Source organism: Oncorhynchus masou, chromosome 23 (genome assembly GCF_036934945.1).
Source record: "Oncorhynchus masou masou isolate Uvic2021 chromosome 23, UVic_Omas_1.1, whole genome shotgun sequence".
NCBI lineage: Eukaryota > Metazoa > Chordata > Actinopteri > Salmoniformes > Salmonidae > Oncorhynchus > Oncorhynchus masou.
Window position 1 is genome coordinate 8289478 of NC_088234.1, and position 72089 is coordinate 8361566.

Genomic DNA, 72089 nt, shown 5'->3' on the forward strand with positions numbered 1-72089 from the left:
ATCTGTACCTGTTACTCTCCTCCTGTTCCTATCCCTCCATCTGTACCTGTTACTCTCCTCCTCCTCTCTCTCTCTCCGTCTGTACCTGTTACTCTCCTCCTCCTCTCTCTCTCTCCATCTGTACCTGTTACTCTCCTCCTCCTCTCTCTCTCCATCTGTACCTGTTACTCTCCTCCTCCTCCTCTCTCTCTCCATCTGTACCTGTTACTCTCCTCCTCCTCTCCCTCCATCTGTACCTGTTACTCTCCTCCTCCTCCTCTCCCTCCGTCTGTACCTGTTACTCTCCTCCTCCTCCTCTCCCTCCATCTGTACCTGACACTCTCCTCCTCCTCCTCTCCCTCCGTCTGTACCTGTTACTCTCCTCCTCCTCTCTCTCCATCTGTACCTGTTACTCTCCTCCTCCTCTCTCTCTCCATCTGTACCTGTTACTCTCCTCCTTCTCTCTCTCTCCATCTGTACCTGACACTCTCCTCCTCCTCCTCTCCCTCCATCTGTACCTGTTACTCTCCTCCTCCTCTTCTCCCTCCATCTGTACCTGTTACTCTCCTCCTCCTCTCTCTCTCCATCTGTACCTGTTACTCTCCTCCTCCTCCTCTCCCCCCATCTGTACCTGTTACTCTCCTCCTCTTCTCTCTCTCTCCATCTGTACCTGACACTCTCCTCCTCCTCCTCTCCCTCCATCTGTACCTGTTACTCTCCTCCTCCTCTCTTTCTCTCCATCTGTACCTGTTACTCTCCTCCTCCTCTCCCTCTCTCCCTCCATCTGTACCTGTTACTCTCCTCCTCCTCTCTCTCCGTCTGTACCTGTTACTCTCCTCCTCTTCTCTCTCTCTCCATCTGTACCTGACACTCTCCTCCTCCTCCTCTCCCTCCATCTGTACCTGTTACTCTCCTCCTCCTCTCTTTCTCTCCATCTGTACCTGTTACTCTCCTCCTCCTCTCCCTCTCTCCCTCCATCTGTACCTGTTACTCTCCTCCTCCTCTCTCTCCATCTGTACCTGTTACTCTCCTCCTGTTCCTATCCCTCCATCTGTACCTGTTACTCTCCTCCTCCTCCTCTCCCCCCATCTGTACCTGTTACTCTCCTCCTCTTCTCTCTCTCTCCATCTGTACCTGTTACTCTCCTCCTCCTCCTCTCCCTCCGTCTGTACCTGTTACTCTCCTCCTCCTCCTCTCCCTCCGTCGGTACCTGTTACTCTCCTCCTCCTCTCTCTCCATCTGTACCTGTTACTCTCCTCCTCCTCCTCTCTCTCCCTCCGTCTGTACCTGTTACTCTCCTCCTCCTCTCTCTCCATCTGTACCTGTTACTCTCCTCCTCCTCTTATGATTGTTTTCTGTACCTCTGGCAAGGCTTTTCTTTAGTGTATAGAATGACAGTTTATCATCACCACATATTCTTTACAGTTGCAGGCAGTAAAACATATTCACTGTGGTACAGGTGTTGTGGATACATTTTTATAAATTTAACGTTTATTTAACCAGTCAAGTCAGTTAAGAACAAATTCTTATTTGTAATGACGGCCCACACCGTCCAAACCCAGACGACGCTGGGCCAATTGTGCACCGCCCTATGTGACTCCCAATCACAGCTGGTTGTGATAGAGCTTGGAATCGAACCAGGGTCTGTAGTGACGCCTCTAGCACTGAGATGCAGATACTGCTCCACTCAGGAGCCCCGAAATTACGTATATAAGAGACGATAGAGAACCAATAGTTCTGCCAGCACCCGCTGCCTGACTCACCTTGACCTGCAACACAATGTACCGTGTGTATAAATTAGAATCAGCCACCTTGAGCAGGAATTTCACTTGGTGGTCTTTCTACATATCAATCTGTGCAGGCCCCTTAACTACATACCCTATAGTGGCAGCAACCTCACAGAGAGACAAGAGAAGGACGGATGGAAGAGGGGGAGGAGAGAGAGGAGGAGAGTGGAGGAGGAGGAGAGGAGGTGGAGGAGAGGGGGAGGAGAGAGAGGAGGTGGAGAGGGGGAGGAGAGGAGGGGGAGGAGAAAGAGGAGGAGAGAGAGGGGGAGGAGAGGAGGAGAGGGGGAGGAGAGAGAGGAGGAGGAGAGGAGGAGAGGGGGAGGAGAGAGGAGGAGAGTAGAGCAGGAGGAGAGGAGGGGGAGGAGAGGGGGAGTTGGAGAGGAGGAGTGGGGGAGGAGAGGAGGAGGAGAGATAGGAGGGGGAGGAGAGAGAGGAGGAGAGTAGAGGAGGAGGAGAGGAGGGGGAGGAGAGGGTGAGGAGAGTAGAGGAGGAGGAGAGGAGGGAGAGGAGAGGAGGAGAGGAGGAGAGGGGGAGGAGAGAGGAGGAGGAGGAGAGAGTAGAGGGAGGAGGAGAGGAGGGGGAGGAGAGGGGAGGAGAGAGAGGAGGAGGAGAGGGAGAGGAGAGAGAGGAGGAGGAGGAGGAGAGGAAAGGGGAGTAGAGGAGGAGGAGAGGAGGATGAGGAGAGAGAGGAGGAGGAGGAGAGTAGAGGAGGAGGAGAGGAGGAGAGAGAGGGGGTAGAGAGGAGGAGAGGGGGAGGAGAGGAGGAGAGGTACACTACAAGCTGAACCTATAGTAAGTGAAGACAAATAAACAGATAAATATTGGCGGTATTTACAATGTCTCTCTCTCCCCCTCTTTCCCTCTCTCCCTCTTTCTCAATCTCCTCTCTCTCCTATCTCCCTCATCTCCCCATACTTTAATGAAGACAGCTTCTCCATCCTGAAGGGGAAATCAATCATTTCCAGGCCCAGGGACACATACTAGTCTGTGGCGACCTAAATGCCAGAACCGGACAAGAACCTGACACCCTCAGCACACAGAGGGACAAACACCTGCCTGGAGGTGACAGCATTCGCTCCCACATATGCCCCCCTAGGCACAACTATGACAACATACCCAACAAAACGGGTCACAACTCCTGCAGCTATGTCGCACGCTGGGTATGTACATAGTCAATGGTATGCTTGACTATGTACATACCCACTGACACCCCTATCAGACCACAGCAAAATCACAGTCTACCTAAACAGAGCAATACTCAATCATGAGGCATCAAAGCCAAAGGAACTGAATAACATTAAGAAATGCTATAGATGGAAGGAATGCAGTTTGGAAACCTACCAAAAAACTATTAGGCAACAACAAATTCAATCCCTTCTAGACAACTTCCTGGACAAAACGTTCCACTGTAACAGTGAAGGTGTAAACTTGGCAGCTTCCCTATCACATCACATCTAAAAATCTCAAATAGAAAACTGAAGAAAATGCACAACAAAGACAAGTGGTTTTGATGAATATGGCAAAAATCTAAGAAATAAATTGAGAAACCTGTCAAACCAAAAACATAGAGACCCGGAAAACCTGAGTCTACGCTTTGACTATGGTGAATCACTAAAACAATACAGAAATACACTACGGAAAAAGAAGGAACAGCACGTCAGAAATCAGCTCAATGTAATTGAAGAATCCATAGACTCTAACCACTTCTGGGAAAATTGGAAAACACTAAACAAACAACAACACAAAGAATTATCTATCCAAAATGGAGATGTATGGGTAAACCACTTCTCCAATATTTTTGGCTCTATAACAAAGAAAAAAGAGCAAAAACATATACATGATCAATTACAAATCTCATAATCAACTATTAAAGACTACCAGAACCCATTGGATTCCCCAATTACCTTGAATGAACTACAGGATGTTGATGGTATCTTCAATTAAATTGTCAAATATACAGACAACAAATTCCAATTGGCTATACTAAAACTCTTTAGCATCATCCTTAGCTCTGGCATCTTCCCCAATATTTGGAACCAAGGACTGACCCCCCCCCCCCCCAATCACAAAAGTGGAGAGAAATTTGACCCCAATAACTACAGTGGGATGTGCATCAGAGATCTAGGATCAGACCACCCTCTAATTCATTATGATTTAGAAGGTATAACATTTCCAGCACTGGGTCAGCATATGGGTCTATGATATGGGTCTATAGTATGGGTCTATAGTATAGGTCTATAGTATGGGTCTATAGTATGGGCCTATGATATGGGTCTATAGTATGGGTCTATAGTATGGGTCTATAATATGGGTCTATAATATGGGTCTATGATATGGGTCTATGATATGGGTCTATAATATGGGTCTATAATATGGGTCTATAGTATGGGTCTATAGTATGGGTCTATAATATAGGTCTATAGTATGGGTCTATAATATGGGTCTATGATATGGGTCTATAATATGGGTCTATAGTATGGGTCTATAGTATGGGTCTATAATATGGGTCTATGATATGGGTCTATAATATGGGTCTATAATATGGGTCTATGATATGGGTCTATAATATGGGTCTATAGTATGGGTCTATAGTATGGGTCTATAGTATGGGTCTATAGTATGGGTCTATAGTATGGGGTCTATAATATGGGTCTATAGTATGGGTCTATAGTATGGGTCTATAGTATGGGTCTATGATATGGGTCTATAATATGGGTCTATAATATGGGTCTATGATATGGGTCTATAATATGGGTCTATAGTATGGGTCTATAGTATGGGTCTATAGTATGGGTCTATAGTATGGGTCTATAGTATGGGTCTATAGTATGGGTCTATAGTATGGGTCTATAGTATGGGTCTATAGTATGGGTCTATAATATGGGTCTATAGTATGGGTCTATAGTATGGGTCTATAGTATGGGTCTATAATATGGGTCTATAGTATGGGTCTATAATATGGGTCTATAATATGGGTCTATAGTATGGGTCTATAGTATGGGTCTATAATATGGGTCTATAGTATGGGTCTATAGTATGGGTCTATAGTATGGGTCTATAGTATGGGTCTATAATATGGGTCTATAATATGGGTCTATAGTATGGGTCTATAGTATGGGTCTATAGTATGGGTCTATAGTATGGGTCTATAGTATGGGTCTATAGTATGGGTCTATAGTATGGGTCTATAGTATGGGTCTATAGTATGGGTCTATAATATGGGTCTATAATATGGGTCTATAGTATGGGTCTATAGTATGGGTCTATAGTATGGGTCTATAGTATGGGTCTATAGTATGGGTCTATAGTATGGGTCTATAGTATGGGTCTATAGTATGGGTCTATAATATGGGTCTATAGTATGGGTCTATAGTATGGGTCTATAGTATGGGTCTATAGTATGGGTCTATAATATAGGTCTATAGTATGGGTCTATAATATGGGTCTATGATATGGGTCTATAATATGGGTCTATAGTATGGGTCTATAGTATGGGTCTATAATATGGGTCTATGATATGGGTCTATAATATGGGTCTATAATATGGGTCTATGATATGGGTCTATAATATGGGTCTATAGTATGGGTCTATAGTATGGGTCTATAGTATGGGTCTATAGTATGGGTCTATAGTATGGGGTCTATAATATGGGTCTATAGTATGGGTCTATAGTATGGGTCTATAGTATGGGTCTATGATATGGGTCTATAATATGGGTCTATGATATGGGTCTATGATATGGGTCTATAATATGGGTCTATAGTATGGGTCTATAGTATGGGTCTATAGTATGGGTCTATAGTATGGGTCTATAGTATGGGTCTATAGTATGGGGTCTATAATATGGGTCTATAGTATGGGTCTATAGTATGGGTCTATAATATGGGTCTATGATATGGGTCTATAATATGGGTCTATATTATGGGTCTATAGTATGGGTCTATAGTATGGGTCTATAATATGGGTCTATGATATGGGTCTATATTATGGGTCTATAATATGGGTCTATGATATGGGTCTATAATATGGGTCTATGATATGGGTCTATATTATGGGTCTATAATATGGGTCTATGATATGGGTCTAATATGGGTCTATGATATGGGTCTATAGTATGGGTCTATATTTTGAGTATTTAATATGGGTCTATAATATGGGTCTATGATATGGGTCTATAGTATGGGTCTATAATATGGGTCTATAGTATGGGTCTATGATATGGGTCTATAATATGGGTCTATAGTATGGGTCTATAGTATGGGTCTATAGTATGGGTCTATAATATAGGTCTATAGTATGGGTCTATAATATGGGTCTATGATATGGGTCTATAACATGGGTCTATAATATGGGTCTATAATATGGGTCTATAATATGGGGTCTATAATATGGGTCTATATAATTTGAGTATTTAATATGGGTCTATAGTATGGGTCTATAATATGGGTCTATAATATGGGGTCTATGATATGGGTCTATAGTATGGGTCTATAATATAGGTCTATAGTATGGGTCTATAATATGGGTCTATGATATGGGTCTATGATATGGGTTTATAGTATGGGTCTATAGTATGGGTCTATAATATGGGTCTATGATATGGGTCCATAATATGGGTCTATAATATGGGTCTATAGTATGGGTCTATAGTATGGGTCTATAGTATGGGTCTATAGTATGGGTCTATAGTATGGGGTCTATAATATGGGTCTATAGTATGGGTCTATAATATGGGTCTATGATATGGGTCTATAATATGGGTCTATATTATGGGTCTATAGTATGGGTCTATAGTATGGGTCTATAATATGGGTCTATGATATGGGTCTATATTATGGGTCTATAATATGGGTCTATGATATGGGTCTATAATATGGGTCTATGATATGGGGTATATAATATGGGTCTATAGTATGGGTCTATATTTTGAGTATTTAATATGGGTCTATAATATGGGTCTATGATATGGGTCTATAGTATGGGTCTATAATATGGGTCTATAGTATGGGTCTATGATATGGGTCTATAATATGGGTCTATAGTATGGGTCTATGATATGAGTCTATAGTATGGGTCTATAGTATGGGTCTATAATATGGGTCTATGATATGGGTCTATAATATGGGTCTATATTATGGGTCTATAATATGGGTCTATAGTATGGGTCTATAATATGGGTCTATGATATGGGTCTATATTATGGGTCTATAATATGGGTCTATGCTATGGGTCTATGCTATGGGTCTATAATATGGGTCTATGATATGGGGTCTATAATATGGGTCTATAGTATGGGTCTATAATTTGAGTATTTAATATGGGTCTATAATATGGGTCTATGATTTGGGTCTATAGTATGGGTCTATTATATGGGTCAATAATATGGGGTCTATAATATGGGTCTATAGTATGGGTCTATAGTATGGGTCTATGATATGGGTCTATAACATGGGTCTATAATATGGGTCTATAATATGGGTCTATAATATGGGGTCTATAATATGGGTCTATATAATTTGAGTATTTAATATGGGTCTATAATATGGGGTCTATAATATGGGTCTATAGTATGAGTCTATAATATGGGTCTATAACATGGGTCTATAGTATGGGTCTATGATATGGGTCTATAACATGGGTCTATAATATGGGTCTATAATATGGGTCTATAATATGGGGTCTATAATATGGGTCTATATAATTTGAGTATTTAATATGGGTCTATAATATGGGGTCTATAATATGGGTCTATAGTATGAGTCTATAATATGGGTCTATAACATGGGTCTATAATATGAGTCTATAATATGGGTCTATGATATAGGTCTATAGTATGGGTCTATGATATGGGTCTATAGTATGGGTCTATGATATGGGTCTATAACATGGGTCTATAATATGGGTCAATAATATGGGGTCTATAATATGGGTCTATAGTATGGGTCTATAGTATGGGTCTATGATATGGGTCTATAACATGGGTCTATAATATGGGTCTATAATATGGGTCTATAATATGGGGTCTATAATATGGGTCTATATAATTTGAGTATTTAATATGGGTCTATAATATGGGGTCTATAATATGGGTCTATAGTATGAGTCTATAATATGGGTCTATAACATGGGTCTATAATATGGGTCTATAATATGGGGTCTATAATATGGGTCTATAATATGGGGTCTATAATATGGGTCTATATAATTTGAGTATTTAATATGGGTCTATAATATGGGGTCTATGATATGGGTCTATAGTATGGGTCTATGATACTGGTCTATAACATGGGTCTATAATATGGGTCTATAATATGGGGTCAATAGTATGGGTCTATGATATGGGTCTATAACATGGGTCTATAATATGGGTCTATAATATGGGTCTATAATATGGGGTCTATAATATGGGTCTATATAATTTGAGTATTTAATATGGGTCTATAGTATGGGTCTATAATATGGGTCTATAATATGGGGTCTATGATATGGGTCTATAGTATGGGTCTATGATACTGGTCTATAACATGGGTCTATAATATGGGTCTATAATATGGGTCTATAGTATGGGTCTATAGTATGGGTCTATGATATGGGTCTATAACATGGGTCTATAATATGGGTCTATAATATGGGTCTATAATATGGGGTCTATAATATGGGTCTATATAATTTGAGTATTTAATATGGGTCTATAATATGGGTCTATAATATGGTGTCTATAATATGGGTCTATAATATGGGTCTATAATATGGGTCTATAGTATGGGTCTATAATATGGGTCTATAATATGGGTCTATAGTATGGGTCTATGATATGGGTCTATGATATGGGTCTATAATATGGGTCTATAGTATGGGTCTATAATATGGGTCTAAAGTATGGGTTTATAATATGGGTCTATAGTATGGGTCAATAATATGGGTCTATAGTATGGGTCTATAGTATGGGTCTATGATATGGGGTCTATAATATGGGTCTATAGTATGGCCGAGCGGGATGGGCAATGTACAAATGATAGTATAATATAGAGTATATACATACAGTTGAAGTCAGAAGTGTACATACACTTAGGTTGGAGTCATTAAAACTCGTTTTTTCAACCACTCCACAAATTTCTTGTTAACAAACTATAGTTTTGGCAAGTCGGTTAGGACATCTACTTTGTGCATGACACAAGTCATTTTTCCAACAATTGTTTACAGACAGATTATTTCACTTATAAAATTCACGACTTCTCCTTGTTCGGGCAGCGTTCAGCAGTCGACGTCACCGGCCATCTAGCCATCGCCGATCCACTTTCCATTTGTTTTGTCTTTGTCGTTGTCTGACACATCTGGTTTCAGTCCCCCAATTACTTGTTCATTATTTAACCCTCTGTTCCCCCATGTTCGTTTGTGAGTAATTGTTTGTATGTAGTACGGTCCGTTATGTGGGCTACCTTTATTGTATTTGTCTATTTTTAAGTAAATTACGTTTATTTACTCATATCTGCTGTCCTGCGTCTGACTCCTCTACACAAGCTACACACAGACCTCATTACAACAATTCTCTGTATCACAATTCCAGTTGGTCAGGCATTTACATACACTAAGTTGACTATGCCTTTAAACAGCTTGGAAAATTCTAGAAAATTATGTCATGGCTTTAGAAGCTTCTGATAGGCTAATTGACATAATTTGAGTCAATTAGAGGTGTACCTGTGGATGTATTACAAGGCCTACCTTCAAACTCAGTGCCTCTTTGCTTCACATCATGGGAAAATCAAAAGAAATCAGCCAAGACCTCAGAAAATTATTGTAGACCTCCACAAGTCTGGTTCATCCTTGGAAGAAATTTCCAAACGCCTGAAGGTACCACGTTCATCTGTACAAACAATAGTACGCAAGTATAAACACCATGGGACCACGCAGCTATCATACCGTTCACAAAGGAGACGTGTCCTGTCTCCTAGAGATGAACGTATTTTGGTGCGAAAAGTGCAAATCCCAGAACAACAGCAAAGAGGAAACAAGTACAAAAGTATCTATATCCACAGTAAAAACGATTCAACATAACCTGAAAGGCCACTCAGTGAGGAAGAAGCCACTGCTCCAAAACTGCCATAAAAAAGCCAGACTAGGGTTTGCAACTGCACATGGGGACAAAGATCATACTTTTTGGAGAAATGTCCTCTGGTCTGATGAAACAAAAATAGAACTGTTTGGCCATAATGATCGTTGTTATGTTTGGATGAAAAAGGGGGAGGCTTGCAAACCGAAGAACACCATCTCAACTGTGAAGCACGGGGGTGGCAGCATCATGTTCTGGGGGTGCTTTGCTGCAGGAGGGACTGGTGCACACTGGTGTGTGTGTGTGTGTGTGTGTGTGTGTGTGTGTGTGTGTGTGTGTGTGTGTGTGTGTGTGTGTGTGTGTGTGTGTGTGTGTGTATTCCAGTGGAATCTCAGTGGCTCAGTTCATTATCCGTTGATACCTGTTGGTCAGGTTCCACCCGGCGAGGTGGCAATGTGTACGTGTTGTATGCATATGCGTGGGTGAAAGAGGGTGTGTGACAAAGTGGCAGTGTGTGTGTGTGTGTGTGTGTGTGTGTCACAAGCATTGATTCATAGATGAATGTGACCGTTGTGACTTTTTTTAGTTTCGTGTTTTTTTTTTTTTTTTTTTTTAATGTATCACTTTCGAGATGCCTAACCGGTTATCACCCCACATATACTGAACTCATCCCCACCAGTCACAAGATAGGACGTCCTTACACGTTCAGAGAACAGGTTTTTTTAAAACGCTTTTAAACGCGTCAAGGTCTTAATAAACATATTTTAATTTGTTTTAATTTAATTTGTTTTTTTATTTTAATTTGTAGTCGAGGCACAAAGCATCACAGAACTCGGGCTCATCTTTCCTGAGACTGGGCTGGAACAGGGGTCAACAGTTCATCTGATCCCGTGTAGCAGTATATATACAGTATATATATATCTGCATCTATGAAGTTTCATTTCTACTTGGCAACAAAACCATGTTTCGACTGCAATACAACTATTCCAAATTGTTACACGACTGTTCAGAATATATTAAGATCTTCTGGACTGAATTATTTAAGAAATAAGGTGTCATTCAATTATTTGCAATATAACATCGTTGCTCCCTCCGTCACACAACAGAATAAAGGATGTTTATTCACACCGAGTCAAAACAACTATATGATGTCGGCCATATTCTCCATTGCAACAGCCTGGCCCTGACACAGTTATGAAAACGAAAAAAGTGCACATTTGGTCGGTGCTCACCAGATCCATATCTGAATGAATCATAGACCTCTAGGCTATGTTTCACAATCACACTACAGTACAGTTTAATACAGTAGAGTACAGTACAGTTTAATACAGTAGAGTACAGTACAGTTTAATACAGTAGAGTACAGTTTAATACAGTAGAGTACAGTTTAATACAGTAGAGTACAGTACAGTTTAATACAGTAGAGTACAGTTTAATACAGTAGAGGACAGTTTAGTACAGTAGAGTACAGTTTAATTCAGTAGAGTACAGTTTAATACAGTAGAGTACAGTTTAGTACAGTAGAGTACAGTTTAATACAGTAGAGTACAGTACAGTTTAATACAGTAGAGTACAGTTTAATACAGTAGAGTACAGTTTAATACAGTAGAGTACAGTACAGTTTAATACAGTAGAGTACAGTACAGTTTAATACAGTAGAGTACAGTTTAATACAGTAGAGGACAGTTTAGTACAGTAGAGTACAGTTTAATTCAGTAGAGTACAGTTTAATACAGTAGAGTACAGTTTAGTACAGTAGAGTACAGTTTAATACAGTAGAGTACAGTTTAATACAGTAGAGTACAGTTTAATACAGTAGAGTACAGTACAGTTTAATACAGTAGAGGACAGTTTAGTACAGTAGAGTACAGTTTAATTCAGTAGAGTACAGTTTAATACAGTAGAGTACAGTTTAGTACAGTAGAGTACAGTTTAGTACAGTAGAGTAGAGTTTAATACAGTAGAGTAGAGTTTAATACAGTAGAGTACAATACAGTAGAGTACAGTTTAATACAGTAGAGTACAGTACAGTTTAATACAGTAGAGTAGAGTACAGTTTAATACAGTAGAGTAGAGTACAGTTTAATTTATTTATAAATGTTATATTTTTTTATTTCACCTTTATTTAACCAGGTAGGCTAGTTGAGAACAAGTTCGCATTTGCAACTGCGACCTGGCCAAGATAAAGCATAGCAGTGTGAACAGACAACACAGAGTTACACATTGAGTAAACAATAAACAAGTCAATAACACAGTAGAAAAAAAGGGTCTATATACATTGTGTGCAAAAGGCATGTGGAGGTAGGCAAATAATTACAATTTTGCAGATTAACACTGGAGTGATAAATGATCAGATGGTCATGTACAGGTAGAGATATTGGTGTGCAAAAGAGCAGAAAAGTAAATAAATACAATTAGTATGGAGATGAGGTAGGTATAATTGGGTGGGCTATTTTCCGATAAGACTATGTACAGCTGCAGCGATCAGTTAGCTGCTCAGATAGCAGATGTTTGAAGTTGGTGAGGGAGATAAAAGTCTCCAACTTCAGCGATTTCTGCAATTCGTTCCAGTCACAGGCAGCAGAAAACTGGAACGAAAGGCGGCCAAATGAGGTGTTGGCTTTAGGGATGATCAGTGAGATACACCTGCTGGAGTGCGTGCTACGGGTGGGTGTTGCCACCGTGACCAGTGAACTGAGATAAGGCGGGGCTTTACCTAGCATGGACTTGTAGATGACCTGGAGCCAGTGGGTCTGGCGACGAATATGGAGCGAGGGCCAGCCGACTAGAGCATACAAGTCGCAGTGGTGGGTGGTATAAGGTGCTTTAGTGACAAAACGGATGGCACTGTGATAAACTGCATCCAGTTTGCTGAGTAGAGTGTTGGAAGCTATTTTGTAGATGACGTCGCCGAAGTCGAGGATCGGTAGGATAGTCAGTTTTACTAGGGTAAGTTTGGCGGCATGAGTGAAGGAGGCTTTGTTGCGGAATAGAAAGCCGATTCTGGATTTGATTTTCGATTGGAGATGTTTCATATGAGTCTGGAAGGAGAGTTTACAGTCAAGCCAGACACCTAGTTACTTATAGATGTCCACACATTCAAGGTCTGAAACATCCAGGGTGGTGATACTAGTCAGGCGTGTCTGCAAAGTAGTTGGTGAACCAGGCAAGGCAGTCATCAGAGAAACCAAGGCTACTGAGTCTGCCGATAAGAATATGGTGATTGACAGAGTCGAAAGCCTTGGCAAGGTCGACGAAGACGGCTGCACAGTACTGTCTTTTATCGATGGCCGTTATGATATCGTTTAGTACCTTGAGCGTGGCTGAGGTGCACCCGTGACCGGCTCGGAAACCCGATTGCACAGCGGAGAAGGTACGGTGAGATTCTAAACGGTCAGTGACCTGTTTGTTGACTTGGCTTTCGAAGACCTTAGATAGGCAGGGCAGGATGGATATAGGTCTGTAACAGTTTGGGTCCAGGGTGTCTCCCCCTTTGAAGAGGGGGATGACTGCGGCAGCTTTCCAATCCTTGGGGATCTCTGACGATATGAAAGAGAGGTTGAACAGGCTGGTAATAGGGGTTGGACAATAGTTTCAGAAATAGAGGGTCCAGATTGTCAAGCCCAGCTGATTTGTACGGGTCCAGGTTTTGCAGCTCTTTCAGACTATCTGCTATCTGGATTTGGGTAAAGGAGAACCTGGAGAGGCTTGGGCGAGTAGCTGCGGGGGGGGGCGGATCTGTTGGCCGAGGTTGGAGTAGCCAGGCGGAAGGCATGGCCAGCCGTTGAGAAATGCTTGTTGAAGTTTTCGATAATCATGGATTTATCGGTGGTGACCGTGTTACCTAGCCTCAGTGCAGTGGGCAGCTGGGAGGAGGTGCTCTTGTTCTCCATGGACTTCACAGTGTCCCAGAACTTTTTGGAGTTGGAGCTCCAGGATGCAAATTTCTGCCTGAAGAAACTGGCCTTAGCTTTCCTGACTGACTGAGTGTATTGGTTCCTGACTTCACTGAACAGTTGCATATCACGGGGACTATTCGATGCTATTGCAGTCCGCCACAGGATGTTTTTGTGCTGGTCGAGGGCAGTCAGGTCTGGAGTGAACCAAGGGCTATATCTGTTCTTAGTTCTGCATTTTTTGAATGGAGCATGCTTATCTAAAATGGTGAGGAAGTTACTTTTAAAGAATAACCAGGCATCCTCAACTGGCGGGATGAGGTCAATGTCCTTCCAGGATACCCGGGCCAGGTCGATTAGAAAGGCCTGCTCACAGAAGTGTTTTAGGGAGCGTTTGACGGTGATGAAGGGTGGTCGTTTGACTGCGGCTCCGTAGCGGATACAGGCAATGAGGCAGTGATCGCTGAGATCCTGGTTGAAGACGGCGGAGGTGTATTTGGAGGGCCAGTTGGTCAGGATGACGTCTATGAGGGTGCCCTTGTTTGGAGATTTAGAGATTTAATACAGTACAGTACAGTTTAGTACAGTAGAGTAGAGTTTAATACAGTAGAGTACAGTTTAATACAGTAGAGTAGAGTTTAATACAGTAGAGTACAGTTTAATACAGTAGAGTAGAGTACAGTTTAATACAGTAGAGTACAGTTTAATACAGTATAGTACAGTAGAGTACAGTTTAATACAATACAGTAGAGTACAGTTTAATACAGTAGAGTACAGTTTTATACAGTAGAGTAGAGTTTAGTACAGTAGAGGACAGTTTAATTCAGTAGAGTACAGTAGAGTACAGTTTAGTACAGTATAGTACAGTTTAATACAGTAGAGTATAGTTTAATACAGTAGAGTACAGTACAGTTTAATACAGTAGAGTAGAGTACAGTTTAATACAGTAGAGTACAGTTTAATACAGTATAGTACAGTAGAGTACAGTTTAATACAGTAGAGTAGAATTTAATACAGTAGAGGACAGTTTAGTACAGTAGAGTACAGTTTAATTCAGTAGAGTACAGTACAGTTTAACACAGAGTACCGTACAGTTTAATACAGTAGAGTACAGTTTAATACAGTAGAGTTCAGTACAGTTTAATACAGTAGAGTACAGTTTAATACAGTAGTGTACAGTACAGTACAGTACAGTTTAATACAGTAGAGTACAGTTTAATACAGTAGAGTGCAGTACAGTTTAATACAGTAGAGTACAGTTTAATACCGTAGAGTACAGTACAGTACAGTTTAATACAGTAGAGTAGAGTACAGTTTAATACAGTAGAGTACAGTTTAATACAGTAGAGTTCAGTACAGTTTAATACAGTAGAGTACAGTACAGTTTAATACAGTAGAGTTCAGTACAGTTTAATACAGTAGTGTACAGTTTAATACAGTAGAGTACAGTTTAGTACAGTAGAGTACAGTTGAATACAGTAGAGTACAGTTTAATACAGTAGAGTACAGTACAGTTTAATACAGTAGAGTACAGTACAGTTTAATACAGTAGTGTACAGTTTAATACAGTAGTGTACAGTTTAATACAGTACAGTACAGTTTAATACAGTAGAGTACAGTACAGTTTAATACAGTAGAGTACAGTACAGTTTAATACAGTAGAGTACAGTTTAATACAGTAGAGTACAGTACAGTTTAATACAGTAGAGTACAGTTTAATACAGTAGAGTACAGTACAGTTTAATACAGTAGAGTACAGTTTAATACAGTAGAGTACAGTTTAATACAGTAGTGTACAGTTTAATACAGTAGAGTACAGTTTAATACAGTAGAGTACAGTACAGTTTAATACAGTAGAGTTCAGTACAGTTTAATACAGTAGTGTACAGTTTAATACAGTTTAATACAGTAGAGTACAGTTTAATACAGTAGAGTACAGTTTAATACAGTAGAGTACAGTTTAATACAGTAGAGTACAGTTTAATACAGTAGAGTTCAGTACAGTTTAATACAGTAGAGTACAGGACAGTTTAATTCAGTAGTGTACAGTTTAATACAGTAGAGTACAGTACAGTTTAATACAGTAGAGTACAGTTTAATACAGTAGAGTACAGTTTAATACAGTAGTGTACAGTTTAATACAGTAGAGTACAGTTTAATACAGTAGAGTACAGTACAGTTTAATACAGTAGAGTTCAGTACAGTTTAATACAGTAGTGTACAGTTTAATACAGTAGAGTACAGCACAGTTTAATACAGTAGAGTACAGTTTAATACAGTAGAGTACAGGACAGTTTAATTCAGTAGTGTACAGTTTAATACAGTAGAGTACAGTACAGTTTAATACAGTAGAGTACAGTTTAATACAGTAGAGTACAGTTTAATACAGTAGAGTACAGTACAGTTTAATACAGTAGTGTACAGTTTAATACAGTAGAGTACAGTACAGTTTAATACAGTAGAGTTCAGTACAGTTTAATACAGTAGAGTACAGTTTAATACAGTAGAGTACAGTACAGTTTAATACCGTAGAGTACAGTACAGTTTAATACCGTAGAGTACTGTACAGTTTAATACAGTACAGTACAGTTTAATACAGTAGAGTACAGTTTAATACAGTAGAGTACAGTACAGTTTAATACAGTAGAGTACAATTTAATACAGTACGGTTTAATTCAGTACAGTGGCGTTTGATTCAGTAAAATGAAGTACAGTAGAGTATATTAGAGTGAAGTAGGGTACAATACAGTACTTTAATGTACTGTACTCTACTGAGCTGTACTGTACTCTGCTGTAATGTACAGTATTCTGCTGTACTGTGCTGTCCAAACATGTGAAACATAGATGTCTATGATTGGTTTAGATTTGGTCCAGTCCAGACTCAACCAATTATAGATGTCTACGTTTGGGCCAAATATAGACCGGTCCAGATGTCTGTGGATGTTGAAATCAAGGCAGGTTCAGACTGGACCAATTCTGAATTAAACATAGATGTCTATGTTTGGGCCAAATAAAGTCTGGACTGGATCAAATCTGAAACAAACAAATGTTTCTTAGACGTTGAAATCAAGGCTGGTTCAGACGACACAAAAAAAAGACACGTCCAGACGCCGTTGGTAAATGATTAGTGGAGGACAAGGTTCAATTGTCAATAATGTCTCAAGTCTTTTGATTGAGCATAGTTTCCAAATGAGACTGTACGAAACAGTCTCTCCTCTCTATTCAAACCTGTTCTCTAACAGAGGGAGAGAGGGAGAGAGGGAGAGAGAGAGAGAGAGAGAGAGAGAGAGAGAGAGAGGGAGAGAGAGAGAGAGAGAGAGGGAGGATGGGTAGAGAGAGAGAGAGAGAGAGGATGGGTAGAGAGAGAGAGAGAGAGAGAGAGAGAGAGAGAGAGAGAGAGGATGGGTAGAGAGAGAGAGGGAGGATGGGTAGAGAGAGAGAGAGAGAGAGAGAGAGAGAGAGAGAGACGCAGATACACAAACATGCTGGCTGTGATGCTGTGTGTGTTTTTAGTTAATCCAAGTAGCATTTCAATGTCCTGATGTTTTTGTTAACCCTGACAGTCAGCATTACACATAGATGTGTAGAAAGACAACCATCCTCTGTGTCCGTGGATCCTTTACCCCCTTGGTGTAATTCTCACGTCAGGCAAACCAACCTTTTCAACTGATTTCAAGCTCTAGTTGAGCAAAATAAATAGTGTCCTGGACAGAATATAACCAAGGAAGGCAGATAAACAAGGGTCAAACGGTTTCTATTCTATCCTCAGCCACGTTTCCAAGGAAACGTAAGTTCTGTTGACAACCGGCTGGAACTCGTTGTCGTTTCCCTGTTTGCTACTGAAAGATAAATGAATTGTACTTATTAAGTCCATAGACCAAATTCACTGCGATAGCAAATATATTATCATCAGTGGGGGCTTGTTGAGGGGAGGACGGCTCACAATAATGTCTGGAACGGAGTAAACGGAATGGCATCGAACACCCGGTAACCATGGAAACCACGAGTTTGGCGTGGTTGACACCATCCCACTGAATTCGCTCCAGCTGTTACCTCGAGCCCGTCCTCCCCAATTAGGGTGTCACCAACCTCCTGTGATCATTAGAACTATGCAGAACCATCATGGATGGACACAATGTAAAATGAATGGGCCTATCTCTGCGTAATAATGGTTTCATTGCTGACGCCTGACAGACCTCACAATGCCTGGATAGGTATTTTAGCTATCAGCTAACCACATCATATGTTATAGCAATCTGTCAGTCGATGACACAATTAATGACGTACCAACGCAACCATTGGTTGATACATTCGACGTCCGAGCAGGGGAACGCGACCATAATGTGTCCCATGCAAAAACAACCAGGAACTCGGAAATCATGCCTGGCTCCATCTACTGGGCCGTGGTTTATCGAGGGCTCTGTCCAACATGTGCTCGTAACTTATTGTTTCAGCGTCTCAAATAATATCACCAAACCGGGTGCGCGCATTCTCCGGACAGGGGGGGAAAAAGTCACTACCGGGCGTGTGTGAGCTCTGTACAGGGCAAACCAATGGAGAGGGAAGTGGGTGGCAACATTAACGACATCACGACGACTTGAGGGGGCAGTGGATTCAGAAAAGTAACGACAAAAACGGTATAAATATTTGAATAGACTATTACCACCACCCGAAAGAACACTAGTGGGAGCTGCAAAGGGCCAGGGCCTCCACCACAGGCAGACCTCTATCTAAGGATGTTGAGTGGCGCAGTGGTCTAAGGGACCGCATCTCAGTGCTAGGGGCGGCAGGGTAGCCTAGTGGTTAGAGCGTTGGACTAGTAACCGAAAGGTTGCAAGTTCAAATCCCCGAGCTGACAAGGTACAAATCTGTCGTTCTGCCCCTGAACAGGCAGTTAACCCACTGTTCCCAGGCCGTCATTGAAAATAAGAATTTGTTCTTAGTTAAATAAAGGTAAAAATGATGACATGATTCCGGGCTGTGTCACAACCGGACGTGATTGTGAGTCCCATAGGGCAGCGCACTATAGGCCGTTATTGTAAAATAAGAATCTGTTCTTAACTGTCTTGCCTAGTTATATAAAGGTTATATAAAAGTGCCTGGCTTTTCATCCATCAGTGGAAGCCACCTGCATCCGTGCTCCATTTCATCAGATCTATTTATAAGAGTCTAGCACCCCCTCTAGTGGTCAGGTATCAGTACTGCACGTATTTACCCGATAGGTTTATTGTTCTCCTTGTCTGTGTCCCTCCCTGCTTTAACAGTTATTCAGAACGTGTCCAGACAGGCTGTAGGATCAAACAGAAATACCTTTCAGAAATCAGAGAGGGAGAGAGAAGGAGAGGGAGAGACTCCCCATACAGAACAGAAATCAGAGAGGGAGAGAGAAAGAGAGGGAGAGACTCCCCATACAGAACAGAAATCAGAGAGGGAGAGAGAAAGAGAGGGAGAGACTCCCCATACAGAACAGAAATCAGAGAGGGAGAGAGAAAGAGAGGGAGAGACTCCCCATACAGAACAGAAATCAGAGAGGGAGAGAGAAGGGTAGAGAGGGATGAAGAGAGAGACAGAGAGGGAGAGGGAGAGAGAGAAGGAGAGGGAGAGAGACAGAGAGAGAGATGGGTGGAGATGGATAAAGAGAGAGAGGGAGAGACAGAGAGAGAGATGGGTGGAGAGAGAGCGAGAGAGATGGGTGGAGAGAAATGAAGAGAGAGAGAGAGAGAGGGACAGAGAGGGAGAGACAGATAGAGAGACGGGTGGAGAGGGATAAAGAGAGAGAGGGAGAGAGACAGAGCGAGAGATGGGTGGAGAGGGATGAAGGGATAGAGAGGGAGAGACAGGGATAGAGAGGGAGAGACAGATAGAGAGATGGGTGGAGAGGGATGAAGGGATAGAGAGGGAGAGACAGGGATAGAGAGGGAGAGACAGATAGAGAGATGGGTGGAGAGGGATGAAGAGAGAGAGATGGGTGGAGAGGGATGAAGGGATAGAGAGGGAGAGACAGGGATAGAGAGGGAGAGACAGATAGAGAGATGGGTGGAGAGAGATAAAGAGAGAGAGGGAGAGACAGAGGGAGAGAGACAGAGAGAGATGGGTGGAGAGGGAGAGACAGGGAGAGAGATGGGTGGAGAGGGATGAAGAGAGAGAGAGATGGGTGGAGAGGGATGAAGATAGAGACAGAGAGAGAGATGGTGGAGAGGGATGAAGAGAGAGACAGAGAGAGAGATGGGTGGAGAGGGATAAAGAGAGAGAGAGAGAGAGAGAGAGATGGTGGAGAGGGATAAAGAGAGAGAGAGAGAGAGAGGGATTGTTGTTTCCTTGTCTTTCTAAATCAGTGGAGGGCATGCACACGTAGGTGTGTATACTGCGACATGCACACATTGACTGTTAAGCTAATGGTAAACGTATCTTCTATAGTGACCGATTGATGTCGGATCCGTATAGAAAAACATACATCTATTTGTATGTTTAGTGTTTGTCTCGATGGCCAACAACTTTGGGGAGCCTGACATCTAGTGTTCAATAACGTGAAGTGTAGTAGAATTCTCCTCACTTTCCATTGGCATTATGCTGCATTCAAGTCCTAGTTGGAAACTAGAAAACTCGGAAATGTCAGACTTGCAAAGTGGCTCTAGTTATACACGTCCAGTTAGCAAGTGGGAAATGTCAGAGTTTCCTAGTTCCCACTAGGACATGAATGCAGCATAACCGCGGGGGGTGGACGGATTTAAGGTCATAAAATAGTGTTGAATAAAGAGAAAACAATGCCTTCAAAAGAAATGGTGCGATTTATATCCTTTTGGGGTTTTTAATTTCATTATTTTAGTCTTTCTGGCATTTAGTGCATAAAGCCTAAGCGTGTTGGGAATGGCGCATAAGCTAAAATGTCATGGTGAAGTCTATACCAGTTGTCTTCAATCAATCAATCAATCAATCAATCAAATGTATTTATAAAGCCGTTCTTACATCAGCCAATGTCACAGAGTGCAAATACAGAAACCCAACCGAAAACCACAAACAGCAATACAGACGTAGAAGCACGGTATTCAGCGCATGTGACAAATAACATTTGACTTGATTTGACTTCGGGCCGAACTGTACCAAACAGCCTCGACGCCGATCACCCCAAAACAAGTTCATGTCAAACCACGGAGGCCAAAAAAAATCAATCTGAGTTTGTATTTGTATTTAGTAACGATCACAACTATTCTTCCTGTGGTCCAGCAACATTAAGGCAGTTATACAAAATAAAAAATATATTACATGACATTAAATTTCATTCAACACTTTTCACAACACATTAAGTGTGTTCCCTCAGGCCACTACTCTACTACCACATATCTACACAACAACATCCATGTGTACATGTGTGTATAGTGGGTGTCTTGTCATGTGTACATGTGTGTAGAGTGGGTGTCTTGTCATGTGTACATGTGTGTAGAGTGCGTGTCTTGTCATGTGTACATGTGTGTAGAGTGCGTGTCTTGTCATGTGTACATGTGTGTAGAGTGGTGTCCTGTCATAGGTACATTGGCTTGTGAAAATATTCACCCTCTTGGCATTTTTCCTAATTTGTTATCTTACAACCTGGAATTAAAATAGTTTTTTGGGGGGTTTGTATCATTTGATTTACACAACATGCCTACCACTTTGAAGATGCAAAATATTTTTTATTGTGAAACAAGCAAGAATTAAGACAAAAAAAAACTAACAAAAATTTGAGTGTACATAACTATTCAACCTCCCAAATTCAATACTTTGAAGAGCCACCTTTTGCAGCAATTACAGCTGCAAGTCTCTCGGGGAATGTCTCTATAAGCTTGGCACATCTAGCCACTGGGATTTTTGCATATTCTTCAAGGCAAAACTTTATTATTATTTGACCATGCTGGTCATTTATGAACATTTGAACATCTTGGCCATGTTCTGTTATAATCTCCACCCGGCACAGCCAGAAGAGGACTGGCCACCCCACATATCCTGGTTCCTCTCTAGGTTTCTTCCTAGGTTTTGGCCTTTCCAGGGAGTTTTTCCTAGCCACCGTGCTTCTACACCTGCATTGCTTGCTGTTTGGGGTTTTAGGCTGGGTTTCTGCACAGCACTTTGAGATATCAGCTGATGTACGAAGGGCTATATAAATACATTTGATTTGATTTGAGACCGGGTCTGCGCCTCTCACATGGGTAGGCAGACCATTCCATAAAAATGGTCCCTGACCGGTGTGGAGAGCTCCTTGGTCTTCATGGTGCTGCTTGCTTGGTGGTGCCCCTTACTTAGTGGTGTTGCAGACTCTGTGGTCTTTTGGAACACGTGTATATATACTGAGATCATGTGACAGATCATGTGACACTTAGATTTCACACAGGTGGACATAATTAATTAAATAATGTGACTTCCGAAGGTAATTAGTTTCACCAGATCTTATTTAGGGGCTTCATAGCAAAGGGGGTTGAATACATATGCACACACCACTGTTCCATTTAAAACAATAATAATATTTATTGAAACAAGTTTTTTTTTTCATTTCACGTCACCAATTTGGACTATTTTGTGTTTGTCCATTACATGAAATACAAATAAAAATCCATTCAAATTACAGGTTGTAATGCAGCAAAATAGGAAAACACCAAAGGTGATGAACAAGGCACTGAATGTGTGTCTGTGTGGGTCTCTTCACAGTCCAAATCAAATCAAACCGACAGAGATGGCCGCCTCGCTTCGCGTTCCTAGGAAACTATGCAGTATTTATTTTATTTTTTTACGTGTTATTTCTTCCATTGGTACCCCAGGTAATCTTAGGTTTTATTACATAAAGACGGGAGGAACTACTGGATATAAGAGCAACGTCAACTCACCATCATTGCGACCAGGAATACGACTTTCCCGAAGCGGATCCTGTGTTTTGCCCACCACCCAGGACAATGGATCAGATCCCAGCCGGCGAACCTAAACAACGTCGCCGTAAAAGGGGCAAACGAAGCGGTCTTCTGGTCAGGCTCCGGAGACGGGCACATCGCGCACCACTCCCTAGCATACTACTCGTCAATGTCCAGTCTCTTGACCACAAGGTAGATGAAATCCGAGCAAGGGTAGCCTTCCAGAGAGACATAAGAGACTGTAACGTTCTTTGTTTCACGGAAACATGGCTCACTCGAGAGACGCTATCGGAGTCGGTGCAGCCAGCTGGTTTCTCCACACATCGCGCTGACAGAAACAAACATCTTTCTGGTAAGAAGAGGGGGGGGGGGGTATGCCTTATGATTAACGAGACGTGGTGTGATCATAACAACATACAGGAACTCAAGTCCTTCTGTTCATCTGACTTAGGATTCCTCACAATCAAATGTCGACCACATTATCTACCAAGAGAATTCTCTTCGACTATAATCACAGCCATATATATTCCCCCAAGCAGACACATCGACGGCCCTGAACAATCTTTATTTGACTCTATGTAAACTGGAAACCACATATCCTGAGGCTGCATTCATTGTAGCTGGGGATTTTAACAAGGCTAATCTGAAAACAAGACTCCCTAAATTCTATCAGCATTTCGATTGTGCTACCAGGGCTGGTAAAACCCTGGATCATTGTTATTCTAACTTCCGCGATGCATATAAGGCCCTCCCCCACCCTCCTTTTGGAAAAGCTGACCACGACTCCATTTTGTTGCTCCCAGCCTATAGACAGAGACTAAAACAGGAAGCTCCTGCGCTCAGGTCTGTTCAACACTGGTCCGACCAATCGGATTCCACGCTTCAAGATTGCTTCGATGTGGATTGAGATATGTTCCGCATTGCATCAAACAACAACAACAATGAATACGCTGATTCGGTGAGTGAGTTTATTAGCAAGTGCATCGGCGATGTCGTACCCACAGCAACTATTAAAACATTCCCAAACCAGAAACCGTGGAATGATGGCAGCATTCGCGCGAACCTGAAAGCACAAACCACTGCTTTTAACCAGGGCAAGGTGACCGGAAACATGACCGAATACAAACAGTGTAGCTATTCCCTCCGCAAGGCAATCAAACAAGCTAAGCATCAGTATAGAGACAAAGTAGAGTCGCAATTCAACTGCTCAAACACTTTGAGGACAATACAGTGCCACTGACACGGCCCGCTACCAAAACTTGTGGACTCTCCTTCACTGCAGCCAACGTGAGTAAAACATTTAAACGTGTTAACCCTCGCAAGGCTGCAGACACAGACGGCATCCCCAGCCGCGCCCTCAGAACGCAGACCAGCTGGCTGGTGTGTTTACAGACATATTCAATCAATCCTTATCCCAGTCTGCTGTTCCCACATGCTTCAAGAGGGCCACCATTGTTCCTGTTCCCAAGAAAGCGAAGGTAACTGACCTAAACGACTACCGCCCTGTAGCACTCACCTCCGTCATCATGAAGTGCTTTGAGAGACTCGTCAAGGAACATATCACCTCCACCCTACCTGATACCCTAGACCCACTCCAATTTTGACCATCTGGACAAGAGGAATACCTATGTGAGAGTGCTGTTCATCGACTACAGCTCTGCATTTAACACCATAGTACCCTCCAAACTTGTCATCAAGCTTGACACCCTGGGTCTTGACCCCGCCCTGTGCAACTGGGTACTGGACTTCCTGACGGGCCGCCTCCAGGTGGTGAGGGTAGGTAACAACATCTCCTCCCCGCTGATCCTCAACACTGTGGCCCCACAAGGGTGCGTTCTGAGCCCTCTCCTGTACTCCCTGTTCACCCACGACTGCGTGGCCATGCACGCCTCCAACTCAATCATCAAGTTTGCAGACGACACTACAGTGGTAGACTTGATTACCAACAATGACGAGACGGCCTACAGGGAGGAGGTGAGGGCCCTCGGAGTGTGGTGTCAGGAAAATAACCTCACACTATACCTCAACAAAACAAAGGAGATGATCGTGGACTTCAGGAAACAGCAGAGGGAGCACCCCCCCCTCATCCACATCGACGGGACAGTAGTGGAGAGGGTAGTAAGTTTCTCGGCATACACATCACAGACAAACTGAATTGGTCCACCCACAGTGACAGCGTGGTGAAGAAGGCACAGGAGGCTGAAGAAAGTTGGCTTGTCACCAAAAGCACTCACAAACTTTTACAGATGCACAATCAAGAGCATCCTGTCAGGCTGTATCACCGCCTGGTACTGCAACTGCTCCGCCCACAACCGTAAGGCTCTCCAGAGGGTAGTGAGGTCTGCACAACGCATCACCGGGGGCAAACTACCTGCCCTCCAGGACACCTACACCACCCGATGTTACAGGAAGGCCATAAAGATCATCAAGGACAACACCCACCCGAGCCACTGCCTGTTCACCCCACTACCATCCAGAAGGCGTGCATCAAAGTAGGGACCGAGAGACTGAAAAACAGCTTCTATCTCAAGGCCATCAGACTGTTAAACAGCCACCACTAACATTGAGTGGCTGCTGCCAACATACTGACTCAACTCCAGCCACTTTAATAATGGAAATATTGATGTAAAAATGTATCACTAGCCACTTTAAACAATCCCACTTAATATAATGTTTACATACCCTACATTACTCATCTCATATGTATATACTGTACTCTATACCATCTACTGTACGCCGTTCTGTACCATCACTCATTCATATATTTTTATGTACATGTTCTTCATCCCTTTACACTTGTGCGTATAAGGTAGTTGTTGTGAAATTGTTAGGTTAGATTACTCGTTGGTTATTCCTGCATTGTCAGAACTAGAAGCACAAGCATTTCGCTACACTCGCATTAACATCTGTTAACCATGTGTATGTGACAAATAACATTTGATTTGATTTGAAGGTAGAGCAACGCAATATTATGGGCAGACTTCTCCCCATCTTTGCTACTGTTGTATCAACATGGTTTGACCATGTCAGTTTACAATCCAGGGTTACTCCAAGCAGTTTAGTCACCTCATCTTGCTCAATTTACCACATTATTTATTACAAGATTTAGTTGAGGTTTAGTGAATGATTTGTCCCAAATAAAATGCTTTTATTTTTAGAAATATTTAGAACTAACTTATTCCTTGCCACCCATTTATTTTTAAACTAAATGCAACTCTTTGGTAAATGTTTGCAGTGATTTTACTCGCTGTAGTAGCTGACAGTGTTGAGTCATCCACATACATAGACAGACTAGCTTTACTCAAAGCCAGTGGCATGTCGTTAGTAAAGATTGAAAAAGTAAGGGGCCTAGACAGCTGCCCTGGGGAATTCCTGATTCATGTTGGAGAGGCTTCCATTAAAGAACACCTTCTGTGTTCTCTTAGATAAGTAACTCTTTATCCACAATAGAGCAGAAGGTATAAAGCCATAACACACGTTTTTCCAGCAGCAGGACTATGATCGATAATGTCAAAAGCTGCACTGAAGCCTAACAAAAACAGCTTCCACAATCTGAGTCATCTGATTCAATGAATGATGGAGCTAAGTTTTTCCTTTTTTGCCCAGAATGTCAATCAATAAGTTTTATTCAATAAGAGAAAAAAGCTGTGAAATGAAAATAATGAGAATGAAAATAAAGAGAAGGGGGGCCCAGAAAAGTAATGTTTGGTAAAGATTTATTGAAGTGGTAAAACAGGATGATAGTGTTTTGTGTGATGATTGTGAGGAACGATACAAATTCAACAGTCACAAGAAGGGGACTTCAAATAGGCCTGTTGCACTTCAAGGGAAATGTAACCTACTGTTCAGATGAGTTAAATGGAAAGTGAAATCTGGACATTGACTGTAGGTCTATAACCTCTCACATAGCCTTAATAAAAACTATTGCAGAATTAAGCATATCTTGCAGTAAAATGATAAACCAAATGTAGGCTAAATGTTGACTCGGGAACAGGACTGGAGAAATATGATTGATTTATTTCCGCATCTTGAGAGTTTAGTTAGATACATTCTATAGAGATGCTTAATTAGCGCCATAAAAAGGGGATAGTATTTCAACCACATAAAATATGGATCCCAAAACAAACTGAAATCTTAATCATTCAATCGATTTATGACATTATTCTGGTGAGCAAACGATTGATTTAGTCTTCTAAGGGGAAACACAACAACAGAAGATAAGCTGCATGTATCGAATGTCGGGAAATTATAATCAGAAACATATCTAAATCAGGCAACAACAACAACAACAACAACAACAACAACAAAAAGATAGTCAAAAACAATTTGTTCCCCCAATCTGTAGACCAGAGCACATTTTTCTATATTAGTGGGTTAGAGTCAGATGTTCACTTCATCACAATCATTGGGTTGTAGTGGATGGGTGTCCATGAGCAGTACTGGAGTGATGACGAGGGCTCCGTCGTTCTTGCCTGACTTGTTGGTGCAGGGACTGAAGAACGGGAACACGGACTCACAAAAGGAGGCCAGGAAGGTGTAGATGTGGAGCTTAGCGTCCACGTTGTAGAACGATACCTGAACAGGGGACAGAAAGGGGAAGTTAGTCCACGTTGTAGAATGATACCTGAACAGGGGAGAGGAAGGGGAAGTTAGTCCACGTTGTAGAATGATACCTGAACAGGGGAGAGGAAGGGGAAGTTAGTCCACGTTGTAGAACGATACCTGAACAGGGGACAGGAAGGGGAAGTTAGTCCACGTTGTAGAACGATACCTGAACAGGGGACAGGAAGGGGAAGTTAGTCCACGTTGTAGAACGATACCTGAACAGGGGACAGGAAGGGGAAGTTAGTCCACGTTGTAGAACGATACCTGAACAGGGGACAGGAAGGGGAAGTTAGTCAACGTTATATTGTAAGATAGACAGGGAGAGAAGAAAGAGGTGTGTGTGTGTGTGTGTGTGTGTGTGTGTGTGTGTGTGTGTGTGTGTGTGTGTGTGTGTGTGTGTGTGTGTGTGTGTGTGGTCAAGGAGGGTTGCAAAATGTCCAAGTATTTCAGAAATCCTTGTTGAAGGATTCTGGATTTCCTCCTCATTCTCTCTTGATTCCGGGTGTCTTCAACTGGGATTTCTGTAAAACCCTGGAATTGTTGCACACACAAAAGGAAACTGACGAGTAAGAATGTGTGACATCCTACCTGTCCTTTCTCATAATCCACATACACCCCGATCTTCTGGGGTCTGAGGTCGAGAAGCAGCTCAGTGGAGGGATCTGTCCGGAACACATAGTTGTGTTTATCTCTGAGGCTGAGGAACCAGTAGCCGTTGCTAGGAGATACGGTTATCTTCCCCTTCCTGTTGATGGAGCGGCTGGCCACGCCCAGATCCCAGTCAGTCTTCCCGCCCACCTCCACCTGTGAAAAGGTGTGCTCACTTTTGAGGATACAAGCTCAAGTCCATAGTACAAATCTGATGAAAATATGGAATATTCTATACGATGTAGTTCCTATTCAACAAAAGTGGATGAACAGGGCTTGAAAGAATGTATATGCTGTCTAAATATAGTAACAATCAAATTATAAAATGACTAACCATAAGATTTTACCTTCCTTATAACTGTAAAACACATACTTGTATGTTTAGTGCTAGAGAAAATGGATCTATTTTCTAAAGCTCTCTCTCTTGATTAAAACTTCTGCCCTCACCCTTCTGATCATTAGACAGGGCTCAAGCCCAGCTTCCTGAACTCATACAGGACAGGGCTCTAGCCAGGATCAACGGATAAATAAGGATCCAGGATCCAGGATTAACACGGCTAAATGAGGTATCCAGGATCAACACAGCTAAATGAGGATCCAGGATCAACACGGCTAAATGAGGGTCCAGGATCAACACGGCTAAATGAGGATCCAGGATCAAAACGGCTAAATGAGGATCCAGGATCAACACGGCTAAATGAGGATCCAGGATCAACACGGCTAAATGAGGATCCAGGATCAACAGCTAAATGAGGATCCAGGATCAACATGGCTAAATGAGGATCCAGGATCAACAGCTACATGAGGATCCAGGATCAAAACGGCTAAATGAGGATCCAGGATCAACAGCTACATGAGGATCCAGGATCAACAGCTACATGAGGATCCAGGATCAACAGCTACATGAGGATCCAGGACCGACAGCTAAATGAGGATCCAGGATCAACATGGCTAAATGAGGATCCAGGATCAACAGCTAAATGAGGATCCAGGATCAACACAGTGTTTAAGAAAATGTTCAACCCTACCTCCCAATAGTGTTGACCTGAGGAGAACCCTTCTCGACCCAGAACACACACGACACGGTCAAACCTCTCAGAGTTATGGGGTACCGGCTGGTGATGGTCCCCACATTTTACCTATAGACAGAGAGCAGGTCAGTGCTTTTCACATTATTTGAGGGGGTCACTATAATTATCACGAGGTTAATCCTACACTTTGATCGTTAGGGCAGTTTGATCAAGGTGTAGGAGTACCCCCCCCCTCCCCTCCCATATAACTAACCATTTTCCCGTTTCCTGATAGGATAAGCCTGGGGTGGGCGGTGCTTGAGTCCATAGTCACGTCCACTGAAGGAGGAAGGGGAAGCGGGGAATAGAAATGGAGAGAGGGAGGAAAGAGAGGAGGAGAGGTGGAGGGGTGGTGAGAGGAGAAGAGGTGGAGGGGTGGTGAGAGGATAAGAGGTGGAGGGGTGGAGAGAGGAGAAGAGGTGGAGGGGTGGTGAGAGGGAGGACAGAGAGAAGAGGTGGAGGGGTGGTGAGAGGGAGGAAAGAGAGGAGGAGAGGTGGAGGGGTGGAGACAGGAGAAGAGGTGGAGGGGTGGTGAGAGGGAGGACAGAGAGGAGAAGAGATTTTTTATCAACGTTTTATTTCACCTTTATTTAACCAGGTAGGCAAGTTGAGAACAAGTTCTCATTTACAACTGTGACCTGGCCAAGATAAAGCAATGCAGTGTGACGCAAACAACAACAACAGAGTTACACATGGAATAAACAAACATACAGTCAATAACACAATAGGGGGAAAAGGTCTATGGAGATGGAGGGATTGAGAGAGGGGAGGAGAGATAAATGGAAATTCATTGATGAGTAACTTTTTAAAGTATAACTTTGTGATGACCTATGTATCTCTACATACCTGCATATTCCTGTATCTGCTTCACCTCTTGAATAAAGGAACAGAAGAAACCAAATTTAAAAAAAACATCAATATTATAATTACACATTATTCAATTGTAATCTTTATCTCATATACTTATAATCTATGTAATTGTTATTTACTGCTGCTCTTTGATTATTTGTTATTCTTATCTCATACTTTAAAAAAAAAGAAGGTCTTTTCTTAAAACTGCATTGTTGGTTAAGGGCTTGTAAGGAAGCATTTCACGGTAAGGTCTACCTACACCTGTTCGGTGCACGTGACAAATGGGATCTGATGTGTAGATACTCACTGGGTTGTGGTATTGGAGAGGATTTTAGTGGCACTTGTATGCCTGTAAAGATAGCAACGGCAAACAGGTGAGTAATATCTCTACAGGTATCAGGTCTGTGTGAATGGTTCTCTACAGGTATCAGGTCTGTGTGAATGGTTCTCTACAGGTATCAGGTCTGTGTGAATGGTTCTCTACAGGTATCAGGTCTGTGTGAATGGTTCTCTACAGGTATCAGGTCTGTGTAAATGGTTCTCTACAGGTATCAGGTCTGTGTGAATGGTTCTCTACAGGTATCAGGTCTGTGTGAATGGTTCTCTACAGGTATCAGGTCTGTGTGAATGGTTCTCTACAGGTATCGGGTCTGTGTGAATGGTTCTCTACAGGTATCAGGTCTGTGTGAATGGTTCTCTACAGGTATCAGGTCTGTGTGAATGGTTCTCTACAGGTATCAGGTCTGTGTGAATGGTTCTCTACAGGTATCAGGTCTGTGTGAATGGTTCTCTACAGGTATCAGGTCTGTGTGAATGGTTCTCTACAGGTATCAGGTCTGTGTGAATGGTTCTCTACAGGTATCAGGTCTGTGTGAATGGTTCTCTACAGGTATCAGGTCTGTGTGAATGGTTCTCTACAGGTATCAGGTCTGTGTGAATGGTTCTCTACAGGTATCGGGTCTGTGTGAATGGTTCTCTACAGGTATCAGGTCTGTGTGAATGGTTCTCTACAGGTATCAGGTCTGTGTGAATGGTTCTCTACAGGTATCAGGTCTGTGTGAATGGTTCTCTACAGGTATCAGGTCTGTGTGAATGGTTCTCTACAGGTATCAGGTCTGTGTGAATGGTTCTCTACAGGTATCAGGTCTGTGTGAATGGTTCTCTACAGGTATCAGGTCTGTGTGAATGGTTCTCTACAGGTATCAGGTCTGTGTGAATGGTTCTCTACAGGTATCAGGTCTGTGTGAATGGTTCTCTACAGGTATCAGGTCTGTGTGAATGGTTCTCTACAGGTATCAGGTCTGTGTAAATGGTTCTCTACAGGTATCAGGTCTGTGTGAATGGTTCTCTGCCCTCGCTACAGGTATCAGGTCTGTGTGAATGGTTCTCTGCTTCTCTACAGGTATCAGGTCTGTGTGAATGGTTCTGTACAGGTATCAGGTCTGTGTGAATGGTTCTCTACAGGTATCATTGTTTAACACCTCCCTAATTTGAAATTTGAGGAGAGAAAGAGAGAGAGAAAGAAAGAGGAGAGGAGAGAAAGAGAAAGAGGATAGAAAGAGGAGATGAGAGGAGAAAAAAGGAGAGGAGAGAAAGAGAGAAAGAAAGAGGCTAGAAAGAGAGGCTAGAAAGAGAGGATAGAAAGAGAAGGAGAGGAGAGGAGAAAACGAGAGGAGAAAGAGAGAAGAGTTGAATTCCTAACCATTGGCTACACTGGTGGAAATTATTCAACTGTGAGACTTTCGATACCGACAGAATAAGAGCGAATCTTCAATACTAATTACTGGTCTGCAGCAAGAATTTATGTTGACTGAATGTGAAGACCGACAACCGCCAAAACTTCTATTCTATAAGAACATTTCTGAATGGGACTCTGAAGTATCCATTCTAACCACGCAAGACTCCAGGGACGCAAAGAGAAGTTCAGATGAACTTTCCAACAGAAAGACGGACGATTCCAACAGAGACCATGACGACACATTGAGCGTAATTATATATATTGATTGCAATTATGAGTGAGCATTCATGTGCAAATGATTGGCATTTCAATCAGTACAATTATCAACTGTGTAGTGACTCTTGTCTTTCCTGGCCTTCTCAGTCCACACCCACTTCCCTTATCGTTTCCTTGTAACCATATCTACTGTTGTTTGTTTATGCATTTCTGTGATTAATTAGTTAGTTAGTAAATAAGTGATTAAGACAATTGATGTATGGATGATTCATGGCAAAGACTGGGTTCGTGCAGATAACCAACATCTTTCGACGTTTGGAATGAGACTAACGCGGGGTAAAGAATTTTTAATTAATTAGAAGACTAATTGGTCAGATATTAAAATATCTGAAAAGTTATATTAGGAAAAGTATAACTTTGTATTCTGAAGATTTTTCTTGGTTCGCCGACTTCCTGGTTAATTATATTTACATGATTAGTTTAATCACGTAATAATAATTACTGAGAATTGATTTGATAAAATAATAGTCTTCACTTTAATGATGCCAAAGACACGAGGAGAGAAAGAGAGGAGAGAAATAAAGAAGAGATAAGAGGAGGAGAGATACGAGAGAGGAGAGAAAGAGAAAGAGGGAGAGAGATGAGAGAAAGAGAGGAGAGATATGAGAGAGGAGAGAAAGAGAAAGAGGGAGAGAGATGAGAGAAAGAGAGGAGAGATATGAGAGAGGAGAGAAAGAGGGAGAGAGATGAGAGAGGAGAGAAAGAGGGAGAGAGATGAGAGAGGAGAGAAAGAGAAAGAGGGAAAGAGAGGATAGAAAGAGGGGAGAGAGAGGAGAGAAAGAGAGAGAGATGAGTGAGAGAGATGAGAGAAAGAGAGGAGGGATATGAGAGAGGAGAGAAAGAGGGGAGAGAGAGGAGAGAAAGAGAGAGAGATGAGGGAGGAGAGAAAGAGGGAGATGGAGATATGAGAGAGGGAGAGAGATGAGAGAAAGAGGGAGAGATGAGATGAGAGAGGAGCAGTACTCACCAAATTGAACCATCCTGCTGATCTCTTCCTGGAAATGTTGGACCAGGACAGACAGCGAAGTATAGATGGGCCCCGTTCCCAGGTCAGAGTTCACCGACACCCCAGACCAGTCTCTGATTGGTGGAGGGGTGCAGAGTGCAGGGTAGCTCTGAGGGTGGGGGCGGAGCAAAGAGTGTACGTTTTTCATTGAGTGTAAATAGTGGTTCCAAGCTGACGACATTGAAGATTCATGCCAGGTGTTAAACATATAAACAAACCACATCATATGATACTGCAGTAGATGACGTGGTGATTATATGATACTGCAGTAGATGACGTGGTGATTATATGATACTGCAGTAGATGACATGGTGATTATATGATACTGCAGTAGATGACATGGTGACTATATGATACTGCAGTAGATGACATGGTGATATATGATACTGCAATAGATGACATGGTGATTACATGATACTGCAGTAGATGACGTGGTGATTCTATGATACTGCAGTAGATGACGTGGTGATTATATGATACTGCAGTAGATAACATGGTGATTATTTAATACTGCAGTAGATGACGTGGTGATTATTTAATACTGCAGTAGATGACGTGGTGATTATTTAATACTGCAGTAGATGACGTGGTGATTATTTAATACTGCAGTAGATGACGTGGTGATTATATGATACTGCAGTAGATGACGTGGTGATTAGATGATACTGCAGTAGATGACGTGGTGATTACATGATACTGCAGTAGATGACGTGGTGATTACATGATACTGCAGTAGATGACATGGTGATTAGATGATACTGCAGTAGATGACATGGTGATTATATGATACTGCAGTAGATGACGTGGTGATTACATGATACTGCAGTAGATGACATGGTGATTATATGATACTGCAGTAGATGACATGGTGATTATACGATACTGCAGTAGATGACATGGTGATTATATGATACTGCAGTAGATGACGTGGTGATTACATGATACTGCAGTAGATGACATGGTGATTAGATGATACTGCAGTAGATGACGTGGTGATTATACGATACTGCAGTAGATGACGTGGTGATTATACGATACTGCAGTAGATAACATGGTGATTAGATGATACTGCAGTAGATGACGTGGTGATTACATGATACTGCAGTAGATGACATGGTGATTAGATGATACTGCAGTAGATGACGTGGTGATTATACGATACTGCAGTAGATGACGTGGTGATTATACGATACTGCAGTAGATGACATGGTGATTAGATGATACTGCAGTAGATGACGTGGTGATTACATGATACTGCAGTAGATGACATGGTGATTAGATGATACTGCAGTAGATGACGTGGTGATTACATGATACTGCAGTAGATGACGTGGTGATTATACGATACTGCAGTAGATGACGTGGTGATTACATGATACTGCAGTAGATGACATGGTGATTAGATGATACTGCAGTAGATGACGTGGTGATTACATGATACTGCAGTAGATGACGTGGTGATTATATGATACTGCAGTAGATGACGTGGTGATTACATGATACTGCAGTAGATGACATGGTGATTATATGATACTGCAGTAGATGACGTGGTGATTATATGATACTGCAGTAGATGACATGGTGATTATATGACACTGCAGTAGATGACGTGGTGATTATATGATACTGCAGTAGATGACATGGTGATTACATGATACTGCAGTAGATGACGTGGTGATTATATGATACTGCAGTAGATGACGTGGTGATTATATGATACTGCAGTAGATGACATGGTGATTACATGATACTGCAGTAGATGACGTGGTGATTATATGATACTGCAGTAGATGACATGGTGATTATATGATACTGCAGTAGATGACGTGGTGATTATATGATACTGCAGTAGATGACGTGGTGATTATATGATACTGCAGTAGATGACATGGTGATTATATGATACTGCAGTAGGTGACATGGTGATTATATGATACTGCAGTAGATGACATGGTGATTATATGATACTGCAGTAGGTGACATGGTGATTATATGATACTGCAGTAGATGACATGGTGATTATATGATACTGCAGTAGGTGACATGGTGACTATATGATACTGCAGTAGATGACGTGGTGACTATATGATACTGCAGTAGATGATATATGATACTGCAGTAGATGACATGGTGATTATATGATACTGCAATAGATGACATGATGATTACATGATACTGCAGTAGATGACGTGGGGATTACATGATACTGCAGTAGATGACGTGGTGATTACATGATACTGCAGTAGATGACATGGTGATTATATGATACTGCAGTAGATGACATGGTGATTATATGATACTGCAGTAGGTGACATGGTGACTATATGATACTGCAGTAGATGACATGGTGATTATATGATACTGCAGTAGGTGACATGGTGATTATATGATACTGCAGTAGATGACATGGTGATTATATGATACTGCAGTAGGTGACATGGTGATTATATGATACTGCAGTAGATGACATGGTGATTATATGATACTGCAGTAGGTGACATGGTGACTATATGATACTGCAGTAGATGACGTGGTGACTATATGATACTGCAGTAGATGATATATGATACTGCAGTAGATGACATGGTGATTATATGATACTGCAATAGATGACATGATGATTACATGATACTGCAGTAGATGACATGGTGATTACATGATACTGCAGTAGATGACATGGTGATTATATGATACTGCAGTAGATGACGTGGTGATTACATGATACTGCAGTAGATGACGTGGTGATTATATGATACTGCAGTAGATGACATGGTGATTATATGATACTGCAGTAGATGACGTGGTGATTACATGATACTGCAGTAGATGACGTGGTGATTATATGATACTGCAGTAGATGACGTGGTGATTATATGATACTGCAGTAGATGACGTGGTGACTATATGATACTGCAGTAGATGACATGGTGATTATATGATACTGCAGTAGATGACATGGTGATTAGATGATACTGCAGTAGATGACGTGGTGATTATATGATACTGCAGTAGATGATGTGGTGATTATATGATACTGCAGTAGATGACGTGGTGATTATATGATACTGCAGTAGATGACATGGTGATTATATGATACTGCAGTAGATGACGTGGTGATTATATGATACTGCAGTAGATGACGTGGTGATTAGATGATACTGCAGTAGATGACATGGTGATTATATGATACTGCAGTAGATGACGTGGTGATTATATGATACTGCAGTAGATGGCATGGTGATTACATGATACTGCAGTAGATGATGTGGTGATTATATGTTACTGCAGTAGATGACATGGTGATTATATGATACTGCAGTAGATGACGTGGTGATTATATGATACTGCAGTAGATGACATGGTGATTATATCATACTGCAGTAGGTGATTACATGATACTGCAGTAGATGACGTGGTGACTATATGATACTGCAGTAGATGACATGGCGTGCAACCGTTGATTGATGTAATACAACATCTACAATGTAGTCTGGGATACGACCATCTTGTTCTTCAAACGTGTATTCGTTTCCCTCCCTCCATCCTCTCACCTTTTTACAATGAACGTAGTCGTCTGATTGGGCCAGCTGGGAGAGGGCGTGGCTTCTCTTCCTGAGCTCATTCACTTCCTGTTCCAGCTGACGAATCACATCGTCCGCCTGGTGCTCTGCCAACCGTCTACTAATCTCAATCACCTCCATGAGCTCAGCCTGCGACCTCTCCACCGCGCACACCAACGCACTGAACACACACATAACGCCTGCCGTCTCACGTTCCACTGAAAGCTGGGGAAGGGAGTGAGAGCGTGTGTTAGTTTTAGGGCTCTATTTTAACAAACCTAGCGCATTGGTCAACCTGTTTGCAGTCTACATTGGTCAACCTGTTTGCATTGTTCTCAGTAATTGTATGGCTTCCGTTATGAAATATAAACATAGCTGTCTCACTGATATAGGGGCTAGGACTACTGTAAATATAAACATAGCTGTCTCACTGATATAGGGGCTAGGACTACTGTAAATATAAACATAGCTGTCTCACTGATATAGGGGCTAGGACTACTGTAAATATAAACATAGCTGTCTCACTGATATAGGGGCTAGGACTACTGTAAATATAAACATAGCTGTCTCACTGATATAGGGGCTAGGACTACTGTAAATATAAACATAGCTGTCTCACTGATATAGGGGCAAGGACTACTGTAAATATAAACATAGCATTCTTGCTGATATAGGGGCTAGGACTACTGTAAATATAAACATAGCTATCTCACTGATATAGGGGCTAGGACTACTGTAAATATAAACATAGCTATCTCACTGATATAGGGGCTAGGACTACTGTAAATATAAACATAGCTGTCTCACTGATATAGGGGCTAGGACTACTGTAAATATAAACATAGCTGTCTCACTGATATAGGGGCAAGGACTACTGTAAATATAAACATAGCATTCTCGCTGATATAGGGGCTAGGACTACTGTAAATATAAACATAGCTATCTCACTGATATAGGGGCTAGGACTACTGTAAATATAAACATAGCTATCTCACTGATATAGGGGCTAGGACTACTGTAAATATAAACATAGCTATCTCACTGATATAGGGGCTAGGACTACTGTAAATATAAACATAGCTGTCTCACTGATATAGGGGCTAGGACTACTGTAAATATAAACATAGCTGTCTCACTGATATAGGGGCTAGGACTACTGTAAATATAAACATAGCTATCTCACTGATATAGGGGCTAGGACTACTGTAAATATAAACATAGCTGTCTCACTGATATAGGGGCTAGGACTACTGTAAATATAAACATAGCTATCTCACTGATATAGGGGCTAGGACTACTGTAAATATAAACATAGCTGTCTCACTGATATAGGGGCTAGGACTACTGTAAATATAAACATAGCTATCTCACTGATATAGGGGCTAGGACTACTGTAAATATAAACATAGCTGTCTCACTGATATAGGGGCTAGGACTACTGTAAATATAAACATAGCTATCTCACTGATATAGGGGCTAGGACTACTGTAAATATAAACATAGCTGTCTCACTGATATAGGGGCTAGGACTACTGTAAATATAAACATAGCTGTCTCACTGGTATAGGGGCTAGGACTACTGTAAATATAAACATAGCTGTCTCACTGATATAGGGGCAAGGACTACTGTAAATATAAACATAGCTGTCTCACTGATATAGGGGCTAGGACTACTGTAAATATAAACATAGCTGTCTCACTGATATAGGGGCTAGGACTACTGTAAATATAAACATAGCTATCTCACTGATATAGGGGCTAGGACTACTGTAAATATAAACATAGCTGTCTCACTGATATAGGGGCTAGGACTACTGTAAATATAAACATAGCTGTCTCACTGATATAGGGGCTAGGACTACTGTAAATATAAACATAGCTATCTCACTGATATAGCGGCTAGGACTACTGTAAATATAAACATAGCTGTCTCACTGATATAGGGGCTAGGACTACTGTAAATATAAACATAGGTACAAATCTGTCGTTCTGCCCCTGAACAAGGCAGTTAACCCACTGTTCCTAGGCCTTCATTGAAAATAAGATTTTTTTTCTTAACTGACTTGCCTAGTTAAATAAAAAATAAAAATTATGGGGTATTGTGATGTCATTATGGGGTATTGTGATGTCATTATGGGGTATTGTGATGTCATTATGGGGTATTGTGTGTAGATTGATGAAGGGGAAAAAACTATTTAACCCAGTTTAGAATAAGGCTGTAATGTAACAAAATGTGTAAAAAGTGAAGGGGTCTGAACACTTTCCCGAATGCTCTGTACATCATGGAGTAGGAGTTTAACTCACGTCCGAAGCATGGCTACAATAATGTAGGTCTGTCTACAATAAATATATTAAATAGATCACTGTTTTGCCCCTCTCAAACTCTCTATTTTAATGAAGCTTTGGTGAATAAGATTGCTTTCCAAGCGGTCTCACGAGTCAAACACTTGATCAACGGTCTTGACAACTTGATTACATTGAAAAAAGCCTTCTTTAAGAGGCTTGTTGTTGAGGTCAAATAAAACGAAATGGGGGGGGGGGGGGGGTAACATCACTGTTTTATGTTTCTCAAGTTTACATGCGACAAAAGCACATTACTGTTGTTCCATTTGGGCAGTGTCAAACCATGACCATAACCAACCGCGTTACCGCTAAAACCAGCTTTTGGTTGATCTTAAATATCGCTACCAGCCTGAAATTAGCACTTTGGATAAACATTTTAAGGACACATATCAAATACTTCCAGCCTTCCCATCTGAGCGCAGGGCTGACGTTGGGCTGGAAGACAAAATGGAAAACTAAAGTGCGTTTGACAAGAGCGCCACCTTAACGCCGAAAAGAGAGCCCTTAGAGAGAGTTGAGGGTAAACGTTCTGGGTTAAGTTACACCGTTTAAGTTATGTGCTGGAGTAACCCATCCCCAGGGTTAAGGGTTAGGGGCTAAAGGTCAACGTCCATCCCCAGGGTTAAGGGTCAGGGGTTAAAGGTCACCTGTAGTTGAGCCAGTGATGACATTATCTCCTCCATCTTCCTCTGTCTCTGTAGAATCAGCTGATGGATCTCTGCCTCGGACATATGTAGCTGGGTCTGGTACACACACACACACACACACACACACACACACACGCACACATACGCACACACACACACACACACACACACACACACACACACACACACACACACACACACACACACACACACACACACACACACACACACACACGCATAGAGGCGAGAGGAGGAGAAACAATGCTTGAATACATCTACAATCTACACCTTACCTCTGATTAGACAGACACCTTCTACATGTACCATCTATAAAACTCTCTCTCTCCCTATCTACCTCTATATCTATCTCACTCTACCTATCTACCTCTATATCTCTCTCTCTACCTCTATATCTATCTCTCTCTCCCTATCTACCTCTATATCTATCTCTCTCTCCCTATCTACCTCGATATCTATATCTCTCTCCCTGTATACCTCTATATCTATCTCAATTCAATTCAATTCAATTCAAGGGCTTTATTGGCATGGGAAACGTGTTAACATTGCCAAAGCAAGTGAGGTAGATAATATATAAAGTTAATATATAAAGTGAAATAAACAATCTCTCTCCCTATCTACCTCTATATCTATCTCTCTCTCCCTATCTACCTCTATATCTATTTCTCTCTCCCTATCTACCTCTATATCTATCTCTCTCTCCCTATCTAACCTATATATCTATGTCTTTCTCCCCATGTACCTCTATATCTATCTATCTCTCTCCCTATCTACCTCTATATCTATCTCTCTATCCCTATCTACCTCTATATCTATGTCTCTCTCCCTATTTACCTCTATATCTATCTCTCTCTCCCTATCTACCTCTATATCTCTCTCCCTACCTCTATATCTATCTCTCTCTCCCTATCTACCTCTATATCTATCTCTCTCTCCCTATCTACCTCTATATCTATGTCTCTCTCCCTATTTACCTCTATCTCTCTCTCTCTCTCCCTATCTACCTCTCTCTCTCTCTCCCTCTCTACCTCTATTTATATCTCTCTCCCTCTCCACCTCTTTCCCTCCCTCCCTCCCTCCCTCCCTCCCTCCCTCCCTCCCTCCCTCCCTCCCTCCCTCCCTCCCTCCCTCCCTCCCTCCCTCCCTCCCTCCCTCCCTCCCTCCTTACAACCCACCTTAGTGTCCATCCACTCCCTCTCTATGGTGCTGGGATCCTGATGGTCTCTGTCCTCTCCCCCTCCCCTTCCTCCTCCTCCTCCTCCTCCTCCTAGATTAATAGAAACATACAGTACATAAATACAATAACGTACAGTATTATAACGTACAGTATTATAACGTACAGTATTATAACGTACAGTATTATAACGTACAGTATTATAACGTACAGTATTATAACGTACAGTATTATCAAGAACAGCACACCTCCATGCCGGGGGCTGGTCTAATGGTAGTGCCTGTAGTCCATATGTCTCTGGAGGCAGCTGTTCCATACCCTATTGCCCCACTCACTTTCTATGTAATATCTATCTATCTATCTATCTATCTATCTATCTATCTATCTATCTATCTATCTGTCTGTCTGTCTGTCTGTCTGTCTGTCTGTCTGTCTGTCTGTCTGTCTGTCTGTCTGTCTGTCTGTCTGTCTGTATATTTTTAATATACCTCACCTCCAGCCCCAAGGACACCTCTCCACGTCCCGCTGCCCTGTCGTCTGTCTGTCTGTCTGTCTGTCTGTCTGTCTGTCTGTCTGTCTGTCTGTCTGTCTGTCTGTATATTTTTAAGATACCTCACCTCCAGCCCCAAGGACACCTCTCCACGTCCCGCTGCCCAACCGAGACGCCCCGGACATGGACTTGAACTGCTCTGTGATCTCCCTGAGTGTCCGGTTAATCTGAAGGTCCGGACGCTTCTTAAAGGTCTCTTTGCAGAGAGGACACTGGCAGAGCTTAGCACCGTCCCAGTGCCGACCTGGATCAGAGGACAGAATAGAACAGATCATTTATTCACCCGTCTGAACATAAATATCACCACCATGACAACATACCACACGTTGAGCCCACTGGGGTCACGTAGGGGTCATAGGTACCTGGGCAGGTCAGTAACATCCCTGCTTGCTCTAAAGCACACTGATGTGTGTGCGGCAGGAAACCTAGCGGTTGCTGGTTCGAATCCCCAAGCTGACTACATGACAAATCTGTCGATGTGCCCTTGAGGAAGGCACTTAGCCCTAATTGCCTCCCTAATGATCGCCGAAGGAGATGGTTGCCTATTTACGGGCTCCTAACCTATTGTGTGTGTTTTTTGTTGTTGTTGTTATTTGTAACTTATTTTGTACACAATGTTTCTGTCACCATCTCTTATGACCAAAATCAGCTTCTAGTTATCAGAGAAGCGATTACTCCCCTCGTACTGAACAAAGATTTCTTTAACGAGTCGGATACAAAGGATTTACTTCAAACACCGGACAAGGCCCCAATCCCTGTCATTCACATGAAGAAGATACGGAGATACAGCTGGCTGGGTTTGTGGGTAACCCACCTCTACCTTCTGTACTATTAGCCAATCACATGAAGAAGATACGGAGATACAGCTGGCTGGGTTTGTGGGTAACCCACCTCTACCGTCTGTACTATTAGCCAACTATTAGCCGTTGTACGGATTCTTCCGATGGCATTGAGGAGTACACCACATCAGTCACTGGCTTCATCAGTTAGTGCATCGATGACGTCTTCCCCGCAGTGACCGTACGTACATACCCCAACCAGAAGCCATGGGTTACAACTGGAACTGGATCCTGGACTTCCTGACGGGCCGCCCCCAGGTGGTAAAGGTAGGTAACAACACATCTGCCACACTGATCCTCAACACGCGGGCCCCTCAGGAGTGCGTGCTCAGTCCCCTCCTGTACTTCCTGTTCACTCATGACTGCATGGCCAGTCATGACTCCAACCCCATCATTAAGTTTGCTGATGACACAACAGTGGTAGGCCTGATCACCGACAACGATGAGACAGCCTATAGGGAGGAGGTCAGAGACCTGGCCGTGTGGAGACAGGACAACAACCTCTCCCTCAACGTGATCAAGACAAAGATGATTGTGGACTCAAGGAAAAGGAGGACTGAGCACGCCCCCATTCTCATCGAAGGGCTGTAGTAGAGCAGGTTGAGAGATTCAAGTTCCTTGGTGTCCACATCCCCAACAAACTAACATGGTCCAAACACACCAAGACAGTCGTGAAGAGGGCACGACAAAACCTATTCCTCCTCTGGAGACTGAAAGGATTTGGCATGGGGTCCTCAGATCCTCAAAAGGTTCTACAGCTGCACCATCGAGAGCATCCTGACTGGTTGTATCACAGCCTGGTATGGCAACTACTCAGCCTCCGACCGCAAGGCACTACAGAGGGTAGTGCGAACGGCCCAGTACATCACCGGGGCCAAGCTTCCTGCCATCCAGGACCTCTATACCAGGCGGTGTCAGAGGAAGGCCCTAAAAATGGTCAAATACTCCAGCCACCCAAGTCATAGACTGTTCTCCCTGCTACCGCACAGCAAGCGGTACCGGAGCGCCAAGTCTAGGTCCAAAAGGATTCTTAACAGCTTCTACCCCCCAAGCAATAAGACTCCTGAACAGCTAAACAAAATGGCTGCCCAGACTATGTGCGTTGACCCCTTCCCCCATTTTTACACTGCTTCTATCTGTTTATTATCTGTGCATAGTTACGTTACCTCTACCGACATGTACATATTATCCTCAATTACCTTGAGTAACCGGTGCCCCCAAACATTTACTCTGTTTCTTCAAATACCCTCGTTACATATCTCAGCTACTGTTATTTAATTGTTGCTCTTTAATTATTTATTTATTGTATTTTCTCATTTATTTTTTATTTATTGTTTATTTAGTAAATACTTTCTTAACACTTTTTTTTCTTCTTAAAACTGCATTGTTGTTTAAAGGCTTGTAAGTGAGCATTTCACTGTAAGTTGTATTCGGTGCATGTGACAAATAACATTTGATATGATTTGAAGTACAACTACCTACCAATGCAGGCCATGCAGAAGGAGTGTCCACATGGAGTGGAGGCGGGGTTTATGAAGATATCCAGACAGATGGAACACTGGAACTGATCTTCAGACAGGAAGCTACGAGAGAATGGCATTCTGGGATTGGGGGGGGGGTAGTGTTAGGAAGAGAGAGAGGGAGGGAAAGAAGGGGGGATGGAGGAGGGTGAAGAGAGAGAGGGAGGGAAAGAAGGGAGGATGGAGGAGGGTGAAGAGAGAGAGTGAGGGAAAGAAGGGAGGATGGAGGAGGGTGAAGAGAGAGAGGGAGGGAAAGAAGGGAGGATGGAGGAGGGTGAAGAGAGAGAGGGAGGGAAAGAAGGGAGGATGGAGGAGGGTGAAGAGAGAGAGGGAGGGAAAGAAGGGAGGATGGAGGAGGGAGAAGAGAGAGAGGGAGGGAAAGAAGGGAGGATGGAGGAGGGTGAAGAGAGAGAGTGAGGGAAAGAAGGGAGGATGGAGGAGGGTGAAGAGAGAGAGGGAGGGAAAGAAGGGAGGATGAGGAGGGTGAAGAGAGAGAGGGAGGGAAAGAAGGGAGGATGGAGTAGGGTGAAGAGAGAGAGGGAGGGAAAGAAGGGAGGATGGAGGAGGGTGAAGAGAGAGAGGGAGGGAAAGAAGGGAGGATGGAGGAGGGTGGAGAGAGAGGGAGGGAAAGAAGGGAGGATGGAGGAGGGTGAAGAGAGAGAGGGAGGGAAAGAAGGGAGGATGGAGGAGGGTGAAGAGAGAGAGGGAGGGAAAGAAGGGAGGATGGAGGAGGGTGAAGAGAGAGAGGGAGGGAAAGAAGGGAGGATGGAGGAGGGTGAAGAGAGAGAGGGAGGGGGAGAGAGAGAGAGAGAGTGTGTGAGTGAAGTGTGTTAGTGTTTGTGTGTAAAGGGCTCCACTCTGCATGTGACGTGTTGATGGATCAGGCAAAACCCCGTTTAACACACCTGGAGTAGACCGTCAGCCCCTGGTTCTGGCTGTCAGCTGCCCCACTCAGGGTGAACCTTCGCCGGGCTAGCGCCGCAGCAAGGCTTGGGGTGGGAAGCGAGGAGGCTACAGAGGAAGTTTGGGGTCGTTCAGCAGGCATCGGGATAGGCACTCCTTGAATTAAATGTATTTGTGTAAAAAACAATTATACAACAAGATTGCCTGCATTGGATCTCAGAGGATAACTCTTAAAACATTAAAATTAAAACACATATTTGGTAAAATAAATCATATCTAACCCTGGGGTTCAGAGGTTTTTGGGGTCTTTACCCCCGACTTCGAGAACCGTCTTCGCATCTCAGTGAAGAGGTCACCAGGTGGGCTTAAAGGTCGTCCTGTTTGTCAAACGCTCCTCCTCCTCCTCCTCCTCCTAGATAAATAGATACATACCCCAATATAATACCATACTGTAAAATCAAAGAGATCACATCTACGTGGCGTTTTACAGCATGCACAGAGAATGCACACACACACACACACACACACACACACACCTTTCTCACACATACTAACCTCCTGCTTACTTATCTTCTCTACCATCTCTCTATTTTTCACCTTCCCCATAGTCAGATGAACTTGTTATCCTTACTGACAGATTTGTACTCTACTTCCCTATAGTTAGATGAACTCGTTAACCTGACTGACAGATTCTCACCCTACTTCCCTATAGTCAGATGAACTCGTTAACCTGACTGACAGATTCTCACCCTACTTCCCTATAGTTAGATGAACTCGTTAACCTGACTGACAGATTCTCACCCTACTTCCCTATAGTTAGATGAACTCGTTAACCTGACTGACAGATTCTTATTTTACTACGATATAGTCAAGAGGAACTCGTGGATGACATTTTCATGCCTCTGCGTGCAGTATGAAGGAAGTTAGAGGTACTTTCGTGAGACTAACAAGCATTACTAACTAACTAGCATTACTTACTGACTAGCATTACTAATTGACGAGTATTACTAACTGACTAGCATTACTAACTAACTAGCATTACTAACTGACTAGCATTACTAACTAACTAGCATCACTAACTGACTAGCATTACTAACTGACTAGCATTACTAACTAAGTAGCATTACTAACTGACTAGCATTACGAACTAACTAGCATTACTAACTGACAAGCATTACTAACTATCTAGCATTACTAACTGACTAGCATGACTAACGAACTAGCATTACTGACTAAGTAGAATTACTAACTAAGTAGCATTACTAACTAAGTAGCATTACTAACGAACTAGCATTACTAATGAAGTAGCATTACTAACTAAGTAGCATTACTAACTAACCTAGCATTACTAACTAAGTAGCATTACTAAGTAGGATTACTAACTAACTAGCATTACTAACGAACTAGCATTACTAAGTAGAATTATTAACGAACTAGCATTACTAACGAAGTAGAATTACTAACTAACTAGCATTACTAAGTAGGATTACTAACTAACTAGCATTACTAAATAACTAGCATTACTAAATAGCATTACTAACTAACTAGCATTACTAAGTAGCATTACTAACTAAGAAGTATTACTAACTAAGTAGCATTACTAACTGACTAATATTACTAACTGACTATCATTACTAACTAGCATTACTAAGTGAATAGCATTACTAACTAACTAGCATTACTAACTAACTATAATTACTAACTAACTAGCATTACTAACTGACTAGTATTAATAACTGACTCACATTAATAACTAGCATTACTAAGTGAGTAGCATTACTAAGTGAGTAGCAATACTAACTAACTAGCATTACTAACTAACTAGCATTACTAACTAACTGCCATTCATCGCTGACTAGCATTACTAACTGACTAGCATTAGCACAACGATTGAAAGGCTACGTTAAAAATCAATGATCGTATTTGACCATAATCAATATTTTGAAAAATAGCTTTTCCTGTGCCATACTCAATCATAACCAATCATGGTTTCATCTTACGTAATAGGAAATAACATCTCTCTCTCTGTCTCTCTCTCTCTGCCTCTCCAGTCTCTCTCTCTTTCTCTCTCTCTCTCTCTCTCTCTCTGTCTCTCTACCTCTCTCTCTCTCTCTCTCTCTCTGTCTCTCTCTCTCTCTTTCTCTCTACCTCTCTGTCTCTCTCTCTGTCTCTCTCTCTCTCTCTGTCTCTCTCTCTCTCTCTCTCTCTCTCTGTCTCTGTCTCTTTCTCTGTCTCTCTCTCTCTCTCTCTCTCTCTCTCTCTCTCTCTCTCTCTCTGTGTCTCTGTCCCTCTCTCTCTGTCTCTCTACCTCTCTGTCTCTCTCTCTCTCTCTCTCTCTCTCTCTGTCTCTCTACCTCTCTCTCTCTCTCTCTCTCTGTCTCTCTACCTCTCTGTATCTCTCTCTGTCTCTCTCTGTCTCTCTCTCTGTCTCTCTCTGTCTCTCTCTCTGTCTCTCTCTCTCTGTCTCTCTCTCTGTCTCTCTCTCTGTCTCTCTCTCTCTGTCTCTCTCTCTGTCTCTCTGTCTCTCTCTCTCTCTCTGTCTGTCTCAATTTCAATTTAAGGTCTTTATTGGCATGTAAACATATGTTAACATTGCCAAAGCAAGTGAAGTAGATAATAAACGAAAGTGAAATAAACAATATAAATGAACAGTAAACATTACACTCACAGAAGTTCCAAAATAATAAAGACATTACAAATGGTATATTACAGTGCCTTGCGAAAGTATTCGGCCCCAATGAACTTTGCGACCTTTTGCCACATTTCAGGCTTCAAACATAAAGATATAAAACTGTATTTTTTGTGAAGAATCAACAACAAGTGGGACACAATCATGAAGTGGAACGACATTTATTGGATATTTCAAACTTTTTTAACAAATCAAAAACTGAAAAATTGGGCGTGCAAAATTATTCAGCCCCCTAAAGTTAATACTTTGTAACGCCACCTTTTGCTGTGATTACAGCTGTAAGCCGCTTGGGGTATGTCTCTATCAGTTTTGCACATCGAGACAGAAATTTTTTCCCATTCCTCCTTGCAAAGCAGCTCAAGCTCAGTGAGGTTGGATGGAGAGCATTTGTGAACAGCAGTTTTCAGTTCTTTCCACAGATTCTCGATTGGATTCAGGTCTGGACTTTGACTTGGCCATTCTAACACCTGGCTATGTTTATTTTTGAACCATTCCATTGTAGATTTTGCTTTATGTTTTGGATCATTGTCTTGTTGGAATACAAATCTCCGTCCCAGTCTCAGGTCTTTTGCAGACTTCATCAGGTTTTCTTCCAGAATGGTCCTGTATTTGGCTCCATCCATCTTCCCATCAATTTTAACCATCTTCCCTGTCCCTGCTGAAGAAAAGCAGGCCCAAACCATGATGCTGCCACCACCATGTTTGACAGTGGGTATGGTGTGTTCAGGGTGATGAGCTGTGTTGCTTTTACGCCAAACATAACGTTTTGCATTGTTGCCAAAAAGTTCAATTTTGGTTTCATCTGACCAGAGCACCTTCTTCCACATGTTTGGTGTGTCTCCCAGGTGGCTTGTGGCAAACTTTAAACTACACTTTTTATGGATATCTTTAAGAAATGGCTTTCTTCTTGCCACTCTTCCATAAAGGCCAGATTTGTGCAATATACGACTGATTGTTGTCCTATGGACAGAGTCTCCCACCTCAGCTGTAGATCTCTGCAGTTCATCCAGAGTGATCATGGGCCTCTTGGATGCATCTCTGATCAGTCTTCTCCTTGTATGAGCTGAAAGTTTAGAGGGATGGCCAGGTCTTGGTAGATTTGCAGTGGTCTGATACTCCTTCCATTTCAATATTATCGCTTGCACAGTGCTCCTTGGAATGTTTAAAGCTTGGGAAATCGTTTTGTATCCAAATCCGGCTTTAAACTTCTTCACAACAGTATCTCGGACCTGCCTGGTGTGTTCCTTGTTCTTCATGATGCTCTCTGCGCTTTTAACGGACCTCTGAGACTATCACAGTGCAGGTGCATTTATACGGAGACTTGATTACACACAGGTGGATTGTATTTATCATCATTAGTCATTTAGGTCAACATCGGATCATTCAGAGATCCTCACTGAACTTCTAGAAGTGGTATGCTCTCTCTCTCCCCCCCCCTCTCTCTCTCTCTCTCCTCACCTCTTTCCTCACCTCTCTCTTGCTCTCTCTTCACCTCTCTCTCCACCTCTCTCTTGCTCTCTCTCTTGCGCTCTCTGTATCTCTCTCTCTCTTTCTCTATGTCTTTCTGTCTCTCTCGCTCTCTCTCAATTCAATTTAAGGGTTTTATTGGTATGGGAAATATATGTTTACATTGCCAAAGCAAGTAAAAAAGATAGATCCGTCTCTCTCTCTCTCTCTCTACTCATTTGAAGCTCTGGTGCAGGTAATGTAAGTTCTGAAAACTCCAGTCCAATCACCCCCAGTCCAATCACCCCCAGTCCAATCACCCCCAGTCCAATCACCCCCAGGATAGAAAACAGTCTCATCTTTGGAGAAGTAGAACATTGTACACATTGTAACTGTGTTATCTAACTTATACCATTACCCATCTGTATAAGAACCTACATTATGATATATTTATGCTGCAGTAGTTTATGTGTCGGGGGGCTAGGGTCAGTCTGTTATATCTGGAGTGTTTCTCCAGTCTTATCCGGTGTCCTGTGTGAATTTAAGTATGCTCTCTCTAATTCTCTCTCCCTCTCCCACTCCCTCCCCCTCCCGGAGGACTTGAGCTCTGGGACCATGCCTCAGGATCACCTGGCATGATGACTCCTTGCTGTCCCCAGTCCACCTGGTCGTGCTGCTGCTCCAGTTTCAACTGTTCTGCCCCCGGCTATGGAACACTGACCTGTTCACTGGACGTGCTACCTGTCCCAGACCTGCTGTTTTGTGTCTCTCTCTCTCTACCGCACCTGCTGTCTCTAACTCTGAATACTTGGCTATGAAAAGCCAACTGACATTTACTCCTGAGGTGCTGACTTGCTGCACCCTCTACAACCACTGTGATTATTATTATTTGACCCTGCTGGTCATCTATGAACATTTGAACATCTTGGCCATGTTCTGTTATAATCTCCACCCGGCACAGCCAGCAGAGGACTGGCCACCCCTCAGTGTCTGGTTCCTCTCTAGGTTTCTTCCTAGGTTCCTGCCTTTCTAGGGAGTTTTTGCTAGCCACCGTGCTTCTACATCTGCATTGCTTGCGGTTTGGAGTTTTAGACTGAGTTTCTGTACAGCGCTTTGTAACATTGGCTGATGTAAAAAGGTCTTTAAAAAATAATTTTGATTGATAATTTTTTTAAATTCTGTAACTCAAATTGTGGAATTAGATTACCTGCAAGTTAAGTTGTTCTGTTGTTGGTAAGTTGGTTGTTCTGTTGTTGGTAAGTTGGTTGTTCTGTTGTTGGTAAGTTGGTTGTTCTGTTGTTGGTAAGTTGATTGTTCTGTTGTTGGTAAGTTGGTTGTTCTGTTGTTGGTAAGTTGGTTGTTCAGCTGTTGGTTTTTCAGCTGTTGATTTTTCAGCTGTTGATTTTTCAGCTGTTGGTAAGTTGGTCTCCCTCTCTCTGTCTTTCTCTTCTTCTCTGTCTTTCTCTCACCTCTCTGTTCAGGTTTATGGACGTCTGAGTGTGTGTGCTGCAAACTGTTCTTCTTTACCTCCCCACCCACTTACCAGCCCCGCCCCCTTACCAGCCCCACCCCTTTACCAGCCCCGCCCCCTTAAATGTGGCCTAACCTGTTTGACCAGGGCTGAAGTTCACGTGTGGGTGTGTGTATGTGTGTGTGTTTGTGTGTGTGCGTGTGTGTGCGTGCGTGCGTGTGTCCTCTGGGGTTTACCTTTGACCTAAAGGAAATTAATGGAATTAAATTGAAGGAACCATATATAACAATTATGGCTAATATGAATATCTTATAGACATGAAATAAACTAAATATTTTTTTATTATATGACAAGTATAAATCCCATATCAAGGAGTGGTGGGTCAATGACTTGGTTCCCAGAGAAGCTCCTCTCTCTCGTCTACCTTTACGTAACAGATGGTAAACTTATCTCTCTCTCTGAAACTGCTGGATCATTAGTAGGGAGGTATGTCAGAAGTTAACACACACACACAGACAGAGAGACAGAGAGAGACAGAGAGAGAGAGAGAGAGAGAGAGAGACAGAGGGAGAGACAGAGACAGAGACACAGAGAGAGACAGAGACAGAGACAGAGACAGAGACAGAGAGAGAGAGAGAGAGAGAGAGAGAGAGAGAGAGAGAGAGAGAGAGAGAGACAGAGAGAGACAGAGAGAGAGACAGAGACAGAGAGAGAGAGAGAGACAGAGAGAGAGAGAGAGAGAGAGACAGAGACAGAGAGAGAGAGAGAGAGAGACGGACCCACTGGTTGCCCTCTAGGTTGCAGAGAGCTGGTAGTCTCATCCACCAAACTACCAGGTGTTAAACAGGGAAGAGACTCAGGGGGTAATTTGGTATAGAGCAGACCTAACCCACTCTATTCACTTATCAAAACAGGAACATTTTACATTTGGCTAGAAATTAATAAGGAAATGATCTCAACAGAGATAAATGTCCTCCTGTGTGCTGCCTATATCCCCCCACTAGAATCCCCATACTTTAATGAAGACAGCTTCTCCATCCTGGAGGGGAAACCAATCATTTCCACGCCCAGGGACACGTACTAGTCTGTGGTGACCTAAATGCCAGAACCGGACAAGAACCTGACACCCTCAGCACACAGAGGGACAAACACCTGCCTGGAGGTGACAGCATTCCCTCCCCCATATGCCTCCCTAGGCACAACTATGACAACATAACCAACAAAATGGATCACAACTCCTGCAGCTCTGTCGCAAGCTGGGTATGTACATAGTCAATGGTATGCTTGACTATGTACATACCCACTGACACCCCTATCAGACCACAGCAAAACCATAGTCTACCTGAACAGAGCAATACTCAATCATCATGAGGCATCAAAGCCAATACATTTTATAGATGGAATGAATGTAGTTAGGAAACCTACCAAAATACAATTAGGCAACAACAAATTCAATCCCTTCTAGACAACTTCCTGGACAAAATGTTCCACTGTAATAGTGAAGGTGTAAACTTGGCTGTAGAAAATCTTAACAGTATATTTGACCTCTCAGCTCCCCTATCAAATCAAAAAAAAAATCTCAAATAGAAAACTGAAGAAAATGCACAACAATGACAAATGGTTTGATGAAGAATGCAAAAACCTAAGAAAGAAATTGAGAAACCTGTCAAACCAAAACATAGAGACCTGGAAAACCTGAGTCTACGCCTTCACTATGGTGAATCACTAAAACAATACAGAAATACACTACGGAAAAAGAAGTAACAGCACGTCAGAAATCAGCTCAATGTAGTTGAAGAATACATAGAATCTAACCACTTCTGTTAAAATTGGAAAACACTAAAACAAATAACAACACAAAGAATTATCTATCCAAAACAGAGATGTATGGGTAAACCACTTCTCCAATCTTTTTGGCTCTATAACAGAGAACAAAGAGCAAAAACATGTACATGATCAAATACAAATCTTAGAATCAACTATTAAAGACTATCAAAACCCACTCGATTCTCCAATTACCTTGAATGAAGTACAGGACAAAATAAAAACCCTCCAACCCAAAAAGGCCTGTGGTGTTGATGGTATCCTCAATGAAATGATCAAATATACAGACAACAAATTCCAATTGGCTACACTTAAACTCTTTAACATCATCCTTAGCTCTGGCATCTTCCCCAATATTTGGAACCAAAGACTGATCCCCCCCAATCCACAAAAGTGGAGACAAATTTGACCCCAATAACTACAGTGGAATATGCGTCAACAGCAACCTTGGGAAAATCCTCTGCATTATCATTAACAGCAGACTCGTACATTTCCTCAGTGAAAACAATGTACTAAGCAAATGTCAAATAGTCTTTTTACCAAATTATCGTACGATAGACCACATATTCACCCTGCACACCCTAATTGACAAACAAACCAAAACAAAAGCAAAGTCTTCTCATGCTTTCTTGATTTAAAAAAAAAACTTAGACTCAATGTGTCATGAGGGTCTGCTATACAAACTGATGGAAAGTGGTGTTGGGGGAAAAACATACGACATTATAAAATCCATGTACAGCTGTGTGTCATCCGCATAGCAATGAAAGTTAACATTATGTTTTCGAATGACATTCCTAAGAGGTAAAATATAGTGAAAACAATAGTGGTCCTAAAACGGAACCTTGGGGAACACCGAAATTTACAGTTGATTTGTAAGAGGACAAACCATTCACAGAGACAAACTGATATCTTTCCGACAGATAAGATCTAAACCAGGCCAGAACTTGTCCGTGTAGACCAATTTGGGTTTCCAATCTCTCCAAAAGAATGTGGTGATCGATGGTATCAAAAGCAGCACTAAGGTCTAGGAGCACAAGGACAGATGCAGAGCCTCGGTCTGATGCCATTAAAAAGTAATTTACCACCTATGATAGGGTCTAAAGCCAGACTGAAGCGTTTCATATACATTGTTTGTCATCAGGAAGGCAGTGAGTTGCTGCGCAACAGCCTTTTCTAAAAATTTTGAGAGGAACTATACATACCTTGGCCTAAACATTAGCGCCACAGGTAACTTCCACAAAGCTATGAACGATCTAAGAGACAAGGCAAGAAGGGCCTTCTATGCCATCAAAAGGAACATAAAATTTGCCAAACCAATTAGGATCTGGCTAAAAATATTTGAATCAGATATCGAGCCCATTGCCCTTTAAGGTTGTGAAGTCTGGAGTCTGGATCCGCTCAACAACCAAGAATTCACAAAAAGGGACAAACACAGAATTGAAACTCTGCATGCAGAATTCTGCAAAAATATCCTCTGTGTACAACGTAGAACACCAAATAATGCATGCAGAGCAGAATTAGGCCGATACCGGCTAATTGTCAAAATCCAGAAAAGAGACGTTAAATTCTACAACCACCCAAAAGGAAACGATTCCCAAACCTTCCATAACAAAGCCATCACCTACAGAGAGATGAACCTGGAGAAGAGTCCCCTAAGCAAGCTGGTCCCGGGGCTCTGTTCACAAACACAAACACACCCCACAGAGCTCCAGGACAGCAACACAATTACACCCAACCAAATCACGAGAAAACAAGAGGATCATTACTTGACAGATTGGAAAGAATTAACAAAAAAACAGAGAGTACACAGTGGCAGAATACCTGACCACTGTGACAGACCCAAACTTAAGGAAAGCTTTGACTACGTACAGACTCAGTGGCGCATAGCCTTGCTATTGAAAAAGGCTGCCGTAGGCAGACATGGCTCTCAAGAGACGACATGCTATGTGGTCACTGCCCACAAAATGAGGTGGAAACTGAGCTGCAGTTCTTAACCTCCTGAACAAACACCATTGTAAATACAACCCATATTTATGTTTATTTATTTTCCCTTTTGTACATGAACTATTTGTACATTGTTACAACACTGTATATGCATACATAATATGACATTCGTAATGTCTTTATTCTTTTGGAACTTCTGTATGTGTAATGTTTACTGTTAATTTTTATTGTTTATTTCACTCTTGTTTATTATCTACTTCACTTACTTTGGCAATGTTAACATTTGTTTCCCATGTCAATAAAGCCCCTTGAATTGAATTGATTTGACATGATAAAGAGAGAGAGAGAGAGAGAGACAGAGAGAGAGAGAGAGAGAGAGAGAGAGAGAGAGAGAGAGAGAGAGAGAGAGAGAGAGAGAGAGAGAGAGCGAGAGAGAGCGAGAGAGAGAGAGAGAGAGAGAGAGAGAGAGAAAGAGAGAGAGAGAGAGAGAGAATGTCTCTGAGATGTCCTGGCAGAGAGAGAGAGAGAGAGAGAGAGAGAGAGAGAGAGTGTGTTTGTGTGTGCATCAGGGCTCTTCTGTCACGTACATAGAGTTCAAAGATGTGTTTACCAAAGCAGGCCCACCATAGATTTTTTTCACATGATTTGTTCAAAGAAGATGATGGCATTGTGCCACATGATTGATGGTGTCCTACTTCTCACGAATTCATATGACACACAGCAGGAGCTTCCATATATGGGCATTACTTTCTGTTTTGGAACTCCATATTTTGTATCTCTAAATATCTAACAGATCTAAGCCGTAACACAGACTGAATGTACTCCATATTTTGTATCTCTAAATAACAAATCTAAGCTCACCACTGTAACAATGGACTGATGACACCACTGTCCCACATGCTGTTGCATGGGAACACTCAGATCTGACAACCCCCGCCACAGTCCTCCACCTCCCCAAATCTCCACCCCTACGAGCTATAATAATAAAGAACAGAGAGACAAAAAGACAAGAACAAAGAAAAAACTAAATAATTAAAATAGCAAGTTTGTGTGTGTGTATGTGTATGTGTGCGTGCGTGTCTGTGTGTGTGTGTGTGTGTGTGTGTGTGTGTGTGTGTGTGTGTGTGTGTGTGTGTGTGTGTGTGTGTGTGTGTGTGTGTGTGTGTGTGTGTGTGTGTGTGTGTGTGTGTGTGTCTGTGTCTATGTCTGTGTGTCTGTGTCTATGTCTGTGTGTGTGTGTGTGTGTGTGTGTGGCATTGTGTATTTTCTTTATGTAGTATTATCTGTTCATTATTTGTTCATTTATTTTTACCCCTGATTCAGCAACTTTACTCCCACTCATCTCCAGATCCACATTCCAACCCTTTCTCTGCTGGCCATCCTCTCCGAGACGCCAATGACACCACCCTACCTCCCGCCCCTGGAGATGGAGAGATAGAGGGTGTGAGAGAGAGAGAGAGAGAGAGAGAGAGAGAGAGAGAGAGAGAGAGAGAGAGAGAGAGAGAGAGAGAGAGAGAGAAGGGAACAACATCAGGACTCGTCTGTCACGTAGTCACTGAAGCAGTTCTACCCGGAGTAGTACTATTTCTGTACAGGCGGAGCTATTAATCAAGCTGTGACAGCAGTTCAACCGCGTTTGATACGATAGATCATAACATTCTTGTCAAGCGGCTGGAGAGGTGGATGGGAATCTCTGGCGTCGCCCGTTTGAATGGTTTAGGTCATATTTATGCGGCAGACGTTTCTCTGTGAGCACGGATGTTTCAGTATCATGTCCAGCACCTATTCACTATGGTGTCCCTCAGGGGTCAATTCTTGGCCCCATCCTTTTTTCCCAGAACATTCTTCCTCTAGGTGACATCATCCGTAATCTTAACATTCAGTTTCACTGCTATGAGAATGACACACAGCTTTATTTACAGAAAGAAAGAGAGAGAGAGAGAGAGAGAGAGAGAGAGAGATGGATGGAGGGAGGGAGGGAGGGAGGGAGGGAGGGAGGGAGGGAGGGAGGGAGGGAGGGAGGGAGGGAGTGCGAGAGAGAGAGAGAGAGAGAGGATGGAGGGAGGGAGGGAGGGAGGGAGGGAGGGAGGGAGGGAGGGAGGGAGGGAGGGAGGGAGGGAGGGAGGAGGGAGTGCGAGAGAGAGAGAGAGAGAGAGAGAGAGAGAGAGAGAGAGGAGGGAGGGAGGGAGGGAGGAAGAGAGTGCGAGAGAGAGAGAGAGAGAGAGAGAGAGAGAGAGAGAGAGAGAGAGATGGAGGGAGGGAGGGAGGGAGGGAGGGAGGGAGGGAGGGAGGGAGGGAGGGAGGGAAGAGAGTGCGAGAGAGAGAGAGAGAGAGAGAGAGAGAGAGAGAGAGGAGGGAGGGAGGGTGGGAGGGAGGGAGGGAGGAAGAGAGTGCGAGAGAGAGAGAGAGAGGGGAGGGAGGGAGGGAGGGAGGGAGGGAGGGAGGGAGGGAGGGAGGAAGAGAGGGAGGGAGGGTTTATGTGTGTGCATCAGGGCTCATCTGTTACGTACAGTACAGGTCAACCCTAAAGTCAACGCTAAATGTTTTACTTTGTTTGTTCAAAGAAGATGATGTTCACAGGTTTGTTGGCTTCCGAAGATTGGGGTGGCAGGTAGCCTAGTGGTTAGAGCGTTAGGCCTGTAATTGATAGGTTGCTAGATCAAATCCCCCAAGCTGACAAGGTAAAAATCTATTGCTCTACCCCTGAACAAGGCAGTTAATCCACTGTTCCCCAGTCAGGTGTCATTGTAAATAATAATTTGTTCTTAACTGACTTGCCTCGTTAAAAAAAAGGTTACATTGTGTGTGTGTGTGTGTACTTCTCATAAATTCATGAGATGCATTTATTTATTTTTAATTTTGTCTCGTTGTACTTTCAGAAAGTGTTCATACCTCTTGGCTTATTCCACATTGTGTTGGGTTACAGGCTGAATTTAAAATGGATTCAATACATCAAAAATGTCACCCACAATACCCCATAATGACGACGTGATAACATGTTTTAATTTTTGTAAATGTGTTGAAAATGAAATACAGAAATATTTAATTTACATAAGTATTCACACCCTTTAGGCAATACATGTTAGAATCACCTTTGGTAGTGATTACAGCTGTGAGTCTTTCTGGGTAAGTCTCTAAGAGCTTTGGATTCTCTTCCCCCTGTCCCTGGTCTCTCTCTCCCTCCCTGTCCCTGGTCTCTCTCTCTCCCCCCTGTCCCTGGTCTCTCTCACCCCCCCTGTCCCTGGTCTCTCTCTCCCCCCTGTCCCTGGTCTCTCTCTCCCCCTGTCCCTGGTCTTTCTCTCCTCCCCTGTCCCTGGTCTCTCTCTCCCCCCTGTCCCTGGTCTCTCTAGCACCCTGTCCCTGGTCTCTCTCTCCCCCCCTCCCCTGGTCTCTCTCTCCCCCTGTCACTGGTCTCTCTCTCCCCCTGTCCCTGGTCTCTCTCCTCCCCTGTCCCTGGTCTCTCTCTCCCCCTGTCCCTGGTCTCTCTCTCCCCCTGTACCTGGTCTTTCTCTCCCCCTGTCCCTGGTCTCTCTCTCCCCCTGTCCCTGGTCTCTCTCCCCCTGTCCATGGTCTCTCTCTCTCCCCCTGTCCCTGGTCTCTCTCTCCCCCCTGTCCATGGTCTCTCTCTCCCCCCTGTCCCTGGTCTCTCTCTCCCCCTGTCCCTGGTCTCTCTCTCCCCCCGTCCCTGGTCTCTCTCTCCCCCTGTCCCTGGTCTCTCTCTCCCCCCCGTCCCTGGTCTCTCTCTCCCCCACTGTCCCTGGTCTCTCTCTCCCCCTGTCCCTGGTCTCTCTCTCCCCCCGTCCCTGGTCTCTCTCTCCCCCCTGTCCCTGGTCTCTCTCTCCCCCCCGTCCCTGGTCTCTCTCTCCCCCTGTCCCTGGTCTCTCTCTCCCCCCCGTCCCTGGTCTCTCTCTCCCCCTGTCCCTGGTCTCTCTCCCCCTGTCCCTGGTCTCTCTCTCCCCCCCCGTCCCTGGTCTCTCTCTCCCCCTGTCCCTGGTCTCTCTCTCCCCCTGTCCCTGGATTGTATAATATGGTCATTATTATTATTTAATTCTTTATGCTCTGTCAAGTTGGTTGTTGATCATTGCTAGACAGCCATTTTCAAGACTTGGCCATAGATTTTCCAGCCGATTTAAGTAAATACTGAAACCACTCAGGTACATTCGATGCCGTCTTGGTAAAAAAATCCAGTTTATATTTGTACATTTGTGTTGTTGGTTATTGTCCTGCTGAAAGGTGAATTTGTCTCCCAGTGTGTGTGGGAATGCAGACTGAGAAAAGTTTTTCTGGTTCAAACCTCCCTGGTTTTTGTGGTCGAATCTGTGTTGGAAATTCACTGCTCGATTGAGGGACCTTACAGATTATTATATGTGTAGGATACAGAGATGTGGTAGTCCTTAAAAAATGTTAACCTCTATTATTGCACACAGAGTGAGTCCGTGCAACTTATCATGTGACTTGTTAAGCATTTTGTACTCCTGAACTTATTTAGGCCGTAACAAAGGGGTTGAATACTTATTGACTAAAGGTATTTCAGCTTTATATTTTTTATTCATTAAAAAATATATATACTTAGACATTATGGAGTGTTATGTGTAGGCCAGTGACACAGAATCTCAATCTTATCTATTTTAAATTATTTAACACAACAAAATGTGGAAAAAGTCTAGAGTCAGAAATGTTTCATTTACATTTCTTAAGGCCCTGTATAGTTAATATTGATCCCATTTCCGACACTGCAAAATATGTCTTTTCTGAACGTTGAAAATAGGTCATTTACAGACATGTAAAATAGGTATTTATCGGTCATTGATTTTTTTATTGCCAGATTTCAACTGCACTTACACTCTCGATGAAATAAGCATGATATTTGTAAGTCGCTCTGGATAAGAGCGTCTGCTAAATGACTTAAATGTAAATGTAAATATAATATAGGAAATAGGAACCTTCTGAAGATTGTAACAGAATATTTATTATTTCTGTTCTGTCACATACGCTAACGTTAGCTTTTTAGAAACTTTAAAACTAGCAGTGATGATGTTCAAAGTAGTCCAACCTATAGAATAAACCAACAAACCACAGCAACTACAATAACATATATATATATATATATATATATATATATATATATATATATATATATATATATATATATATATATATATATATATATATATATATTATTATTATTTTTAAGCTGTCCTCTTAGTGCTAGACACATCTAATCCACAGAACTTCCATATATGGGCCTTGTCTTCCGTATTGGAATTCCATATATGGGCACGGACATTCTTATTGCAACATGGCCCTTGAGCAGGAACTCCGTATATGGGTTCAGTGACATATTGGAACACAAACTCTTAGCAAGAAACTCCATATTTGGACATTTTGCTCACTTGCAGCGTCCTCGAGTTTTAGAGTCATCGCGATTCACACCTCGCAGTTCGGATGAGATTCAACTCAATCACCGGAAAAGAGGAAGGCATGGTGGGGTTTGAAAGGAAAAGGGGGATACCTAGTTGTACAATCGAATGCACTCAAATGAAATGTGTTTCCTGCATTTTAACCCAACCCCTCTGAATCAGAGAGGTGCGGGGGTGGCTGCCATAATCAACATCCATGTCTTTCCACCCAGGGAACAGTGGGTTAACTGCCTTGCTCTGAATGACAGATTTTTAGTTCGTCAACTCAGGGATTCAATTCCTGTAACCTTTCGGTTACTGGCCCAACACTCTAACCATTAGGCTACCTACCTGCCAGGTTAAGGACTGCATCTTTATGTAATACATGTATCACTAGCCACTTTAACTATGCCACTTTGCTTACATACTCATCTCATATGTATATACTGTACTCGATACCATCTACTGTATCTTGCCTATGCTGCTCTGCACCATCACTCATTCATATCTTTATGTACATATTCTTTATCCCCTTACACTGTGTATAAGATATTAGTTTTGGAATTGTTAGTTAGATTACTTGTTGGTTATTACTGCATTGTCGGAACTAGAAGCACAAGCATTTCGCTACACTCGCATTAACATCTGCTAACCATGTGTATGTGACAAATAAAATTTGATTTGATTTGATTTGAAGGAGGTGTCAACACGGAACATCTCTACTGTCAATCATCTTCTCAAATATGCAATCACTGTGTACCGTATGTACGGTTATATTATTTATGTTTTATTTCATTTGTCATTTTATGGGGCCATCCCTTGGATCATTTTCTAGGCCTATTTGCATTGAAACAAATGTGTATCAGTACTGCCACTAGGGGGAGCTGTGACGTCAAATGGGAGTGTTAGTGAGATCGTGAGGTCTCGGAGTCTTCTTCTTCACAATCTTGGAGAATGCCTACTACTGAACACCACTCACGTCTCTCCATCTCATCATCCTATCCTATAATTCAGGTATGTAATGTGCAAAAGTGCAATATGACCCTCAAAATATTGAGTTCCCCACTGTAAGTAATGGAGGTTGGCTAGGTTGCTAATGGTTTACCCCACTGTAAGTAATGGAGGTTGGCTAGTTTGCTAATGGTTTACCCCACTGTAAGTAATGGAGCTTGGCTAGGTTGCTAATGGTATACCCCACTGTAAGTAATGGAGCTTGGCTAGGTTGCTAATGGTTTACCCCACTGTAAGTAATGTAGGCTGGCTAGGTTGCTAATGGTTTACCCCACTGTAAGTAATGGAGGTTGGCTAGGTTGCTAATGGTTTACCCCACTGTAAGTAATGGAGGTTGGCTAGGTTGCTAATGGTTTACCCCACTGTAAGTAATGGAGGTTGGCTAGGTTGCTAATGATTTACCTCATTGTAAGTAATGGAGGTTGGCTAGGTTGCTAATGGTTTACCTCATTGTAAGTAATGGAGGTAGGCTAGTTTGCTAATGGTTTACCCCACTGTAAGTAATGGAGGTAGGCTAGTTTGCTAATGGTTTACCCCACTGTAAGTAATGGAGCTTGGCTAGGTTGCTAATGGTTTACCCCATTGTAAGTAATGGAGGTTAGCTAGGTTGCTAATGGTTTACCCCACTGTAAGTAATGGAGGTTGGCTAGGTTGCTAAGGGCTAAAGGCTAAAGTCTAAAGGCTAAAGGCTAAAGGCTAAAAGCTAGAGCTCAAAACACTTATGAGGAACCGGAAACGGACTTGGACGCATATCAGAAAGGCCGCTACGACCTCTGACGAGACATCAAGCATGCAAAAGGACAATTATTCTGTAGGAGGAGAGGTGAAATTCCATTACGCTCCGATGCTCGTTGTATGTGTCGAGGCTTGCAGACGATAACGGATTGCAAAAGGGACATCCCAGCCAAGTTACCCCGGTGACGCTGAACTGCCAGAAAAACATGCCGAGTGCCTTTTACACTCGCTTCAAGGAATACAACACTGTGTCTTTGTGGCCGACGTGAGCAAAACATTTAAACAGGTAAAGTCACAAGGCCGGTGGCCCCAGACGGAATACCACGCTCTCAAAGCGCTGGCCAGCTGGAATTCGCATATCGCCGCAACAGATCCACAGATGACGCTGTCTCAATTGCACTTTACATAACTATGTGATGAATGCTGTTCATAGACAACTGCTCAGCGTTCAACACCACAGTCCCCTCCAAACTCATCACCAAGTGTGGGACCCTTGGACTGAAGACTTCCCTCTGCAACTGGATCCTGGACTTCCTTACAGGCCGGGCCAAGGTGGTGAGGTTGGTAACAACATCTCCGCCACGCTGACCCTCAACAAGGGGGCCACTCAGGTGTGTGCTTAGTCCCATTAGGCTACCCTGAAGCGTACCCTGCCTTCATGAGCAAAATTGACCTCAAATACCTTGAACCTCTGCACATTGATCTGGTACTGGTACTCCCTGTATATAGCTCCACATTGATCTGGTACTGGTACTCCCTGTCTATAGCCCCACATTGATCTGTTACTAGTACTCCCTGTATATAGCTCCACGTTGATCTGGTACTGGTACTCCCTGTATATAGCTCCACGTTGATCTGGTACTCCCTGTATATAGCTCGACATTGATCTGGTACTCCCTGTATATAGCTCCACGTTGATCTGGTACTGGTACTCCCTGTATATAGCTCCACGTTGATCTGGTACTCCCTGTATATAGCTCCACATTGATCTGGTACTCCCTGTATATAGCTCCACATTGATCTGGTACTGGTACTCCCTGTATATAGCTCCACATTGATCTGGTACTAGTACTCCCTGTATATAGCCCCATGTTGATCTGGTACTAGTACTCCCTGTATATAGCTCCACATTGATCTGGTACTCCCTGTATATAGCTCCACATTGATCTGGTACTGGTACTCCCTGTATATAGCTCCACATTGATCTGGTACTGGTACTTCCTGCATATAGCTCCACATTGATCTGGTACTCCCTGTATATAGCTCCACATTGATCTGGTACTGGTACTTCCTGTATATAGCTCCACATTGAGCTGGAGTGCCCCAAGGCTCTGTACTTGGTCCTCTCTTATTCACTATTTATATAAATGATTTAGACAAAAATGTCCAAATTGCACAACTTCATTTTTATGCTGATGATACTGTTATTTACTGTTGTGCCTCGTCTCTTACAAAAGCTTTCCAGAACATGCAAACTACTTTTTATACTGTTCAACATACCTTGTGTCAATTGAAGCTTATCCTCAATACTGACAAAACTAAACTAATGGTGTTTTCTAATGCAAGAAATAGACCTCTGAACCTTTCACCTATTCCTACCTGTCAGGGCAAGGAGATTGAGGTTGTAACCTCATATAAATATCTTGGAATTTTAATTGATGACGGCCTCTCTTTTAAATTGCATTTTCAACAACTTACAAAAAAATTGAAGCTGAAATTGGTATTTTATTTGAGGAATAAGGCCTGTTTTTCTTTTGAAGCCAGAAGGAGGCTCGTATCAGCTACATTTATGCCTTTACTAGACTATGGGGATATTTTATATATGAATGCTTCCGCTCAGTGTTTGAGATCAATTGACACTCTTTGCCATGGCACTTTGAGATTTATTTTAAACTGAAAAACCCTTACGCACCACTGCACTTTGTATACCAGGGTTGGCTGGCCTTCTCCAGTCACTCATAGGCTCAGTCACTGATACACTTTGTATACCAGGGTTGGCTGGCCTTCTCTAGTCACTCATAGGCTCAGTCACTGATACACTTTGTATACCAGGGTTGGCTGGCCTTCTCTAGTCACTCGTAGGCTCAGTCACTGATACACTTTGTATACCAGGGTTGGCTGGCCTTCTCTAGTCACTCGTAGGCTCAGTCACTGATACACTTTGTATACCAGGGTTGGCTGGCCTTCTCTAGTCACTCGTAGGCTCAGTCACTGATACACTTTGTATACCAGGGTTGGCTGGCCTTCTCTAGTCACTCATAGGCTCAGTCACTGATACACTTTGTATACCAGGGTTGGCTGGCCTTCTCTAGTCACTCATAGGCTCAGTCACTGATACACTTTGTATACCAGGGTTGGCTGGCCTTCTCTAGTCACTCGTAGGCTCAGTCACTGGTATACCTTTATTTACAAAGCCATTTTGGGATTACTACCTTTTTATTTGGGCATTTTTATTGTTCAGAAATGTAGTGGGTCGTCTCTTCATTCACTGGACTTTATCCTGCTCACTGTTCCAAATGTCCAAACTGAATTTGGTAAAAGGGCTTTTATGTGCTCTGCGCCATCGTCTTGGAACGCCTTACAAAATACTTTAAACTGGAAGAACTTGTCCTGATTGGTGTTTTTAAATCACTGATGAAGGATTTTGAGGCTGATTCCCTGACCTGTCAATGTTTTTAATTTTCTGTTTTATACTCTTATGAATTTAATGGTTTTTACTAGATTACTTGTAGTTTTTCATGTTGTCTGTCTGTAATTTTTTTGTAATGACTTGGTGCTGCCTATCTTGGCCATGGCGCTCTTGAAAAAGAGATTTTAATCTCAATGAGCCCTTCCTGGTTAAATAAAGGTTAGATAAAAATAAAAATAAATAATTGATCTGGTACTTCCTGTATACAGCTCCACATTGATCTGGCACTTGTACTGTTGTGGAAATTCAGAACTGAGAGAGACTTGGCCATTTATTTAAACAATCATCTTTATTTAATATTAATTAATTATTGCAATAATGAAACCAGTCAGCTCAAAAGTCTTCTAATCCTCCAGGCTAAGTTTCCCAGAGGCTGAAATGTTTGTTCTATCCCTTCAGGTTGTCTCTATCTCGGACACACACACAATCTCATCTACAGAATGCAGGCCCAGTTAGACTGGAGACATATGTCTCACATGCACCGCTAATGATAGACTGGAATGTGGCTGTTTTTTGTTTTTATCACCGAGACATCAATCAATTGTCAGCTTCAAGCTATCTCTTGTAAAAACCCATGTCTACGACACCCAGACTGGCTGCAGGAAGCTAGAGTGGAAACCATAAAACTCAGCATGAGCAGGACAGAAATATCTTGCTGTTTGTAAATCATTGTTAAATATCCAACAAATCAAGTAAGTATGTACGTTTTCTATCACAGTACTCCTTGCATATAGCTCCACATTAATTTGGTACTGGTACTCCTTGTATTTACAGTTAAAGTCAGAAGTTTACATACACTTAGGTTGGAGTCATTAAAACTCATTTCTCAACCACTCCACAAATTTCTTGTTAACAAACTATAGATTTGGCAAATGGGTTAGGACATCTACTTTATGCATGAGACAAGTAATTTATCCAACAATTGTTTACAGACAGATTATTTCACTTATAATTCACTGTATCACAATTCCTGTCGGTCAGAAGTTTAAGTTGGCTGTGCCTTTAAACAGCTTTGAAAATTCCAGAGAATTATGTCACGGCTTTAGAAGCTTCTGATAGGATAATTGACATCATTAGAGTCAATTGGATGTGTACCTGTGGATGTATTTCAAGGCCTACCTTCAAATTCAGTGCCTTTTTGCTTGACATCATGGGAAAATCAAAAGAAATCAGCCAAGACCTCAGAATTTTTTTGTTGTAGAATTCCACAGGTTTGATTCATCCTTGGCAGCAATGTCCAAACATCTGAAGGTATCACGTTCATCTGTACAAACAATAGTACGCAAGTATAAACACCATGGGAACATGCAGCCGTCATACCACTCAGGAAGGAGACGCGTTCTGTCTCCTAGAGATGAACGTACTTTGGTGCGAAAAGTGCAAATCAATCCCAGAACAACAGCAAAGGACCTTGTGAAGATGCTGGAGGAAACAGGTACAAAAGTATCTATATCCACAGTAAAACGAGTCCTATATCGACATAAACTGAAAGGCCACTCAGCAAGGAAGAAGCCACTGCTCCAAAACCGCCATAAAAAAGCCAGACTACGGTTTGCAACTGCACATGGGGACAAAGATCATACTTTTTGGAGAAATGTCCTCTGATCTGATGAAAAAAAATAGAAATGTTTGGCCATAATGACCATGGTTATGTTTGGAGGAAAAAGGAGGAGGCTTGCAAGCCGAAGAACACCATCCAAACCCTGAAGCAGGGGTGTCAGCATCATGTTGTGGGGGTGCTTTGCTGCAGGAGGGACTGGTGCACTTCACAAAATAGATGGCAACATGAGGATGGGAAATTATGTGGATATATTGAAGCAACATCTCAAGACATCAGTCAGGAAGTTAAAGCTTGGTCGCAAATGGGTCTTCCAAATGGACTATGACCCCAAGCATACTTCCTAAGTTGTGGCAAATGGTTTAAGGACAACAACGTCAAGATATTGGAGTGGCCGTCACAAAGCCCTGACCTCAATCCCATAGACAATTTGTGGGCAAAACTGAAAAAGCGTGTGCGAGCAAGTAGGCCTACAAACCTGACTCAGTTACACCAGCTCTGTCAGGAGGAATGGGCCACAATTCACCCAACGTATTGTGGGAAGCTTGTGGAAGGCTATCCAAAACGTTTGACCCAAGTTAAACAATTTAAAGGCAATGCAACCAAATGCTAATTGAGTGTATGTAAACTTCTGACCCACTGGGAATGTGATGAAAGAAAAAAAAGCTTAAATAAATCATTCTCTCTACTATTATTCTGACATTTCACATTCTTCAAATAAAGTGGTGATCCTAACTGACCTAAGACAGGGAATTTTTACTAGGATTAAATGTCAGGACTGGTGAAAAAATGAGTGTACACGGATTTGGCTAAGCTGTATGTAGACTTCCCACTTCAACTGTCTGTCTGTATGTAAACTTCCCACTTCAACTGTACACACAACGTTTTACAACACTCATTCAAGAGTTTTTCTTTATTTTTTACTATTTTCTACATTGTAGAATAATAGTGAAGACATCATGAAATAATCATGTACTAACCAAAAAAAAGACAAATCAAGATATATTTTATATTTGAGATTCTTCAAATAGCCACCCTTTGCCTTGATGACAGCTTTGAACACTCTTAGCATTCTCTCAACCAGATTCACCTGGAATGCTTTTCCAACCGTCTTGATGGAGTTCCCATATATGCTGAGCACTTGTTGGCTGCTTTTCCTTCACTCTGCGGTCCGACTCATCCCAAACCATCTCAATTGGGTTGAGGTCGGAGGATTCTGGAGGTCAGGTCATCTGATGCAGCACTCCATCACTCTAGTTGTCTGGGTTGGCGCCCCCCACTTGGCTTGTGCCGTGGCGGAGATCTTTGTGGGCTATACTCAGCCTTGTCTCAGGATGGTAAGTTGGTGGTTGAAGATATCCCTTTAGTGGTGTGGGGGCTGTGCTTTGGCAAAGTGGGTGGGGTTATATCCTTCCTTGTTGGCCCTGTCTGGGGGTGTCCTCGGATGGGGCCACAGTGTCTCCTGACCCCTCCTGTCTCAACCTCCAGTATTTATGCTGCAGTAGTTTATGTGTCGGGGGGCTAGGGTAAGTTTGTTATATCTGGAGTACTTCTCCTGTCCTATTCAGTGTCCTGTGTGAATTTAAGTGTGCTCTCTCTAATTCTCTCTTTCTTTCTCTCTCTCGGAGGACCTGAGCCCAAGGACCATGCCTCTGGACTACCTGACATGATGACTCCTTGCTGTTCCCAGTCCACCTGGCCGTGCTGCTGCTCCAGTTTCAACTGTTCTGTCTTATTATTATTGGACCATGCTGGTCATTTATGAACATTTGAACATCTTGGCCATGTTCTGTTATAATCTCCACCTGGCACAGCCAGAAGAGGACTGGCCACCCCACATAGCCTGGTTCCTCTCTAGGTTTCTTCCTAGGTTTTGGCCTTTCTTGGGAGTTTTTCCTAGCCACCGTACACCTGCATTGCTTGCTGTTTGGAGTTTTAGGCTGGGTTTCTGTACAGCACTTTGAGATACCAGCTGATGTACAAAGGGCTTTATAAATACATGTGATTTGATTTTATTTTATTTTATTTAGTTCTTGGTCAAATAGCACTTACACAGCCTGGAGGTGTTTTGGGTCATTGTCCTGTGGGTCATAGTGGGTCATAGTCCCACTAAGCCCAAACCAAATGGGATGGCATATCACTGCAGAATGCTGTGGGAGTCATGCTGGTTAAGTGTGCCTTGAATTCTGGAGAAGAACACTTTTAAAGTAGTCAACATCATTGAAAATGCTCCAAAATACAACAAAATCAAACTGATCATGCAAATGATTTTGAATTGTGATATAAGCTTGGATAACATTACAGAAGTAACTCATCCTTGCACAATGTCTAAACAAAAAAATCCTCAACGTGGCACAGTGGGCCCGTAGCTGAACCCTAGCATTCTGCTTGCAGGTACATTATTTTATAAATGTTTCTATTTTAAAAATGTATTGTGGTACTATTCATTTGTTGTTTTTATTTAGTTTTTTAAACAAGCATTTCACATTAAAGTCCTTCAAGTCTACACAAGTTGTATTCGGCGCATGTGACAAATCAAATTTGATTGTGATTTGATTGATGTCAAGACAGCAGAGCATCTATTTATCACGGAGAGACTTCTCCACATCTTTGCTACAGTTGCATCAATATGTTTTGACCATGTCAGTTTACAATCCAGGGTTACTCCAAGCAGTTTAGTGTCCTCAACAACATTTAGTTGAGGTTTATGGTTTGTCCCAAATACAATGCTTTTAGTTTTTCATATATTTTGGACTAGCTTTTTACTTGCCACCAATTCTAAAACTGACTGCAGCTTTTTGTTAAGTGGTGTTGTGATTTCAATTGCTGTGGTAGCTGATGTGTATAATGTTGAGTCATCAGCATACATAGAAACACACTGTTTTACCTCTGTGTTAGTGGTAGGTCATTAGTAAAAATAGAAGAAAAGGGGCCGAGACAGCTGCCTTGAGGTATGCCAAACTCTTGCTGGATTATGTTAGAGAGGCATCCATTAAAGAACACCCTGTGTTTTCTGTTAGACAGGTAACTCTCGATCACAACGTAGCAGAGGATGTAAAGCCATAACACATACAGTAAGTGTTTTCAGCAGCAGACCATGATCAAAAATGTCAAAAGCTGCAATGTAGTCGTAAAATAGTAAATAGTAAAGTAACAGATACCCCCCCAAAAAACTTCTTCGGTAATACTTGAAAGTATTTTTACTTAAGTACTTTACACCACTGCTCTTGATCATTGCCACAATGCCACACCTCTACGACTCGCAATAGAAGTTCAGAACGAGAGTATAGAAATAATGCATTCACCAAAATAATGAGGATTTCTATCAGCCTAATTGAGTTGTAGATTACATCTCACATTCCAGTGTTAGAACTTGTAAACAAGGCAGCATGGGATATCGTGCAGGCAGTGGCCTGGTCCACGTAATGCCAGGAGACGCTTGAGAATTTGACAGCTCTGACTCAGTTCCACCTCCGACAAAACAACTGTTATGCGGATGTCATCTAAAGCTTCTACACCTGCATTGCTTGCTGTTTGGGGTTTTAGGCTGGGTTTCTGTACAGCACTTTGAGATATCAGCTGATGTACAAAGGGCTATATAAATACATTTGATTTGATGATTTGATTTGGATCTTATTGCTAATCTTTAAAATCATTAAAAGGATCAAACCCTTTAAAAAAAAAATATTGTCCTAAAATGACATACCCAAATCTAACTGCCTGTAGCTCAGGACCTGAAGAAAGGATATGCTGATTCTTGATACCATTTGAAAGGAAACACTTTGAAGTTTGTGAAAATGTGAAATGAATGTAGAAGAATATAACACATTAGATCTGGTAATGTGGGTGGGGGCACCGATCCTGTAGAGGTTAAAGTAGTTGGCAAATCACAGGGTTTTGTGATGAATGATCTGTTTGCCTTTTTACTTTAATCCTTTATGTCATTTATCTTTGTTTCACAGTACAATTTGTTCTTCTTTTTGTTTCGTTTTTAGTGATGTGATTTGCCAATGTTCGGTACGTTTGCCAACCGTCTGTGCAGCCAGACTTTTCAGCTATTCCTTTTGCCTCATCCCTCTCAAACAGATTATTTTTTAAATTCCTCATCAATCCACTAGGATTTAACAGATGTCAGTCATTTTCTTAATGGGTGCTCCTAACTACACACATCAGAACAACAACGATGTTTCATATCTTCAACATAGATAGGAATCACTACAACACCTATGGTATGATACTATGTCCAGTCTTTGAAACTTTGGTTTTTCTAAATATGGCTAATATATAAACTCAGCAAAAAAAGAAACCCTTTTTCAGGACACTGTCTTTCAAATATAATTTGTAAAAATCCAAATAAGTTCACAGATCTTCATTGTAAAGAGTTTAAACACTGTTTCCCATGCTAGTTCAATGAACCATAAACAATTAATGAACATGCACCTGTGGAACGGTCGTTAAGACACTAACAGCTTACAGACGGTAGGCAACTAAGGTCACAGTTATGAAAACGTAGGACACCAAAGAGGCCTTTCTACTGACTCTGGAAAACACCAAAAGAAAGATGCCCAGGGTCCCTGCTCATCTGCGTGAACGTGCCTTAGGCATGCTGCAAGGAGGCATGAGGACTGCAGATGTGGCCAGTGCATTAAATTGCAATGTCCGTACTGTGAGACACCTAAGACAGCGCTACAGGGAGACAGGACGGACAGCTGATCGTCCTCGCAGTGGCAGACCACGTGTAACAACACCTGCACAGCTGCCCGAGTTACACCAGGAACGCACAATCCCTCCATCAGTGCTCAGACTGTCCGAAAATAGGCTGAGAGAGGCTGGACTGAGGGCTTGTAGGCCTGTTATAAGGCAGGTCCTCACCAGACATCACCGGCAACAACGTCGCCTATGGGCACAAACCCACCGTCGATGGACCAGACGGAACTGGTAAAAAGTGCTCAACACTGACAAGTCACGGTTTTGCCTCACCAGGGGTGATGGTCGGATTTGCGTTTATTGTCGAAGGAATGAGCATTACACCGAGGCCTGTACTCTGGAGTGGGATCAATTTGGAGGTGAAGGGTCCGTCATGGTCTGGGGCGGTGTGTCACAGCATCATCGGACTGAGCTTGTTGTCATTTCAGGCAATCTCAACGCTGTGCTTTACAGGGAAGACATCCTCCTCCCTCATGTGGTACCCTTCCTGCAGGCTGATCGTGACATGACTCTCCAGCATGACAACGCCACCAGCCATACTGCTCGTTCTGTGATTTCCTGCAAGACAGGAATGTCAGTGTTCTGCCATGGCCAGCGAAGAGCCCGGATCTCAATCCCAAAGTGTGCAAAGCTGTCATAAAGGCAAAGGGTGGCTATTTGAAGAATCTATTTGAAGAATCTCAAAGCACCTCCTAGGCGGACCCTGTATTTTGGTTAGGGCACCAGGTGGTGCTAAATTAGGTAAGTTCTGGGTAGGCAGGTAAGGTAGGAGCGGGTAGGTTAGGTAAGTAGTGGGTAGGCAGGGTTCAATTCTCGGGCTGACTCTTTTCTCTGTATATATCAATGATGTTGCTCTTGCTGCGGGCGATTCCCTGATCCACCTCTACGCAGACGACACCATTCTATATACTTCCGGCCCGTCCTTGGACACTGTGCTATCTAACCTCCAAACGAGCTTCAATGCCATACAACACTCCTTCCGTGGCCTCGAACTGCTCTTAAACGGTAGTAAAACCAAATGCATGCTTTTCAACCGATCGCTGCCTGCACCCGCATGCCCGACGAGCATCACCACCCTGGATGGTTCCGACCTTGAATATGTGGACATCTATAAGTACCTAGGTGTCTGGCTAGACTGTAAACTCTCCTTCCAGACTCATATCAAACATCTCCAATCGAAAATCAAATCAAGAGTCGGATTTCTATTCCGCAACAAAGCCTCCTTCACTCACGCCGCCAAACTTACCCTAGTAAAACTGACTATCCTACCGATCCTCGACTTCGGCGATGTCATCTACAAAATTGCTTCCAACACTCTATTCAGCAAACTGGATGCAGTTTACCACAGTGCCATCCGTTTTGTCACTAAAGCACCTTATACTACCCACCACTGCGACTTGTATGCTCTAGTCGGCTGGCCCTCGCTACATATTCGTCGCCAGCACCACTGGCTCCAGGTCATCTACAAGTCCATGCTAGGTAAAGCTCCGCCTTATCTCAGTTCACTGGTCACGATGGCAACACCCATCCGTAGCACGTGCTCCAGCAGGTGTATCTCACTGATCATCCCTAAAGCCAACACCTCATTTGGCCGCCTTTCATTCCAATACTCTGCTGCCTGTGACTGGAACGAATTGCAAAAATCCCTGAAGTTGGAGACTTTTATCTCCCTCACCAATTTCAAACATCTGCTATCTGAGCAGTTAACCGATCGCTGCAGCTGTACATAGTCTACTGGTAAATAGCCCACCCATTTTCACCTACCTCATCCCCATACTGTTTTTATGTATTTACTTTTCTGCTCTTTTGCACACCAATATCTCTACCTGTACATGACCATCTGATCATTTATCACTCCAGTGTTAATCTGCAATATTGTAATTATTCGCCTACCTCCTCATGCCTTTTGCACACAATGTATATAGACTCCCCTTTTTTTCTACTGTGTTATTGACTTGTTACTTGTTTACTCCATGTGTAACTCTGTGTTGTCTGTTCACACTGCTATGCTTTATTTTGGCCAGGTCGCAGTTGCAAATGAGAACTTGTTCTCAACTAGCCTACCTGGTTAAATAAAGGTGAAATAAAATAAAATAAAAAAGGCAGGTAAGATAGGAGAGGATAGGTTAGGTAAGTAGTGGGTAGGCAGGTAAGATAGGAGAGGGTAGGTTAGGTAAGTAGTGGGTAGGCAGGTAAGGTAGGAGAGGGTAGGTTAGGTAAGTAGTGGGTAGGCAGGTAAGATAGGAGAGGGTAGGTTAGGTAAGTAGTGGGTAGGCAG

The 72089-nt window shown here is 42.5% G+C and overlaps 1 protein-coding gene across 3 annotated transcripts; it reads right to left on the bottom strand.

Moving 5' to 3' along the window:
* Window positions 1–26288: 26288 nt before the first annotated feature.
* Window positions 26289–49982, bottom strand: LOC135510237 (E3 ubiquitin-protein ligase TRIM21). 3 transcript variants are annotated; one of them, XM_064931035.1, is made up of 15 exons: window positions 49681–49982; window positions 44620–44750; window positions 44341–44494; window positions 43398–43516; window positions 41144–41320; window positions 40528–40607; window positions 39335–39430; window positions 36336–36569; window positions 32746–32893; window positions 30072–30113; window positions 29759–29785; window positions 29127–29191; window positions 28871–28981; window positions 27783–27998; window positions 26289–27164 (listed from the first exon to the last, which is right to left on the bottom strand). In XM_064931035.1, the coding sequence occupies exons 2-15, from the start codon at window positions 44675–44677 to the stop codon at window positions 26970–26972; spliced, it is 1722 nt and encodes a 573-aa protein (XP_064787107.1). In that variant the 5' UTR covers window positions 44678–44750; window positions 49681–49982; the 3' UTR covers window positions 26289–26969. The 3 variants fall into 3 exon arrangements, with proteins under 3 accessions (XP_064787107.1, XP_064787106.1, XP_064787108.1); XM_064931034.1 differs by having other exon boundaries at window positions 40528–40619; XM_064931036.1 differs by lacking the exon at window positions 26289–27164 and adding an exon at window positions 27179–27458 and having other exon boundaries at window positions 40528–40619.
* Window positions 49983–72089: the final 22107 nt, after the last annotated feature.

Excerpts from the sequence above, each read along its gene's own strand:
- LOC135510237 (XM_064931034.1), bottom strand. The coding sequence starts at position 44,677 with ATGCGAAGACGGTTCTCGAAGTCGGGGGTAAAGACCCCAAAAACCTCT. Across the intron at positions 36,570-39,334 it reads CATCACTGGCTCAACTACAG|CTTTCAGTGGAACGTGAGAC; the intron begins GTGACCTTTAAC and ends TCCCTTCCCCAG. Across the intron at positions 28,982-29,126 it reads TATCAGGAAACGGGAAAATG|GTAAAATGTGGGGACCATCA; the intron begins GTTAGTTATATG and ends CTCTGTCTATAG.